The sequence below is a fragment of the Rhinopithecus roxellana genome, chromosome 22 (genome assembly GCF_007565055.1).
Source record: "Rhinopithecus roxellana isolate Shanxi Qingling chromosome 22, ASM756505v1, whole genome shotgun sequence".
Taxonomy (NCBI): Eukaryota; Metazoa; Chordata; class Mammalia; order Primates; family Cercopithecidae; genus Rhinopithecus; species Rhinopithecus roxellana.
The window spans coordinates 1,512,526-1,584,614 of NC_044570.1; the positions used below are offsets into that span (position 1 = coordinate 1,512,526).

General features: G+C 45.6%; 1 protein-coding gene and 1 non-coding gene across 2 annotated transcripts; both read right to left on the reverse strand.

Annotated features, from left to right (window-relative positions):
• Positions 1-20,703: 20,703 nt before the first annotated feature.
• LOC115895662 (myocardin-like) lies at positions 20,704-47,034 on the reverse strand. Its single transcript, XM_030926318.1, is given in 8 exon segments — positions 20,704-21,272; positions 23,665-23,722; positions 26,267-26,343; positions 26,346-26,394; positions 27,908-28,051; positions 29,378-30,307; positions 45,985-46,240; positions 46,919-47,034. Coding segments are annotated over 8 exon segments (2,199 nt in total).
• Positions 47,035-56,193: 9,159 nt separating this feature from the next.
• On the reverse strand, positions 56,194-56,357 carry LOC115895702. The gene has a single exon (XR_004055844.1). It is a non-coding gene; the product is annotated as a U1 spliceosomal RNA (small nuclear RNA).
• Positions 56,358-72,089: the final 15,732 nt, after the last annotated feature.

Here is a 72,089-nt window from a genome sequence, read left to right on the forward strand (position 1 = left end):
GCCAGGATGATCTCAATTTCTTGACCTCATGATCTGCCCACCTCAGCCTCTGAAAGTGCTGGGATTACAGGCATGAGCCACCGCACCTTGCCAGACCTTTTAGTAATAGCCGTTCTGACTGTCGTGAGATGGTATCTCAATGTGAACTCCTTCTCTTTGATGACCCAAACTTGATGTCTAGAAAACTTTCCCTACCCCACTTCCCCAACTATGTTATCGATCCAACTATATACTCTAATATCACCTAACATTTCTTCTACCGTAGCCCTTATCACGTGTCATTTCCAATACGTATGATAAGAGGTAACATTATCCAGGGTTTACTGTTTGCCAGGAACTGAGCAAAGTCCTTTGAAAATATTATCCATTTAATCTGCATCACACAGCCTTGAGAGACAGGTACTATGATTTACTCCATTTCTCCAGTGGGGAAATTGAGGTTCAGAATGATGTTTAAAATTTGTTTTAAATTGTACAAGTGGTAGTAATAGGATTCAAACCCAGGTCTTACTCATCCCCAAGCTCTTACTTGCTCTCTCGCTCATTCATGGACTGTTCACAGGACTAGAACTTCCTCAAACACACAGTAAATCCAGGCTGTGGTTAATTCCCTCTGAGAAGTCACCTCCTCTGTCAGCAATCTATCTGGGAGATAATAGAACACAGTAGCATTAGAAGGAATTAAAGACCCCCCTCATTCCTGAAGTTTTCTCCAGCCTTGCTGATAGGCATACCATCCTTTCTTGGTTTTCTACCCACTCCCTCTCATTCTCCTTTGCCAATACCTTAAATGTTGGCATTCCTCAAGATCCTCTTTTATTCTCACTCCACATATTGTGTAGGTCATAGTTATTCTCTTGATCTCAGTTAACATCCGAATGCTGATCCCTTCCATGTCTGTATCTCTGTTGAAGGCACCCTGAACTCCAGACCTCTCTATCTGAGAGATTGCTGAATGAATTCTTTCAGCAGGCCTGTGGCTAGGTAAACACACCATGGCTCCCATCTCTGATATTCTTCATCTCTGCCTATGATGTAAGCTCCAGCAGATCACACATGACCTCCTGTAACTTTTTTTTTTTTTTTTTTTTTTTTTTTTTTTTTTTGAGACAGAGTCTCACCCTATCACCCAGGCTGGAGCACAATGGCACCATCTCCACTCACTGCAACCTCCACCTCCCGGGTTCAAGTGATTCTCCTGCCTCAGCCTCCCAAGTAGCTGGGGTTACAGGCACACACCACCACACCCAGCTGATTTTTTGTGTCTTTAGTAGAGGTGGGTTTTCACCATGTTGGCCAGGCCTGTCTCGAACCCCTGACCTTGTGGTCCACCCACCTCAGCCTCCCAAAGTACTGAGATTACAGCCTAAGCCACCGAGCCTGGCCCTGTACTTTCATCTCCATACTGCCCTAGCCACTGGTCCACACTCAAACTGCTTCTTTTCCTCCAAACTTCCTCTCTGTTCTATGGTAAGTCAGTGTCCCCGCATCTACAACATCTGTGGCTGGATCTCATCACTTCTCAACACTCTGAGGTGGGGGCTTCTCTATCTCCCCATTCCCATATACCTTGGGATTTGGCAGCCCTGCTGATAGGACTAGAACCTGCTTCTAGACTCTTATTAATCCATCTTCATGCAAGACCTCCTGCTTATTAGAAGCATATGCTGTGGGGTTCTGGGGCTCTAGCACTCCCCCTCCTTCCTTCCTGTTGTCATCTTCATACTTCTCAGTTATTTCTCCTCACTCATTGACAATTTTCCTTTTTTAGGACAGAGTCGTGCTCTCTCACTCAGGCTGAAGTGCAGTCGTGCTATCTCAGCTCACTGAAACCTCCGCCTCCTGGGTTCAAGCGATTCTCCTGCCTCAGCCTCCCAAAAAGCTGAGATTACAGGTGTGTACCACCACACCTGGCTAATTTTATTTATTTATTTTATCTATTTATTTATTTATTTATTTATTTATTTATTTATTTATTTATTTATTTATTTTTGTATTTTTAGTAGACATGGAGTTTCACCATGTTGGTCAGGCTGGTCTCGAACTCCTGGCCTCAAGTGATCCGCCCACCTCAGCCTCCCAAAGTGCTGGAATTACAGGCTGTGAGCCACCACGCCCAGCCTCACTGACAACGTTTAAGCTTGGATTGACCTACTCCTGCACTCCATGTCCTGCTGTCATTTTGGATTATATTGATGTCTACATGGCTGCAGATTTCCAGCCCTTTTACCTTGTCCATCCCAATAATTTTCACATCTTCATTTCGTTTATATATCCCCAAGGCATCCTGTGGTCTTCATGGGGAGCTCCTCTTCTACAGAATCGTCAGTTCAGACATACTCCTCTGAGACAGGCTCCTGGTCTGAAAATATTCTTGCTCACCTCACATCACACCATGAGAACTTGGGGGAGACAATACAGCACCTGTGCCAGAATCAACCACACTGGGGTTCAAATCCTGACTCTACCATCTACTGTGTGCTCTTGGACAAATCATTTACTTTTCCCTTTCTTAAAAATGGAGATGACAGTAGAATCCAACTCTCAGAATTTAGAGAGTTAAATGAGAAAGTGTATGTAGAATTGACTTATTTCATACCAGGCAAGTGACACAGGACACATTAAATTAATATTAGCTCATGCAAGAGGGTGCCTCATGGCATGCCTTCTGGGCTGGAGTGTTCTGTTTTGGAGGAGATTGTTTTTATTATAGGGAGTTCTCAGTTTAGTGACCTCTCTTGTTTGTGTAGAGGTAAGGTAGGTAGGTCCTTATTGTTCTGGGGACAGACATCCCAACCCTTCAGATCAATATAGGCTGTTTCTCCAGATGCCTCTTGTCACAGGTAGTGCTGAAGAAGGTTGAATTGGTTTTTATGTCAATTCCAGAGGTTTTGAGGAGGGCAGAGACCAAGAGGTGAAGGTTTTAGCTTAAGATTTAAAGTTAGAGAGACCTTGTCGGGAGAAGTGGGTTGGAAACCCACTTCTAAAGAAAATCTGGGCTGGGTGCAGTAGCTCATGTCTGTAATCCCAGCACTTTGGGAGGCTGAGGGGAGTGGATCACCTGATGTCAGGAGTTTGAGACCGGCCTGGCCAACATGGTGAAACCCCATCTCTACTATAAAAATATTTAAAAATTACCTGGGTGTGGTGGTGGGTGCCTGTAATCCTAGCTACTTGGGTGGCTGAGGCAGCAGAATCACTAGAGCCCAGGAGGTGGAGGTTGCAGTGAGCTGAGATCACACCATTGCACTTCAGCCTGGGCGACAAGAACTCTCTCTCAAAAGAAGGAGAAGGAAAAGGAGAGAAAGAAAGAGAGAAAGAAAGGACGAAAGGACTGTAGGAAGAAAGGAAGGAAGGAAGGAAGGAAGGAAGGAAGGAAGGAAGGAAGGAAGGAAGGAAGGAAGGAAGGAAGGAAGGAAGGAAAGAAGGAAGGAAACCTGGTGTCAGGCAAGGGGCAAGGTTGTCAATCAAACTATCTTGAAGCTAGAAAGAGATAAGACCGGGTAGCCTGGCCCCTGCACCATGTCAACTGAGCAACTATGGTAAATGAAAGTGTATGAGGGTTCTAGTTCCTTCAAGTGGCTTATATTTAGGGTGATCATGGCCCTTATTTTCCCTGGGATAGTCTGGAATATGCCTATTGTTTTGGCCTCCTTTAGGATTTCACATTTGTCCTGAACAAAAGTGTTGTGCTCTAGATGATAAATTATTTGGTCACCCTCATGGGGTCTTGTCCTTGCCAGACCCTGGGAAAGTAACTTTGTGAAGCTTTACCAATCTGATACACAGCAGAGGCACACAGGGCTCAAATCTTGCCCTGGGAAATGCGTAACAAGAGCACAGGATGTAACACCCTTTTCTAGAGGGTCATACCACTCAGAGTTCTCTGCCAGCCCCTGGTGGAAGTCCAAGCTTACTTGGGCATGGGAATGTCTTGCATAAGCATGATACCAAGGGAGTAACACCACACCTTTCGAAGAGCCTCCTAGGCTGGTAGCAGGAGTAAGTGGAAAGTCCCTGGACTTCCCTCTTGGCAGCTGTGATACCAAATCCTTCACCTAGAGGCCAGGAGGCACCCAGGCCCGTCTCAAAACAACCCATCTTAGTTGATTATTGTCGGATCTCTAGTCTTGAAGAATATGTGTTTCTGTTCCAGTTCCATTACAAAAGATAAGAGCAGTGGATCCCTCTTCCCATTACTGGACACAAGGACGTGCCTTAACATTTGGGTGTGATATGGGCTTTGGTGTGATAACGTGGACTTCTTGTCAGTCTAGGCATGTGAGTATCAAGGCTTCCATTTTGAGCCATTCCCAAGCCTCCACCCACCTAGCCTCATGACTGTGCCCAAGTTGCTCTCACCTTGGTTACTTGCAATCTTCTTATTAAATCAAATGAACACTTTTCAGTACTTATCTTTCCTACTAAACGGTGAACATGAGTACCCATTTACATTATGATCACGATGATGGCAATATAATTACATGATTAGTAGTATTGCATCAATACTTAGTCCACTTCTAATTTTTTTTATCCTACCACTTTCTGACTCCTAGCTTCACTTTTAGCATAATACTTTGTGTATTTCATGGTTTGCTGTTTTACTTCCTCTATAGTCATATCCTGAGCACCCAGTTCTGTTTTCTTGCTTTCATACCCATTTCTAAAGCACCCTCAACCTGGCTCAACTTACCTCTCTGCCTTCTCTGCTTCCACTTTTGGGCTGTTGATGCTGTTGATCAAAAGTCCTACCATTGTGCAGAGGGCATGATCTACAGTCAAGTTTTCCAACTCTTCCCAGGCATCCTTCTATGTCTCCCAATCAGTTCTCTCTCCCATTTTCCATAGCTCTTAATTCAGACATTATCCACTGTTATTAAAACTCCAACTTCATTCATCTTCTGCCGCATAGGTGACTGTTATCTCTCCATCTTGTTTCAAGTATCAAATGGAAGCCACCCTGTGAAAATTTCCTCAGTGCCCTCCCACCACACCTGTATGACCTGCACACAGACCTGCATCTCTACCCACCCTCCTCTTTCTCTCCTGCCTCAACATCCCAAAGACAACCTAACCTGGATCTCATTCTCTGCCTACTTTTCTCTGTCTTACACTACCTAATTCTCATTAGCTTTGAAATCAGCTCATATCTCTCTCCTCTTGAAAATTAGTCCTTTAAATGTCTGACTGTCTGCTATGGTCTTGTGTGTCTTCCTCTTACATTGCCACACTTCTTGAGAGAAACACCTGGATTCACTGTCTCCACTTACTGACCTCCTTTTAATTCCTCAGTTTGTACCCACCTGGCCTCACCACTACATCCAAATTGCTCTCACCTTGATTATAAAACATCTTCTTATTATTAAATCAAATGAACATTTTTCTTTCCTTATCTTAGTGGAACACAGTAGCATTAGAAGGAATTAAAGACCACCCACATTCCTGAAATTTTCTCCACCCTTAGTGATAGGAATACCATCCCCTCCTGCTTTTCTTTTTTTTTTTTTTTTTTTTTTTTTTTTATTTTTACTATACTTTAAGTTCCAGGGTACATGTGCATAACGTGCAGGTTTGTTACATATGTATACTTACGCCATGTTGGTGTGCTGCACCCATCAACTCGTCAGCACCCATCAATTCATCATTTATATCATGTATAACTCCCCAATGCAATCCCTCCCTCCTCCACCCTCCCCCCTCCCCATGATAGACCCCAGTGTGTGATGTTCCCCTTCCCGAGTCCAAGTGATCTCATTGTTCAGTTCCCACCTATGAGTGAGAACATGCGGTGTTTGGTTTTCTCTTCTTGTGATAGTTTGCTAAGAATGATGGTTTCCAGCTGCGTCCATGTCCCTACAAAGGACGCAAACTCATCCTTTTTTATGGCTGCATAGTATTCCATGGTGTATATGTGCCACATTTTCTTAATCCAGTCTGTCACAGATGGACATTTGGGTTGATTCCAAGTCTTTGCTATTGTGAATAGTGCCGCAATAAACATACGTGTACATGTGTCTTTGTAGTAGACTAATTTATAATCCTTTGGGTATATACCCAGTAGTGGGATGGCTGGGTCATATGGTACATCTAGTTCTAGATCCTTGAGGAATTGCCATACTGTTTTCCATAATGGTTGAACTAGTTTACAATCCCACCAACAGTGTAAAAGTGTTCCTATTTCTCCACATCCTCTCCAACACCTGTTGTTTCCTGACTTCTTAATGATTGCCTTTCTAACTGGTGTGAGATGGTATCTCATTGTGGTTTTGATTTGCATTTCTCTGATGGCCAGTGATGATGAGCATTTTTTCATGTGTCTGTTGGCTGTATGAATATCTTCTTTTGAGAAATGTCTGTTCATATCCTTTCCCCACTTTTTGATGGGGTTGTTTGTTTTTTTCTCGTATATTTGTTTGAGTTCTTTGTAGATTCTGGATATCAGCCCTTTGTCAGATGAGTAGGTTGCAAAAATTTTCTCCCATTCTGTAGGTTGCCTGTTCACTCTAATGGTAGTTTCTTTTGCTGTGCAAAAGTTCTTTAGTTTAATTAGATCCCATTTGTCAATTTTGGCTTTTGCTGCCGTTGCTTTTGGTGTTTTAGACATGAAGTACTTGCCCATGCCTATGTCCTGAATGGTACTACCTAGATATTCTTCTAGGGTTTTTATGGTATTAGGTCTAACATTTAAGTCTCTAATCCATCTTGAATTAATCTTCATATAAGGGGAAAGGAAAGGATCCAGTTTCAGCTTTCTACTTATGGCTAGCCAATTTTCCCAGCACCATTTATTAAATAGGGAATCCTTTCCCCATTTCTTGTTTCTCTCAGGTTTGTCAAAGATCAGAAGGCTGTAGATGTGCGGTATTATTTCTGAGGACTCTGTTCTGTTCCATTGGTCTATATCTCTGTTTTGGTACCAGTACCATGCTGTTTTGGTTACTGTAGCCTTGTAGTATAGTTTGAAGTCAGGTAGCGTGACACCTCCAGCTTTGTCCTTTTGACTTAGGATTGTCTTGGCAATGCGGGCTCTTTTTTGGTTCCATATGAACTTTAAGGCAGTTTTTTCCAATTCTGTGAAGAAAGTCATTGGTAGCTTGATGGGGATGGCATTGAATCTATAAATAACCTTGGGGAGTATGGCCATTTTCACGATATTGATTCTTCCTATCCATGAGCATGGTATGTTCTTCCATTTGTTTGTGTCCTCTTTGATTTCACTGAGCAGTGGTTTGTAGTTCTCCTTGAAGAGGTCCTTGACATCCCTTGTAAGCTGGATTCCTAGGTATTTTATTCTCTTTGAAGCAATTGTGAATGGAAGTTCATTCCTGATTTGGCTCTCTGCTTGTCTGTTGCTGGTGTATAAGAATGCTTGTGATTTTTGCACATTAATTTTGTATCCTGAGACTTTGCTGAAGTTGCTTATCAGCTTAAGGAGATTTTGGGCTGAGACGATGGGGTTTTCTAAATATACAATCATGTCATCTGCAAACAGGGACAATTTGACTTCTTCTTTTCCTAACTGGATACCCTTGATTTCTTTCTCTTGCCTGATTGCCCTAGCCAGAACTTCCAACACTATGTTGAATAGGAGTGGTGAGAGAGGGCATCCCTGTCTTGTGCCAGTTTTCAAAGGGAATTTTTCCAGTTTTTGCCCATTCAGTATGATATTAGCTGTGGGTTTGTCATAAATAGCTCTTATTATTTTGAGGTACGTTCCATCAATACCGAATTTATTGAGCGTTTTTAGCATGAAGGGCTGTTGAATTTTGTCAAAAGCCTTTTCTGCATCTATTGAGACAATCATGTGGTTCTTGTCTTTGGTTCTGTTTATATGCTGGATTACGTTTATTGATTTGCGAATGTTGAACCAGCCTTGCATCCCAGGGATGAAGCCCACTTGATCATGGTGGATAAGCTTTTTGATGTGCTGCTGAATCCGGTTTGCCAGTATTTTATTGAGGATTTTTGCATCAATGTTCATCAGGGATATTGGTCTAAAATTCTCTTTTTTTGTTGTGTCTCTGCCAGGCTTTGGTATCAGGATGATGTTGGCCTCATCAAATGAGTTAGGGAGGATTCCCTCTTTTTCTATTGATTGGAATAGTTTCAGAAGGAATGGTACCAGCTCCTCCTTGTACCTCTGGTAGAATTCAGCTGTGAATCCATCTGGTCCTGGACTTTTTTTGGTGGGTAGGCTATTAATTGTTGCCTCAATTTCAGAGCCTGCTATTGGTCTATTCAGGGATTCAACTTCTTCCTGGTTTAGCCTTGGGAGAGTGTAAGTGTCCAGGAAATTATCCATTTCTTCTAGATTTTCTAGTTGATTTGCGTAGAGGCGTTTATAGTATTCTCTGATGGTAGTTTGTATTTCTGTGGGGTCAGTGGTGATATCCCCTTTATCATTTTTTATTGCATCTATTTGATTCCTGTCTCTTTTTTTCTTTATTAGCCTTGCTAGCGGTCTGTCAATTTTGTTGATCTTTTCAAAAACCAACTCCTGGATTCATTGATTTTTTGGAGGGTTTTTTGTGTCTCTATCTCCTTCAGTTCTGCTCTGATCTTAGTTATTTCTTGCCTTCTGCTAGCTTTTGAATGTGATTGCTCTTGCCTCTCTAGTTCTTTTAATTGTGATGTTAGAGTGTCAATTTTAGAACTTTCCTGCTTTCTCTTGTGGGCATTTAGTGCTATAAATTTCCCTCTACACACTGCTTTAAATGTGTCCCAGAGATTCTGGTATGTTGTATCTTTGTTCTCATTGGTTTCAAAGAACATCTTTATTTCCGCTTTCATTTCGTTATGTACCCAGTAGTCATTCAGGAGCAGGTTGTTCAGTTTCCATGTAGTTGAGCGGTTTTGATTGAGTTTCTTAGTCCTGAGTTCTAGTTTGATTGCACTGTGGTCTGAGAGACAGTTTGTTATAATTTCTGTTCTTTTACATTTGCTGAGGAGTACTTTACTTCCAATTATGTGGTCAATTTTGGAATAAGTGCGATGTGGTGCTGAGAAGAATGTATATTCTGTTGATTTGGGGTGGAGAGTTCTATAGATGTCTATTAGGTCCGCTTGGTGCAGAGATGAGTTCAATTCCTGGATATCCTTGTTAACTTTCTGTCTCGTTGATCTGTCTAATGTTGACAGCGGAGTGTTGAAGTCCCCCATTATTATTGTATGGGAGTCTAAGTCTCTTTGTAAGTCTCTAAGGACTTGCTTTATGAATCTGGGTGCTCCTGTATTGGGTGCATATATATTTAGGAGAGTTAGCTCTTCCTGTTGAATTGATCCCTTTACCATTATGTAATGGCCTTCTTTGTCTCTTTTGATCTTTGATGGTTTAAAGTGTGTTTTATCAGAGACTAGGATTGCAACCCCTGCTTTTTTTTGTTCTCCATTTGCTTGGTAGATCTTCCTCCATCCCTTTATTTTGAGCCTATGTATGTCTCTGCATGTGAGATGGGTCTCCTGAATACAGCAGACTGATGGGTCTTGACCCTTTATCCAGTTTGCCAGTCTGTGTCTTTTAATTGGAGCATTTAGTCCATTAACATTTAAGGTTAATATTGTTATGTGTGAACTTGATCCTGCCATTATGATATTAACTGGTTATTTTGCTCGTTAGTTGATGCAGTTTCTTCCTAGCCTCGATGGTCTTTACATTTTGCCAAGTTTTTGCGATGGCTGGTACCGGTTGTTCCTTTCCAAGTTTAGGGCTTCCTTCAGGGTGTCTTGTAAGGCAGGCCTGGTGGTGACAAAATCTCTAAGCATTTGCTTATCTGTAAAGGATTTTATTTCTCCTTCACTTATGAAACTTAGTTTGGCTGGATATGAAATTCTGGGTTTAAAATTCTTTTCTTTAAGAACGTTGAATATTGGCCCCCACTCTCTTCTGGCTTGTAGAGTTTCTGCCGAGAGATCTGCTGTTAGTCTGATGGGCTTCCCTTTGTGGGTAACCCGACCTTTCTCTCTGGCTGCCCTTAAGATTTTTTCCTTCATTTCAACTTTGGTGAATCTGGCAATTATGTGTCTTGGAGTTGCTCTTCTGGAGGAGTATCTTTGTGGCGTTCTCTGTATTTCCTGAATTTGAATGTTGGCCTGCCCTACTAGGTTGGTGAAGTTCTCCTGGATGATATCCTGAAGAGTGTTTTCCAACTTGGTTCCATTTTCCCCCTCACTTTCAGGCACCCCAATCAGACGTAGATTTGGTCTTTTTACGTAATCCCATACTTCTTGCAGGCTTTGCTCATTTCTTTTTCTTCTTTTTTCTTTTGGTTTCTCTTCTCGCTTCATTTCATTCATTTGATCTTCAATCGCTGATACTCTTTCTTCCAGTTGATCGAGTCGGTTACTGAAGCTTGTGCATTTGTCACGTATTTCTCGTGTCATGGTTTTCATCTCTGTCATTTCGTTTATGATCTTCTCTGCATTAATGAGTCTAGCTGTCAATTCTTCCACTCTTTTTTCAAGATTTTTAGTTTCTTTGCGCTGGGTACGTAATTCCTCCTTTAGCTCTGATAAGTTTGATGGACTGAAGCCTTCTTCTCTCCTCTCGTCCAAGTCATTCTCTGACCAGCTTTGATCCGTTGCTGGTGATGGGCTGCGCTCCTTTGCAGGGGGAGATGCGCTCTTATTTTTTGAATTTCCAGCTTTTCTGCCCTGCTTCTTCCCCATCTTTGTGGTTTTATCTGTCTCTGGTCTTTGATGGTGGTGACGAACTGATGGGGTTTTAGTATAGGTGTCCTTCCTGTTTGATAGTTTTCCTTCTGACAGTCAGAAGGACTCTCTGTTGGTCTGTTGGAGATTGCTTGAGGTCCACTCCAGACCCTGTTTGCCTGGGTATCAGCAGCAGAGGTTGCTGAAGATAGAATATTGCTGAACAGCGAGTGTACCTGTCTGATTCTTCCTTTGGAAGTGTCCTCTCAGGGGTGTACTCCACCCTGTGAGGTGTGGGGTGTCAGACTGCCCCTAGTGGGGGATTTCTCCCAGCTAGGCTACTCAGGGGTCAGGGACACACCTGAGCAGGCAGTCTGTCCGTTCTCAGATCTCAACCTCCGCGTTGGGAGATCCGCGGCTCTCCCCAAAGCTGTCAGACAGAGTCGTTCGTGTCTGCACCGGCTCCCGCTACTTCCCCTGTTGGTCTTCAGCTGTGCGCTGTCCCCAGAGGTGGAGACTAGAGAGACAGGCAGGCTTCCTTGAGCTGCTGTGAGCTCCACCCAGTTCGAGCTTCCCAGCGGCTTTGTTTACCTACTTAAGCCTCAGCAATGGCGGGCGCCCCTGCCCCAGCCTCGCTGCTGCCTTGCGGATAGATCGCGGCAGACTGCTGTGTTAGCAGTGAGGGAGGCTTCGTGGGCGTGGGACCCTCCCGGCCAGGTGTGGGATATATTCTCCTGGAATGCCTGTATGCTTACAGCGCAGTATTGGGGTGGGAGTTACCCGATTTTCCAGGTGTTGTGTGTCTCAGTTCCCCTGGCTAGGAAAACGGATCCCCTTCCCCCTTGCGCTTCCAGGTGAGGCGATGCCTCGCCCTGCTTCAGCTCTCGCTGGTCAGGCTGCAGCAGCTGACCAGCACCGATTGTCCGGCACTCCCTAGTGAGATGACCCCAGTACCTCAGTTGAAAATGCTGAAATCACCGTCTTCTGTGTCGCTCGCGCTGGGAGTTGGAGACTGGAGTTGTTCCTATTCGGCCATCTTGCTCCGCCCCCCCCCCTCCTGCTTTTCTAGCCACTCACTCTCATTCTCCTTTGCCAATACCTTAAATGTTGGCATATCTCAGGATCCTCTTTTATTCTCACTCCACATACTGTATAGGTCATAGCTATTCTCATGATCTCAGTTAACATCTGAATGCTGGCCCCTTTCATATCTCTATCTCCATTGAAGGCACTCTGAGCTCCATATCTCTCTAGTGAAGACCTTTGACTTGAGTGTTCCTCAGATACCAGATGATCAAAAATCAAATTCATTATTTTTCCTATCAAGTAACTCTTCCTCATCCTGGTCTTTACTTCTGTGAATGGCACTAACATACGCTCCAAATTGAGCTCTTCCTCCTCCAAATCGAGAACCTCTCTCTCCTTGCCCATCCATACCCAATAATCAAGTTCCGTACTTTGCAATCTATTAACATGTTTCAAACCTACCTTCATCTCTCCATTTCCACCACCATCTGCCTTTTGGCTGGGTTATTGCCATGAACTAACTTGTTACCTTTTCTCTTGCCTGCATCCCAAACCCCATCATTCTTTTTCTGAGACAGAGTCTTACTCTGTCACCCAGGCTGGAGTGCAGTGGCATAATCTCGGCTCACTATAACCTCCGATACCCGGGTTCAAGAGATTCTCCTGCCTCAGCCTCCCAGGTATCTGGGACTACAGGCGCGTGCCACCACGCCTGGCTAATTTTTGTATTTTTTGTAGAGATGGGAGTTCGCCATGTTAGCCAGGCTGGTCTTGAACTCCTGACCTAGGTGATCCACCCACCTCGACCTCCCAAAGTGCTGGGATTACAGGCATGAGCCACCGCACTTGGCCATCCCATCAATCTTTATGTCCTAAATTCGATATGTTGGGTTACTCATCATTTCTCATATCTGTAGAATAAGGAGGGAACAGCGATTTATCAGACTAACTCACACAAATGTACTGTGCTCCCCCTCCCATGTCCTTAACACTCCAATCCACCTTGTAGCTGGACTCATCTTTCTAAGGTGAAAGGGTTATAGCAGCACTGTCTTGCTTAAAACTCTTCAGTGATGTCCCGCTGTTTTCAAAACAAGTCTAGACTCCTCAATATGTCTTATGAGTCCCTTCATGGTCTGGCCCCCATCTTGTCCCCTATTATGGATTGAATTGTGTTCCCTTAAAATTCCTACGTTGAAGTCCTAACCCTCAGCACCTCAGAATGTGAGCTTACTTGGAGCTAGGGCGTTTACAGAGGTAATCAAGTTAAAGTGAGGTCATTAGGCAGGGCACTCACGCCTGTAATCCCAACACTTTGGGAGGCCGAGGTGGGTGGATCACCTGCGGTCGGGAGTTCAAGACCAGCCTGACCAATATGGAGAAACCCCATCTCTACTAAAAATACAAAATTAGCTGGAAATATGGTGGCAGGCGTCTGTCATCCCAGCTACTTCAGAAGCTGAGGCAGGGGAATTGCTTGAACCTGGGAGGCAGAGGTTGGAGTGAGCTGAGAGTACACCATTGCACTCCAGCCTGGGCAACGAGAGCGAAACTATGTCTTAAATAAATAAATAAATAAATAAATAAATAAATAAATAAATAAATAAATAAAATGAAGTCATTAGGATGGGCTCTAATCCTAGACATCTGGAGTCCTTATAAAAATGAGAAATTTGAACACAGAGACAGACACATACAGAAGGAAAATGATGTGGAGATAGAGGGAGAATGCCATGTGGACCTGAACATGGCCATCTGTAAGCCAAGGAGAGGGGACAGGAGCACTCCTTTCCTCACAGCCTCAGAGGGAACCAACCCCGCTAACACCTTGATTCCAAACATCTGGTCTCCAGATTTGTGAGGCAACACATTTCTGTTGCTTAAGCTACCCTGTTTGTTGTTCTTTTTGTTTTTCTTTGAAATGGAGTTTCGCTGGAGTGCAGTGGCGCGATCTTGGTTCACTGCAACCTCTGCCTCCCAGTTTCAAGTGACTCTCCAGTTTCAAGTGACTCTCCTGCCTCAGCCTTCCGAGCCCACCATCACGCCAGGCTAAATTTTGTATTTTTAGTACAGACCATGTTGGTCAGGCTGGTCTCAAACTCCTGATCTCACGATCCACCTACCTCAGCTTCCCAAAGTACTGGGATTACAGGTGGGAGCCACCGTGCCCGGCCACTGTGCTACTTTCTTCTGACAGCCCTGGCCCTCGTTTCTTACCTACGCTTCTACCAGCAGTACCCCTGCCCCCTTGTTCTACTCTCTACATCCCCTGAAGACGGTCAATTCTCTTAAATCTTCAGGCCTTTGCACAGGCTATTTCCTCAGCCTGAATGCTCCTTTCCTTAGTAGTTTGGCTGCCTAACTCCTGTGTCATTTAATGTCTTGGCTTAGTGACTTCCTCCTCTGGAGAGTTCTTCCTGGCCATCCATCCTTCCTCCACCTCCACCCACAAGACTTTATTAAATGCCCTTCTGGGTAGCACATAGCATGCAATTAATCAGACTATGCATTATTCCCTATTTTCTTGTCTCCTCGCTAGATGGCAAACTTCCTGAAAGTAGGAATTATGTTGTAGAAATCTACTATTTCTGCCTTTTCAGCACCCTTTGGTACTAGCTCCCCAATTTTCTCTTAGAAAAACTCACCTTCCCTACTGCCAGTCCATAAGATTGATATGATCCCACTCCATAGCTCAGGGCTGAGCAGGGAATCCAGTCCCTGTGCATGTATTTATATCCGCTTCTCATGGCCATAGAGATAGATTCAGGGGTGACCATTACCTGCTGGGACCAATGAGAGCAAGCTCTGAGATTTCTGCCAGGACTCTCAGGACTGAGAAACTCTCCTGTTGCTAGAATTACTACATGAGGGGCTGCTGGTAACCCATGACCTTGTTGATTCTACATGGGAGAGCCCACCAGAAAGTAAGGCTGACGCAGGGTCAGAGAGAGCTGTGGTAGGGAGAAAGATCAGTTCTTAACTAAACCAGGGTTTGGGATGTTTGTCCACTCCAGGGCTCTTTTCACAGTCTGACATTTCCCCTATGTGGTTCATATGTTCAGCAATGACAAAATAATAGGCAGGAATAAACTTAAGAAGAAAAGGTAGCTTATAAACTAGGTCCTATTCAGGGTGTCCATATATATAGGCCTCTTGATACCCAATTTATCCTGCGTTATTATTCAACTTGCTCAGTTACTAAACTGATGAAAACATTGAATTGGCTAAGTTGTATATGTATGTGTGTATCTTAATGGGCATATGCATAGCTTGAGAATCTGTTTTGTAAGGGTTCTGATTGTATTAGTATGATCCATAGTAAGCATCAGTTCAGGTAGTGTGTGCAGTGCTTAAGATCCAGGCTTTGGAGGTGGGCAAATCGCAGTCTGATTCTTGGCTCTGCCATTTCTCAGTCGTGTAACTTTAGGCAATTTATGTATCCTCTGAGCCTGGTTTCTTTATTTGCAAAAATGAGGATAATAATGATACTACTTCATGGGGCCATTGTGGGAATAAAAGGAAATAACACATATAAATAGCACATAGCACAAGGCCTGGGTACATCACACAGCCACGAGAGAAAAAAAGCTTTACATTTCTTTTTAAAATAAACATTTTATTAAAAAATATATGCATTTTCTTTTAAAAAAAGAACACATGCCAACTTTGGTATTTTAGCCACTGCTTTTTGTCTCTTCCCAGTAACCCACATTTTTTTCTGATTATGTATAATTGAGCCAAAGAGACCAATGTGAAAACACCACTCCACAAGGTCCCGCAGAGAACCTATGCTTGCTCTTTTTTTACTTTACAAAGTGTCTCTTTGTGCTTCGCTGAGGGAGGATTTTAAGCACCCAGCAATACATTGTCCTCCGTTCCCGACTGCAGGGTCATTGGAAAGGAACTCTGGGGAGCAGTGTGGGTTCCTTTCCTTTGGAAAACATTAAAATAACTTCCAGGATCCCCATCGTTATACTCCCCTTTTCCATTAACACACAGGAGCTATGAAACCACTTCTAGGAAATGCATGCTCCAGAGTTCATGACGGGAGCAGATGGTTAAAATAAGCACAGGAGACCTCAGGCATTGGTTTGTCTTAATCCACAGGGAAAATTGCTGAGTCCCAGAATCAAAAGGAAACTTACTCACGTTATTGCATTCAATGAGTCCTGTGACAATTTCCCTGGCAGATGACAACAAAATTCTTCCCAGATCTCATCCTGTCTTGCAATCATCTCCCCATGGGTAATCTCAATCTAACCATGGTTTCTCTATTAACCTGGACTCTAGAATCAAACTCAGCTCCTTAACACAACTGACCAGATCTTGGCACTATAGGATTGTCTTGATCCAGGACCTGGGCTTTGTGTGTCTGTCAGTATCATCTGTCTAATAAACCATTGGCAATTTCGACCCTGAACCAATCTACCAGTTTATATTGGATTTATGAGAAAACCAAGAACCCAGATTCTTTTCACTACAAGTTTTCTCATATCTGATATTTGATAGCAAACTGTGTACCAGCAATTAGGAACTTCCTTCTGTGAGGAAGGCAGCTGAGGGCTGTAGGGGGAAATCAAATTGCCTTCGTATTCTTAGATGATTTTCTTTTAAGGGCAAGAGGCTCACCAGTAAGTGTCCCTTTTGTCTATAAAGCTGCTATGATAAATAGGGATAGGACACAAAAAAGCTTTTTCCACCCTTTCCTTACTTTCAAGGGACTTCTGTATCTGGCAATCAAAACAAATCTTCAAACTCTCGTGGATGTTTTAAATGATGGGAAATATTAAAAGATCTCCAAGTGATAGACTACTGGTGTTTGTCCACCAAGAAAAAGGCAAGAATTTTGGAGTGAGAGATAGCTTTTAGCTAAAAAGTGATCCCCACCTCTACCCTCCCTTTTGGAAAAATGAAGACCCCCCCCTTTTTTTTTTATCATAGCTAAAAGGTTTCTAGTTTGAGAACTGGGAGATTCTCAGTGTTCCTACATGTAGCAAATACAACTCCCTGGTCATTCAAATCTGAACAACCTGTGCTGAATCAATTCAGTATTGTTTATCTAAAGATTTGTGTGCTTTGCCCATGGTTGGGTATCAAATATTAGCCACTGGATGACTAAATCTGATGTGGGAGTTTTCAGCCAGACCAGAATCTGTTTCTAGAAGAGCTGATTGACTTTAAAATAAATAATACTTGGAAAGGACTATTTTGAATGCTTCGGATAGGTTTTACTGATCCTTTTTTTTTTTTTTTTTTTCAGGTTGGATGTAAATGTTTTTGACTGGCAAAAGGCTGACAGTTCTCAGCTCCTTGATTGTTCAGGTGAATGTTGTCTTGGTTTCCTCAATTACTGGTACAATTGTTGCAGTGCTAAGAATGACTTCTCCTTAAAAAAAATTCTGATTTACTTCTCATAGTGTTACATCTTAGCTGAACTGAGAAGTTCATAGATCAGAAAGTTTGGCCCTTTTTTTCTTCCCTTCCTTCTTTCCTCTCTTCTTTCCTTCCTTCCCTTCTCCTTCCTTCTCTCTTTGCCCCCTTCCCATCTCCTGTCTTCCCTTCCTTTCTCCCTCCCTCTCCTTCCTCCCTCCCCATCCCTCTCTTCCTCCCTCTTTCTCCCTTACAATAGAATATGCGTTGTCTCATTAACGTTGTTAGAAGCAGGGTCATGACTAATAAGCACTGGCTTGCTGCAAGCACTTGCACGAATAAGTTTTTTTGACTTCTTTAGGTAAGTATGAATCTACTAGACTGCAGCAGATAGCTGCAAATGTCTTCAAGTCTTCATCACCACGGGGGTTCAGAGGTCTTAAGAAAACTGCACATGGTCATCTTCAGGTTGTAAGAGCATTAGGGAACTTGAATGTGACCATCTTCGTAAGTCTCTGTACATCTTTTAGTCGTGCCTGATTTGTCATCACAAAAGACACAACTAAGAGTTTAAAAGAATTTAAAATAAAATTCTCAATGGGAGACAAATTCATGGATTATCTGATGTACTGGAAGCAGCCAACTTCATCAATTTTCTCCCAATTATCTCCAGTTTTCTCCCTCAAATTTCACATCTGAGCTATGAAGAGAGAGGGTGAATGTGGTTTGTGGAGACTGTGGAAGGTGGTTGAGAGCAGTTATCCAGAGATCTGCTCTTTTAACTGTGTTGGTTTGCATTGGGATATAGGAACCATTTTATCTTTTGTCTACCATCAGGCGTATCTATCAGTCCTGGGTCATAGCCTAAAAGATCCCCATACAAAAGCACAATCTGGAGAAGTACATAGGCCTCCTAACTAGGTCTAGTCTCTCAGATAGAAATACCCAAAGGAAAAATATAATTAATGCTCAGTCCCAGGTCTCAGAGTAGGGGCACTGTGTGAATTTGTTTTCCAAAGGAAGTAAGGGGAAGAAAAAGAACATGCAAACAGCAAAACATGACACCTGAAAAGTGCACTGGCCAGCAAGCTTTGTCAAGACCCCAAGAAAACATCAACAGCTGAGGAATGAACAAATGTGTGGAGTATATTAATAAGGTTTTCTTCCCCAGTAGCTTCATCTTTGAAGGAAACACTGGTGATTTTTTCTTCTGGATTTTGTTTGTTCTGATGACTGACATAAAAGCAAAATAAAAAAATTTATCATGTGGATCTTTTAAAACACAATGCAGATAAAGGAATATAAAATGATTTTCATGTTCCTTTCATATTCTTCTACAAGAGACTGTGATACCATTTCCAGCTACTAATGGTGAAGCTGTTCTGTCTTTTCACATCCATATTCACTGCCAAGATGAGCTTGTTCACGATAAGCAAGTAGCTGTGAGTCATCGGGTTGGAGCCATTAGTCATACACAGAGAGGCAACGTGTAGTCTGGTTGATTAATCAGAAATTCATAGTGAGAAAGGCCAGGTATCATTCACATCAGATTAAGGGTTAAAGGCTTTTGGTGTAGAAGTCAGTAATGCTGCTTTTGAAGATACACGGGCACACAAGATATAATATACACATATGTATATATCTATCATACATACATGTGTATTTATGTGTGTGTGTGTATTCGCCCACTCACATCCCACCCACAGAATAAGATCTGGCAGCTTTCAGAGTAGCAATCACCAAAACCTCTCTGTGTTCACACATTTTTTACAAGTTAACAATGGAATGACTTCTAAATCTTTGGTTTATCAAAAAGAGAGCTTCTAAAATCACAACATTTTTGATTATTTTTTCTATAAGTGCACAGTGAACACTTTTTTTTTTTTTTTTTTACAAAAGATAAAAACAGTGCCTTAGTGATTTAAAAAACAAACAAACAAAGAAACAAAAAAAACAGCAATAGCTCCTTTCTACAGCATGCAACAATATAAAATAGTGAACTGGAGCTACAGTGAGCCTTACAGAGACTGTCCTGAAATTTTAGTTTTTTCCAACTCCCAGCCAAAGCCACGAGAGGTAATGAGGAATGCACATTAGACCATTGTCTTTTTACTTCCATTGTTTCAATGTGCAATTCTGTTTTCTTTCATAAACCCAGATCTGAAATTCTCTCCTGTAAATATCATCCGTATTTGTCTTTAGAAAAATGTAATGATTTCCAATTTCCCCACAGCAACACAAATCAATAATTTCTTGAAAACTGAATGAGAATAGAAGGAACATTGTGACTGATGAACCAAGTCACCAGTTTCTTCCTCAAGAAATTCTTGCGACTTCCTTTTGCAGCAAATTGTGCGTGTGGAGAATGAGTTCTCCAGAAGAACCTGGATTGTTACATTTTTCAAAAATGGCTTTCTTAGGAGTATGGCAGCTTGTTAGAGCTGAGAAGTCCTCCCCTCCCAATGTTGGGGCAGAAAAAGAAAGATGGCCAAATGAGGAACAGGAAAGGATTGGTACCTTGAGGGAAAAGTGGAGTGAGAGAAAGATAAAGTGATAATAGCAAAACAAAAGGAGAAGTTGGACTCCCAGAAGTAATAGTCCTGTTATAGGAACCCAGGGTGTTTATTCCCGGGTATGTGAAATGATGTTATTCTCTAGTCCTGTCTGAATTATCCCTGGTACGGCTTCCTTCCTGTGCCTCGAGATATGTTTCTACCAATGTGGTCATCTCTAGTCTTTGAAACTAAAGGGGGCTGGCTGTGTTGGGGAGTTTGTGGCATCTCCTTCGGGGGAAGAAGGTCTGCATCCTTCAGGGTTCTCATCTAGGACACGTACTTATCAGCAGAGATATGGTGGGAATGACTGGGCCACTGGTTAAAAAAGAAGAAAGTTCTGGGTGGAGTTCTGTGGACTCAGTTCAGGTTAACTGTTATTAGTGACCACACTGAGTCCTGGGTACAGGTTCAGAACCACTCCAATGGGGCAGTTTTGTGGTAGAGGGACATTGAGTTGATTTAGCTTTCCTCAAAAAAGATTGGTTTTGTCCCTCTGTCTCAAGAACTTTTGATTTGACGCTGGGTCTGGCTTCTCTTTTGAAAGAGAGTAATGGAGACATTGGGCAACAGCTTCCATCGCAGGTATGTCTTCCATAACCTTGGAGGGCTGGCTTCCCTGTGCTCCCAAAAGACTGTGTTTCCTTTCCACGTTATCTCTAGTGAATTAATGAGAAAAGCTTGCAGTGTGAGCTTATGCCCCAACAATGCCTGAGAAAAATAATGGACTAGAAAATATACTGGCCTTTGAAAAGGCAGTGAAATATCTTTTTTGGCATCCTTAATCTGAGAAGCACATTTTTGAATGCATTGTTGAAATCATTAACAGGTACTGAATGTTGGTAAATATTACAGTATATGTATTTCTAAAAATGTCTTCAATTTGTTCTTGTTGATTGGCACAGAAGTCTCCATTGCTTCTCTTTAATTCTCCTCCTCTTCTTCTTCTTCTTCTTCTTCTTCTTCTTCTTCTTCTTCTTCTTCTTCTTCTTCTTCTTCTTCTTCTTCTTCTTCTCTTCTTATTTTTGGACAGTAAAGTGCGTATGGCTGTGTGCTTTCCCCTATGGAACTCCTATTGGTCTTCCGTAGCGCTGGTGCATCGGGCATTCTACCACTGCTATAAGTGAAGGTCCATGGAAGAACTCAAATTGAGATCAGTGACATCCAGGAAATCGATGTTGAAGATGCTGGGACTGCTGGTGCTGAGGGCGCTAAAGCCTGGTGTGGAACTTGGCGGAGTGAGGTCCAGCCGCTCTATGGTTTCCCAAGGAGATTCAGTGAAGCTTAACTGCAGCCCACTGCTGTCCACAGAAGAGGGCGAAAACTGTGTCTGCATCGGAGAGAGGGGGCCTGGCAAGATCTCATATGCATTGAAGAGGTCTTCTGCAGCCTTCCCAGAGAATCCATCCATTATCCCATCAAAATGAGGTTCTTCGCTCCCAATTTTTAGAAGGGTGACATCACTCACCTTTCCTAGGGGGCTCTGGGAATTTACTAAGACTTCAAGATGCTCATCACTGTCGGTGGCATAGGGATCAAAGGGGATCTGGCTGCCTGAAGAGGCTTGTTCAAAGGAAGCCGAGGGCTTGGGGAGGACAGCAGTTGGATTTTGGGAAGATCTGGGTATCTTTGGGACTTTTTGAAGACATGAGTGATCCTCTCTAGCGTCTGGCATTTCTGTGGGCAATACACGATGTGACTTGTTAAATCACTTCAAATTGAGCATGCCACGCAATATGAGTGAGTTACACTTAGATACGGAAGATGGCCATGCTTCCCTGGTCACGGCTCACCACCCAATCTCATCTCTAAGCTGCTCTGTCAATCTCCAATTCATCGTCCCTCTGGTTTTTCCCAAACCCTTTCCTGTTGGGAATTCCACTCTGTGATTCTTAAACTCTCTTCCCTGAAGGTTCCTGTGCCTACTCCTCTGACCCCTGGTGGTCCCTTGAGGACACTGAGTCCATCCCGACACCCTCAGTGAGGGCCTGAAGATGAGGGACCAGGTGCCACACCTGATTGCCACTTTCTGATTGCTACTCCCCCTCTTTCTGATGACCACTCAGCAGTTTTGGGTTTTGAGGGTGACACCAATGCCTCACCCCTAGCCTTCTGGTCACTCCTCCTCATTCACTGAAAACTCTACTTCCTACTCCATTGCCTTTCCCCCACTTCAGCCCTTCTCATTCTGTAACCTGAGCATCCTTGGAAATCACAGCATTCATGGTGGCCTCTCAGCTCCCGACTTGCTCTCAACTCCAGTGATTCCCTCTTTCCCACCCTGTCAGACACAACTTGGATTGTGTCATCTCCAAATACTGCATCCCTCTGAAAGCTCACTTTCAAGCTATGTTTTCTACTCGCTGTCCATCCTCTCCAAACCCTCCAAGCCACTTATTAAGTACCTGGTAACAATAATTTCACAACCATTTACAGTCACGCCAATCCGTAGACTCTACTGCGTTATCACTGTCCACCAGTCCCTCTGGTCTTCACTTCTTTCCTTGTCCAGCCTGTAGTTTTGGCAGAACCCTACCTCTGGATGAACCTGATCGTCTGCCTTCACTGAGCATGCTCTGGATCAGCAGAACACTGCAACAGAAAAATTAAACAACTAAGCTGACTTGGTTTCACTTTAGATTTCTGATGTCAGACCTACCGCTGGCATTTAAGACTGCAAAACAACCCTGCTGTGTTTCTCCAGAAAACTCAATTCATTCATAATTAAGTCATAACTGCTCTTCTTCACCTGGATCTTCCACACTCCCCTTCTACATCCTCATGCGTTTCTGGTCTTGCCACATATTTCATTAAAGATATACAAGAGCAAGACAGGTGCGATGGCTCACGCTTGTAGTCCCAGCACTTTGGGAGGCCAAGGTGGGCGGATCATGAAGTCAGGAGATCGAGACCATCCTGGCCAACATGGTGAAACCCCATCTCTAATAAATATATGAAAAATTAGCTGGGCATGGTGGCGCACGCCTGTAGTTCCAGGTACTCGGGAGGCTGAGGCAGGAGAATTGCTTGATCCTGGGAGGGGGAGGTTGCAGTGAGCCGAGATTGCACCACTGCACTTCAGCCTGGTGACAGAGTGAGATTCCATCTCAAAAATATATATGTGTGTGTGTGTGTGTGTGTGTGTGTGTATGCATATGTATATGTGTGTGTGGGTCTGTATAAAAATACAGGCATCTGATATGAACTCTTCTCATTTTTCCATCACAGAACTCATATACACACATATGTTTGTACCCATCTCTTTCTTCTTCCCTCTTGTTACAGTGGAGGAAAGGTGTGTTCACTTGCTTGTTGTCTGTTTCCCTTACCAGACTGTAAACTCTATAGACATCAGGACTTCGTCTGATGCAGCACTGAGACTAGCACAATGCCTGGCTACCCCTTCTCTGAGTCCTTTGCTACCTCCGTCTCTGAAATTTTAAATGTTTTTGGCCCAAAGATTCTTCCCTGAGTTCTTTTCTTTTTTTCTACACATACTCCTCAGGTCATCTTATTCATTTGTGTGGTTTGAAATTCTAGGTACACACTCTGTAATTTTTTAAGTAAATAAATGAACAAATTAAAAGATGACAAAAAGCACATGTTGATTATGTTTTATTGCTAGCATGAATAACATTTAAGCCTGAATGAACCATCCAGTGGAAGGTTACTAATTGAATTTCACTTTGAGTTGGTGGCACAAAACGTTCATTATCTGCTTTTTTCTTTTCTCATAATTGAGAAGGCAGGCACATTGAGATTAGAACATAGAAAGAAGTAGTGCAGCAAGAGAAAACACTTAAGGAAACAAGGATTAGGCTGAGACAGGAAAACTATTAAAATGATTCTGAAAAATGCTCCTAGGACAAAGGCAGTGAGGAATCATCCACTATGCTTTCTTTTATCAGCTGTAAAAATGTGCGAGAAGCTCAAAGGAAATGACTCTCCCTGAGGACTGCCTGGTACATCCGACTCACAGTGTGCATCTGATCTTGCTACCGAGAGTTCATTCCTTAAGAGTTCACGCAGGCTCAGAATGCCCTAATGGACAGGACACAGGTAGTCTTACCTCCACTTTCAATAAGCACGTCCGGGAGTTCATCCATCTGCTGACTCTGGGTCATTTGCTAATACATTTTTTTTTTTTTTTTTTTTTAGTAGAGACAGGGTTTCACCGTGTTAGCCAGGATGGTCTCGATCTGACCTCGTGATCCGCCCGTCTCGGCCTCCCAAAGTGTTAGGATTACAGGCTTGAGCCACCGCGCCCGGCGGTGACATGTGTCAGAATTTCTTTTTTTTTTTTTTTTTGAGACGGAGTCTGGTGCTCTGTCGCCCAGGCTGGAGTGCAGTGGCCAGATCTCAGCTCACTGCAAGCTCCGCCTCCCACGTTTACGCCATTCTCCTGCCTCAGCCTCCCCAGTAGCTGGGACTACAGGCGCCCGCCACCTCGCCTGGCTAGTTTTTTTTGTATTTTTTTAGTAGAGACGGGTTTCACCATGTTAGCCAGGATGGTCTCGATCTCCTGACCTCGTGATCCGCCCGTCTGGGGTTTCACCATGTTAGCCAGGATGGTCTCGATCTCCTGACCTCGTGATCCACCCGTCTCGGCCTCCCAAAGTGCTGGGACTATAGGCTTGAGACACCTCGCCCAGCCAGAATTTCTTTTTTTTAAAGACTGAATAAAATTCCATTGTCTAGGGAGGGGGGAGGAGGGAGGGAAATTCCATTGTATAGATATAACACATGTTGTTTATCCATTCATTTGTCAATGGACATTTGGGTTGTGTCTACCTTTGGGCTACGGTGAATCATGCTGCTATGACCATGGGTCTATTGCCTAATGGCTTTTTAACCATATTTGATTCAGCTTCAGTATTAATTTTAGGCAGATAAACTGCTGAATGAAACAGTCTACTACAACAGGAGAAAGGAAAAAGAAGGCAGAATGCTTCCTAGCACAGAGTATTTTAGAGTCAGTTCTATTATTTGAGAGGTTTTCATCCCAGGAGCAGGACATCTTAGTATATAGAAAATGTCTTTTTAGGCTCTTACTTTGAAGTGACCTGAATCTACCTCTTGCTTGGTTTCTGCAATGTGGTCCAAGAACTTGGCTCGTATTTTGTTGGTTCTTCATTGCAGTAGCTTGAGGAAGCTGTAGACACTTGTAGGGTATGTCCCCTCCTCTCTGGCTCATCTCAGTAGAGTCTTATTTCTGGACGTCCACTTTGCCTGGCCCTCTTCTTTTGAAACTGAAGAATCAGCTGATGTTTACAGAAACCAGGGGAGAGGAATGGGGAGAACAAAGGCATATATCCATCTCACTGCTCTGAGAGCCCAGACTCAATAAACACAGGCATCACTAATCAATATGGATGGGAGCACTGTCCAAAAAATGAGTCATTTATCAGTTCAGAAGGTACCAGAAGCCTAAGTGTCTGGCAGGTAATTGAAATGAACTGAATATAGAATAAGAGAAAGAGGCAGAGAGCAGAGCATAGTTGTGGCTCAAAGTAGCAGAAGAGCCTTGCTTTAGGCAATTGTCTTGCAGCAATGTGGCTCCTGGGTTGCCAGATCCTCTAGCTTTTTAGAAATGAGAAAGCCCACTTTGCATACCATCTCCTGTTATTTTACATATTCTTTAAGCCAAACAAAACTTAACTGCAGGCTGACTTTGATCTGTGGGATATCCATACACAGCAACCGATGTAAATGTTCTTCTCTGGGTTAAACACATATGAAGGGTTATCAAATACCTTATCCAAGCTCAAACTATTTGAAATAGGGGATCATTAATTGTTTTCTGTTTTTCTTTTGTTTTCTTTTCTTTTTTGAGACAGGGTTTTCCTCTTGTCACCTGGGATGGAGTACAGTGTTGCGAACTCAGCTCACTGCAACTTCTGCCTCCCAGGTTCAAGCAATTCTCCTGCCTCAGCCTCCCGAGTAGCTGGGATTACAGGCACGCACCACCACACCCAGCTAATTTTTGTATTTTTAGTAGAGACGGGGTCTCACCATGTTGGTCAGGCTGGTTTCAAACTCCTGACCTCGTGTGATCCACCCGCCTTGGCCTCCCAAAGTGCTGGGATTACAGGTGTGAGCCACCAGACCCAGCCTTGTTTTTTCTTTTTCCGACTTTTTAATTTTGAGACTTTCCAAATACAAACGAAAGCAGAGGATACAGTGAACCTCCTTGCGTTTATTATCCAGCTTCAACACCCATCAATGTTTTGGCAGGGTCATTGAATTTTAAAGCCAGGGAGCACCTTAGGAAGTATTACCCTGACAATCACTGTCATCTATTTGAGAAGCTATTATGTACCTGAACAAAGTGGTAAGTGCTAGGTTATCTAGAATCCTTACCAAGTAAATATCCCTGTTTTGCATAAGAGAGGTGAAGTGTTCACCTGCACAACAGTGGCAGCTGGCAGATGGCAGAGCTGGTACCAAAGCCAGACAGGTGACCCTCTCTCTTCTCTCCCCGCCTCACACAGCTACACACGCAACACTGTTTTCCAATTATTGTCTACATAATTTGCTTATTTTGGTGGCGTGGCACATGACACACTCAGCATCAGAATTTACAAACTATGTGAAGTTTAATCATATAAAACAATGTCTGTTCATTGAGTCAGTCTATTTATTCTTCCATAAAGAACAAATCACATGGTTACCTGCTTTACGGCATCTTCATAGGATGGAGGCTGTGTTACCTCTGAAATTGCTGAACTTGCCTTAGAAAAAGTTGGGATGGAATTGAAAACTTTGGCCCCACCTTATCAGAAGAGTGTAAACCAGCCATCTGCATGGGTAAGATATGGAGAAAGGTATTGAATTCATGGGTCTGACATGATACTGTTTCTGTTCTAGAAACAACAGGCTAAATTTTGGAAAAATTGATCTAAGAGGAAAAGAAAAGGTCCAGGGCTTAGAAAATAACTCCCATATATAAACAATAGTGAATGCTACTGTGGGTTTATTGGTGGTGGCATCTTAGAATGGGAACCTTGCAGATCAATTTTCTCCCTTAAGGCACACCCTCTTCTTTTAGGGGAAAATAAGTAAGAGTCCAGTTCAATACGAAAAAGATCAGGCCGGGTGCAGTGGCTCATGGCTGTAATCCTAGCACTTTGGGAGACAGAGGTGGGCAGATCACCTGAGGTCAGGAGTTCGAGACCAGCCTGGCCAACATGGTGAAACCCCGTCTCACTAAAAATAAAAAAAAAAATCAGCCAGGCGTGGTGGCGGCCTGTAATCCCAGCTACTCGGGATGCTGAGGTGGGAGAATCATTTGAACCTGGGAGGTGGATGCTGCAGTGAGCCAAGATTGCACCACTGCACTCCAGTCTGGGTGACAGAGTGAGACCGTGTCTCAAAAAAAAAAAAAAAAAAAAAAAATCAACCCAGGAATTTCCAGAGTAATCTATCCCACAGGTCATTTATTCCAAATGGTTATTTTGCAGAGAGCTGGAGGCATTGCTGAGGTCTCTTTATGAACCAGCTTTGTTTATTGTGAGTGTGTTCTCCTGTGGAGTGCCTGGCCCACGTCAGGGTCTCTGCCCCTTCCCTGACTTGTGGTATGTGGCACTTTTATGTCATGCTTATGTTGTTTGTCTCCTTTCTGCCACCTCTTCTTTGCCCCTTGAGACTCTCCATACCCTGAATCCTTCATACCCCTGACTTCTTCCACCAGCTGAAGGGTGACATCTCTTCCTTTTCCATAAAGATACTGCACTGTGTCCCCTGCTTTGCACATCTCTCCAATCCTGTCCAGGGATCTGTGTCCCTCTCTCTTCCTCCAACATTGTTTCCCACACACCCTGATCCCAATCTTTAACTTCACAGAAATTAGTTAATTGTTCAAGTTGTTTTGCAGATTATGGCCATTTTAGTCATCATGATTTCTGGGATGACCCCAGGAAATGACTCCCTGGGAAAACTTCTAACTCATATTTGTACATCCTTTTACATGCACTTGGAGTGGATTTGTTTCTCTCTAAAATGAAATTTACTCTGCCTTTAAAGGGAACTTCATTATTGCTCACTTTGGAGGACCTTTCCAGCCGTTTATAATCAATCTGTCCCTCTCTCCCACCAGCATTTAATGTTGTAAGCATAGATCAGTCATTATTAAGCTATATTGTTCTTTATTTATTTATTTTATTTATTTATTTTTTGAGACAGAGTCTCGCTCTCTCGTCCGGGCTGGAGTGCAGTGGTGCGATCTCGGCTTACTGCAACCTCTGCCTCCCGGGTTACAGAAGAGAGAAGAGGCAAAGCGAATCCCATGTTGAAGCCTTTTTTCAGGTGCCTACCTTTTGCCGTACACATGGGCTTTTGGGACAAGGGTTGCCCCCAGCACCGTGACTGCTGTCTGCTTGGGCTCCTGAGAAGGGCGGGTGGAGGCTGGAAGAATGGGGAGAGAAGCTTGGAGGATGGCCATCGTGAGCTCCTGAGTTCTGTAAAGGAAGAAGTGACAAATTACATGGCCAGCAGCAGCATACTTGAATTAGTGAGTCTCCTAAGCCATCTCCTATGACCACTCCCATTCTAGTCCAGCCACTGGCCCTCTTTCTGATCCTTGAACAGTCCCTACAAGCTCTAACCTCAGGGCCTCTGTATGTGCTATTTCTCCTTTGCCTTCAATGCCTTCACCCCAAATATGCACAACTTTTTTTTTTTTTTTTTTACTGCTTTCAAGGTTTTGCTAAATGTCCCTGACCCTTCTAATTAAAGTTGCAAATTTCCAGCTGGGCGTGGTGGCCCACGCCTGTAATCCCAGCACTTTGGGAGGCCAAGGCGGGCAGATCACAAGGTCAAGAGTTTGAGACCAGCCTGGCCAATATGGTGAAACTCTGTCTCTACTAAAAATACAAAAATTAGCCAGGCGTGGTGGCATGCGCCTGTAGTCCCAGCTACTTGGGAGGCTGAGGCATAAGAATTGCTTGAACCCGGGAGGCAGAGGTTGCAGTGAGCCAAGATCATGCCACTGCACTCCAGCCTGGGTGATAGAGCGAGACTCCATCCCGAGAAAAAAGTAGCAAACTTCCAAATTACACACACACACACACCCTTTTGCTTTTTCTCCATAAGATGTATCTTCTTCTAATATAGTACATAATTTACTTTGAAATTGTTTCATTTGCTTTTAAACTGTCTCTGTTCCCATGAGAATAGAAATTTTTGTTTGACTAGCTCAGCACTAATTCCCAGAGATGAGAACAGGGCCTGGCACATAGTAGGTGCTCAGTAAATGTTTGCACTATGCAGACCATTACATGAAGAGTAAGATCTGATGATTTCCCCTTTAAACCTTTGAGGCATTGGTTTGGCCTATGATAAGGTTGGATACCAAGGAATCCTGGGAATCCTGAGAGCAGTGGTCAGCAAACTGAAGCCCACAAGCCAAGTCTTGCTCACTGACTTTTTTTTTAAATAAAGTTTTATTGGGACATAGCCATGTGCATTTGCTTACATGATGTCTGTGGCTGCTTTTGTGATACAAAGGCAAAATTAGGTTGGGATGACACAGACAGTGTGACCTGCAAAGCAAAAAATATTTACCATCTGGCCCTTTACAGAGCAAGTTTGCCAACCCCTGCCTTAGAGGATGAGTGACTTTGGTCTACCATGGAGATTCAAGGATTGTAGTGTCTGGGAGATGCTGCTATGCTTTTGGTAAACCCTTCACATTGAAAGTTCTGACATTAGCTCTTTAGCAGTTGAAAATTTGTAACCCACTTCCAGAAAGAGGTGTGCACCAGGCATGGTCAAGGTGCTCTTACCTGTGCAGTGCACACCTGGCTGCTGATGGGCGAGGAGACCCTGTGCCCTTCTCCCTGGGCCCCGGAGGATGAGGGCAGAAAGTGAGGGTTGTTGGGTGATGGGGGCAAACTGGTGTGCTGTGGGCTTTTCACAACCCCAAGTGGTGAATGCTGAGGAGAACACTGGGGGCTGAGAAATGTGGAAGAAAGTACATTGGTTTGATCTGAGGACTCCACACAATAAGCATTTCCAAGAGGCTGGAGTTGAGCCGCTTCACAAGCCAGCGGTTGACACTCTGAGCTGCTGCTTTGTCTTTTTACAGGTACTTGGGATGCAAAAGGGCAGCTGGAGACAGCCTCTTCCTGCTTGATGGAGGCAGCCAGGAAAGGCAGCGGCTTCCTCTCTGAACAGTTATTCCTTTTCTGCTTCTGAAGCTGCATCCTCAGCTCCTCCACCTTCCTCTGCTCTTGCTGGAGTTTCCAGGTGAGTTCATTGATCACCTTCTGCTTCTCCACCAGCATCTTGTCCTTCTCGGAGTCCAGCCCATCCAGCTCAGAAGGAACAGAGCCCCCATTCAGGCTGCTCATGAGACTTTCCTCCGTGCACACGTGGACTGGGGATGGGTGCAAGCCAAAGGAGGGGGAGGCATCATTGAAGGTGTCTGGCAGGGACCTGGTGACCGACAGGTCAGAGGAGGCTGGGGAGATCGGGGGGCTGGAGCTGGTGCTGCCAAAGTGGTAGAAACCATTGGAGAGGGCACTGGTGGAAGAAGTCTGGTAATTGGGCAGAGTGTTGGGTGTGACAGGAAAAGTGACAGTCGTTATATCCCCAAAGTTCGGCCCTGGGTTGCCAGAGCAGTCCTGGAAGGGTCGAAGCCGGTCCATGAGGGCCGTTTTGGTGCCTGACACAGGCAGGCCCCGAATTCGAAGCTGTTGTCTTAATTCAGAGACCTAAAGAAATCAGAATGTGGTTAGTGTGCTGTTTAACGACAATAATTTTAAAAGTGTATTCTTTATAAAATTAGCTTCAAAACATCACAAATGGAATTCTACAATACCCACTCTTTTTTATACTTCTTTCCAATTTCCTCTCCTACCCCTGATATAAACCAGTTTTGCACAATTTTAACAATTACTTTTAACTTTATCATATATGATGTTTTCATGGCCTTAGAATCATAGAAATGTAGAGCTTGAATGAATGGTAGAAGTCGTCTAATCTGCCGCCTGTCATCCCTCATGGCGATCCGTGTCCCTGTTTTCTAGATGAGAAAACATATCTGCCTGGGTTTAGACACAAACCCTCCAACAACAGTCTTGAAGTACAGCAAAGTCAGCAGCTTTTCTGGCTTCCTTGGTGAGGGCTCTTCCTACCACGTTCTCTTCCTCAAACCTGAGCATGCACCAGAACCACTGGAGAGTGTGTTACAAAGCAGACTGCAGGGCCCCACTGTGGGGTTTCTGGCTCAGTTGATATGTATTTCTAACAAGTCCCCAGGTGGTGCCCAGACCTGACTTTGAGAACCACGGCTCCTTATGAACATTTACATCCTAATTTTAAAGACCAGCTGGATAATAGTCATCTACTGAGAGAGTAGGCGGTGATAAGGCCATCGGTTCAAATCCTGGCCCTGCCTGTTACTAACTCAGTGATCAATCACTCCGTGCCTCAGTTTCCCTTCTGGGAAATGGAGGGAATAACACTTTATGCATTTTTGTGAGGGTTAAAATGGCTTAAAATGCATAAAGCACTTGGAATAGTGCCTGGCAAATGGTTGTGCAATATAAAATTTTACTAATATTATTATGTTAATTCACATGTAATTATCTTATCCCTGTATTTTTTATAATGTTCTTAAACTGGAAAGTCTTAATATCTACAAATATGAGAACTGGTTAGGTAAATGATGGTGTATGCAAATGATGGGACACTACAGATCCAGTAAAGCTGATGCTATCAATATTTGCTGACATTGGATGATTAATTGCTTGTGGTATAGTAATAAGTGAACAAAGTTTGAATTGATTGTATTTTTCTAAAAATTATATAAACAATGTATGGATATATACACACACATATATATTTAAAGCTATGTTTGCATATGAAATTATCCAGATAAAAATATGCTAAAATGTTAACAATGGTTCTCCTTATCTGTATGTTCCAAATATTTCACGTAAATTATTACTTTTGTAATTAAAACAGGAAATATATTAAATACCTAAATTTCAATAGTTTCATAAAACAGAAGACTACAAGCAAATATTCTGATATTGTAGGAAATTCTGATATCTGTAGGAAAAGATTGCTTGAGAAAAATATTGAAAACAAAATTTAAAACTTCTGTAAGTCAAGAAACTACAAAGCTCAAATACAAATAGCTACCTTGGGAAAAACTAATCGCAACACAAATAATAAAGTGTTAAAAAGCTCAATGTATCAAGTGTGCTAATTGATTAAAAAGAAGATTGATACCCAGTATAAAAATGGGCAAGGAATATACGATCCAGCTTTTCAGAAACAAAAATAAAATTTAAAATATGGACAATAATGTATGTATATCATCATTAGTAATCCAAGAAATGCAAATCAAAAGAATATATATATAATTTGTATTTATTAAATTGGCAAAGGAATAAGAAGACTTTGTGTTAGTTAAGTAGGAGCAAAAATTCAACAAAACTAATTTTTCTTTGAGGCAGAGTCTTGCTCTGTTGGTCAGGCTGGAGCGCAGTGGCACAATCTCAGCTCACTCCAACCTCCACCTCCCAGGTTCAAGCAATTCTCCCGCGTCAGCCTCCCAAGTAGCTGGGATTACAGGCGTGTGCACCACCACACCGGGCTAATTTTTGTATTTTAAGTAGAGACGGGGTTTCACCATGTTGGCCAGGCTGATCTGGAACTCCTGACCTTAGATGATCCACTCACCTCAGCCTCCCAAAGTGCTGGGATTACAGGCGTGAGCCACAGCGCCCCACCCCAAATTACAACATTTTTGAAAAGCTCTTTACTACATTGCTATTCAAAGTATGGCCCTTAGACAAACAGCATCAGCATCGCCTGCGAGCTAGTTGGAAATGCAGAATCTTGGGCCCCTCCGCAAACCTGAATCAGAATCTGCATGCTACCAAGAGCCCGGGTGATTCAGTTCACACATGAATGCTTGAGAAGGGCTGCTTCTGGAAAGAGACTGACACAAACGTTCAGGGCAGAAATTTTACAATATATATCAAAAACTTTAGACAATATTAATATATTTAATACAGGAATTTTATTCTAGCCTGAGGAAATAATCAGAGGAACTAATAAATGAAGCCACAAAGGTCACTGAAATCATATATATATATATATATATATATATATGTATGTATATAGCACTTGGAATAGTGCCTGGCAAATGTTTGTGCAATATAAAGTTTTGCTAATATTATTATGTTAATTCACGTGTGTATATATATATAGGTTTTTTTTTTTTTTTTTTTTGAGACGGAGTCTCACTCTGTCGCCCAGGCTGGAGTGCAGTGGCCAGATCTCAGCTCACTGCAAGCTCCACTTCCCGGGTTCAAGCAATTCCCCTGCCTCAGCCTCCTGAGTAGCTGGGATTACAGGTGTGCACTACCACACCCGGCTAATTGTTTGTATTTTTAGTAGAGATGGGGTTTCACCATGTTGGCCAAGCTGGTTTTGAACACCTGACCTCAAGTGATCTGCCACCTTGGCCTGCCAAACTGCTAGGATTACAGGCATGAGCCACTGTGCCCAGACTGAAATCACAGTTTGAATAGCCAAAATCTGGTAGCTAGTTAAGTGTCCAGCAGTGGAATGTTAACTAGGTGGTGAAGTGATATGCTGCTGTTAAAAATTTATTGAATATTAACAGTTATGAAAAATATTCGTGATGTGTTAAGAAAAGAAGTATGCCAGTAATTTATGTACACGTAATTTTTTCAAGACAATTATTTTAAAACAAAATGTTTATATGCATTTTTTTTTTTTTTTTTTTTGAGACGGAGTCCCGCTCTGTCGCCCAGGCTGGAGTGCAGTGGCCAGGATCTCAGCTCACTGCAAGCTCCGCCTCCCGGGTTCACGCCATTCTCCTGCCTCAGCCTCCGGAGTAGCTGGGACTACAGGCGCCCGCCACCTCGCCCGGCTAGTTTTTTGTACTTTTTAGTAGAGACGGGGTTTCACCGTGTTAGCCATATATGCATTTTAAACCTAGAAGGAAATATAATCTACTTTCTGTGAGTCTTAATTATTTTTTAAAATACTGTTGACTTTTCTACATACTATCATATTTCGACAATCAATTTATGTTACTTTATAATCAGCTAAAAGTTATCAGAAAGGATTGAATTAACTTACATTAGCAATTATTTAGTTATTCACCCTACAGTCTTGCTGGAATTGTTTTATCATTATCTTTTAGATTTGCCGGTTTGGAAAAGTACAAAATGGCATCTCATTATTGTTTTAATTTTGAATTACTTAAAATTGATGAGTTCTACATTTATTTTTAGAATCTGTCTTGGCACTGAATAATTTAACTACATTATTAAATAATGTGGCTCATATTCTAAAATAAAATGAATACGGTTGAGTTTAATTTACCTTAATACTTCAGAATATTACACTGTATGGGCTTGTTCAGGACAAAGGTTTGTATATACCTTTTTCCTACATTCACTGGTGTTTTAATCATTAATAACTTTTAAAACTATTATGGAAATATTGAAATATACACAAAAGTAGATAGAAAAGTCTAATGAACCCTATCTACTCATCAACAAACTTCAACAATTATCACTCATGTCCAATCTTGTTTATTTTATACTCCAACCCACTTCTCCTACCTTTCCTGAATTATTTTGAAGCAAATCATATAATTTCATCCAAATAATTTGGTCTCTAGCTCTAAAAGATAAGTACTCTTAAAAAATCAAAGATACAATAACATTATCACATCTTAGAATATGAATCACTATTTCTTAATATCAATAAGATATTCTCCCAGTTTTTTAAACTTTCAGTCTCTCTCTCTCTCTGTCTCTCTCTGTCTCTCTGGTATGCTCTCTCTCTCTCTCTCCAGTTTTTTCTTTTTTTTTTTGAGACAGAGTCTCTCTCTGTCACCAGGCTGGAGTGCAGTGGTGCAATCTTGGCTCACTGCAACCTCCGCCTCCCGGGTTCATGCCATTCTCCTGTCTCAGCCTCCCAAGTAGCTGGGACTACAGGTGCCCGCCACCACGCCGTGCTAATTTTTGTATTTTTAGTAGAGATGGGGATTCACCATGTTGGTCAGGCTGGTCTTGGTCTCTTGACTTCATGATCTGCCTACCTTGGCCTCCCAAAGTGCTGGGATTATAGGCATGAGTCACCGTGCCTGGCAAATTATTTTTTTTAATAGAATACAAAAAATTATCCACATACTGTCATATATAACCATGAACTTTTCAAAAAGAAATCAAAGACTTTTCTCTCAGTGTTCTTTTCCTTTTATGTAGCAAAACGTGAAAATTGCTTGCAAATGTCACCTCATTATGACCTTTCTGATTACTATTTGGAGGGGTCACCTTCATCCATTCCTCTTATTTCTTCCTTTCCCCAATTGTGGATGCATCATATGTCTCCTTCATTCCTCTTCTCCCCTTCCTTCTCACTCTTTCCATTTTGTTCTTTGTCAGTCACATTCACCCTTCTAGGTTCAATGCTCCACACAATACACATGATTCTGAAATTTCTTTTCCCACCCCTGACAACACAGCCTGGCTAACTCTTACTGATGGAAATGGATGCCTTTTCTCTCAGTTGTCCTGCTGGTACCTGAGACTTGACTTTCCCAAACTGAATGAACTTGCCACTGTCCCTTCATATCAACTCCTCATTCTACTCTCCCTCTTTCTGTCATTGATGTCACTCTCCCAGGACTCAGATGGCACCTCTCCCCATACACACAGTGAGTGGTCAAGTCCAGCCACGTTCTCTCCTGCCCATCCCTCTCTTTCCACTCCTCTCTCATACAATAGCAAAGCCCTTGAAATAAGTTGCTTAGCTTCAAGCCTCAGTTCTGTCATTCATAAGCTTGTTAAATTGCCTATCCTTTGACCTCTTTATGATTTATTTTTTTTTTTTTTTTTTTTGAGATGGAGTCTCGCTCTCACCCAGGCTGGAGTGCAGTGGCATGATCTCCGCTCACTGCAAGCTCCACCTCCCGGGTTCACGCCATTCTCCTGCCTCAGCCTCCCGAGTAGCTGGGACCACAGGCGCCCGCCACCATGCCCGGCTAATTTTTTTTTGTATTTTTAGTAGAGACGGGGTTTCACCGTGTTAGCCAGGATGGTCTCGATCTCCTCGCCTCGTGATCCGCCCGCCTCGGCCTCCCAAAGTGCTGGGATTACAGGCATGAGCCACTGCGCCCGGCTCTATGATTCTGGTTTTATTTTCACTTTTTAAATTGGGGAGACAAAACTTACCTTGCGGGGTGAAAATTAAAGCAAATCTACACAGAATAAATGACGGATGGCTTATCTTAAAAAATACAAATTGGTAGGGGTTGGGAAGGGTGGCTCATGTCTGTAATCCCAGGACTTTGTGAGGCCAAGGCAGGTGGATCATCTGAGGTCAGGTGTTCGAGACCAGCCTGGCCAACTTGGTGAAACCCTGTCTATACTAAAAACACAAAAATTAGACAGGTGTGGTGGTAGGCGCCTGTAGTCCCAGCTACTAGGGAAGCCGAGGCAGAAGATTTGCTTGAACTCGAGAGGCAGAGCTTGCCGAGATTGAGCTTGCAGTTAGCCGAGATTGAGGCCCATGGGATCATTCTGGGCTGCAGCCAGGCCCTGCCTGGCTCAGTCGATGTGCTCAGCCCATCCATTCTCACTCGGAGGGGTCCGGAATCGGATCTGATGGGGGGTCGTGAGATGACCCCAGCAGGTGTCCTGAAGCTCCCCCTCCCCCGGTGGAAATCAGCTCAAGGAGGTCCTGAAGATAGGACTACTGGGGGTCTTGGGTTTCGTCCTGGGACGCCGCCCACGACCCCCTCTCCACGTGGCCCCGTACTGGACCTCGGATCCAGCCGCTGCCAAGGCTGTTGCGGGAGAGCCCCTGCTGCCAAGCCCAGCGGCCGCCATCGTTTAAAGGGCACGCAGCCTGACTGCCCGCAGTGGAGCGCGGGGCGGCCCAGCCAATGCGCATGCGCAAGGCGCGAGCGGGTGCTGGCGTCACAGTGGTTCCCACGGTTGTCACGGAAACCACGCCTGAGGCCTGGCAAACAGGAGCCCTCCGTGGCAGTGCTTGGGTGTCGGGGCTCCCAGGCTCCAGCTTGACCTCTCCACGGGGTCCGCAGGACTGTGTCCGGATGCCAGGAGTCCTGGCAAAGGGCTGACCAGGATGGTGAAAGCACAGGCGGAGTCCCGGGGAGGCAGTGCCGCATCCCAGCCTCAGGCCCGCCCGGACGCTGTTCGGGTGAGTCGCCCCAAAAGTCGTGCCCCCGTGATCTCGAGGACGGGTTGGACTGCAGGCCCGTGGGCTGCTCTCTCAGCCGAGGGTCCTTCCGATCGAATGCGGAACCCCGAACCCCGTAGCCTCAGCGGCTGCCAGGGGGTGTTTGTTTCTGCGCCACTGCCCTATGACTGTCTATGTGTGTATGTGTTTGTGTGTCTCCCATTCTCGCTTCTCTCTCTGTCTCTGATTCTCTGTGAGTTTCTTGCCCTCTCTCTGTTGGTTGGTGTTTCCGTGTTTGTGTATGTGTGTGTGTGTGTTTGGAGGAATGTGCCCTGTGCGCCAAAATGCCATTTCTTGCATGTCGGCTTGTCTTTGGAGAGCGTCCCTCCGCTGTCTGTCCAGGTCATGTGTCCGCTTGTCAACCGTTTTCACGGCTGTTCCATTTTGGGTTTGTAAAGGCCTCGACCACGTGAGGAGATGCGTGGCTCCCGGAGCATTTGAAATCTCATTCCCATCCCGGGCGACCACTTTTCACGGATCAAGACGAACACACTCCAGCTGCGGAAATAAGCCACAGGAGAGCTCATTGTCCTGCAGGAGAGGAGCAGGCCCACATCACAGAAGAGCCTTGTATCTTTTCAGGGCTCTTCTCTGAGAAAAGAAGCCACACCACGACATAGGCTGAAAGAGGAAGCCGGGTATGGGAGATGGCCACAATCCCAGTCACTGGAAAGCTGGCCTTACTGGACCAGCCACCCTCTTGGAACCCCTACCCTTAAGCCCATGGCGGTGGCACGGTGCTGTACCCCGCCTGGGCTCTGGCCTCTGCTCCGTCCTCCCTCTGGCTGTGTATCCCCTGTTTCTCCGGGGACGTAGATGCTTCTCAGTCTGGCTGGATGTCTTCCATAAGGATCACTTCCCAGTCCATCAGGGAGACATTTCCTGGAGATCCCTGTCATGATTGCTTCTCTCTGCAAACCTGCTTCGGTTTGAGCCGATTTCCAGCGGGGCAGGGGGAGCTACAGGGCGCCTGCTGGGGTCTCAGGACTCCACTTCAGATCCGACTCTGGACCCCTCCGGGTGAGAAAGCATGGGCTGAGCACATCTAGTGAGGCAGGCAGGCTCTCGCTGCAGCCCACAATCATCCCACGGGCCTCAAGGTGTGCTCTCCACTGAAAGTTCACTGACCCATCTCAGCCCTCTGCCTCCCTCCTCCTTTGAAAGACAAGTCCTTGTCTTCTGGGACAGGTGCTGTCGCATATCTTCTGCACATCCAGTCTCATTTCTGAGAATGAGACTCTCCCCTGCTCCTGTGGAGACTGACTCCCTGAAACTTTCGGCCCAGCTGCTAGATCCCAGGCGTTTTTGACTTTCCCTGGCATTCATGGAAAGGTCACCTGTGCCCTCCTTCCACCGGGCACATGCCTGGACACCATTGTTTCTTCCGCCATCGCCCCGTGTGCCCTCAGTGACACACGTTCACACCATCTGCTCTAGGGTACGCCACTGCCACGCATTGGCTCCACCTAGGGAATCGCTCCTGGACCTGTTGACAGGTGTCCTGGAAAGCGGGATCAGCTTGAAGGAGCCCCAGGCCCTTCAGAATCAGGGCAGGCCACTGCTCTTTCAAAGGAGGGAGGCAGAGGGCTACAGGGCTCAGTGAACTTTCAGCTGACACCACGCCTTGAGGCCCAGGGGATCGTTCTGGGCTGCGGCCAGGCCCTGCCTGCCTCAGTCGATGTGCTCAGCCCATCCATTCTCACCCGGAGGGGTCTGCAATCGGATCTGAGGGGGGTCGTGAGATGACCCCAGCAGGTGCCCTGAAACACCCCCTCCCCCGGTGGAAATCGGCTCAAGGAGGTCCTGAAGACAGGACTCCTGGGGGTCTTGGGTTCGGACCCGGGACGCCGCCCGCGGCCCCTCTCCCAAGCGGCCCCCTACCGGACCCCGGATCCAGCCGCTGCCAAGGCTGCAGCAGGAGAGCCGCTGGCGCCCAGCGGCCGCCATCGTTTAAAGGGGACGCAGCCTGACTGCCCGCAGCGGAGCGCGGGGCGGCACAGCCAATGCGCATGCGCGAGGCGCGAGCGGGTGCACGCGTCACAGTGGTTCCCACGGTTGTCACGGAAACCACGCCGTGAGGACCTGGCAAACAGGAGCCCTCCGTGGCAGTGCTTGGGTGTCGGGGCTCGCAGGCTCCAGCCTGACCTCTCCACGGGGTCCACAGGACTGTCTCCGGATGCCAGGAGTCGTGGCAAGGGCTGACCAGGATGATGAAAGCACAGGCGGAGTCCCGGGGAGGCAGCGCCACATCCCAGCCTCAGGCCCGCCCGGACGCTGTTCGGGTGAGTCTCCCCAGAAGTCGTGCCCCCCGTGATCTCGAGGACGGGTCGGCCTGCAGGCCTGTGGGCTGCTCTCTCAGCCGAGGGTCCTTCCGGTCGAGAGCCCGAACCCCGAACCCCGTAGCCTCAGCGGCTGCCTCGGGGTGTTTGTTTCTGCGCCACTGCCCTATGACTGTCTGTGTGTGTATGTGTTTGTGTGCCTCCCATTTTCGCTTCTCTCTCTGTCTCTGACTCTCTGTGAGTTTCTTGCCTCTCTCTGTCGATTGCTGTTTACGTGTGTGTGTTTGTGTGTGTGTGTGTGTGTGTGTGTGTGTGGCGGAAAGTGCCCTTTGCGCCTAAAAGCGATTTCCTGCATGTTGGCTTCTCTTTGGCGAGCCTCCCTCCGCGTCTGTGCCTGGGTCATGTGTCCGCTTGTCAACCGTTGTCGCGGCGGTTCCACTTTGGGTTTGTGAAGGTCTCGACCTCCTGAGGAGATGCCTGGCTCCCGGAGTAGTTGCAACCTCATCCCCAGCCCGTGCGGCCTCTTTTCAGTTGAGCAAGACGAACACACTGCAGCCACGGACAAAAGCCACAAGGGAGCTCTTTGTCCTGCAGGAGAGGAGCAGGCCCACATCACAGAAGAGGCTTGTATCTTTTCTGGGCTCTTCTCTGAGAAAAGAAGCCACACCAAGACACAGGCTGAAAGAAGAAGCCGAGGATGGGAGATGGCCACAATCCCAGTCACTGGAACGCTGGCCTCACTGCACAAGCCACCCTTTTGGCACCCTTCCCCTTAAGCCCGTGGCGGTGGCACGGTGCTGTACCCCACCTGGGCTCTGGCCTCTGCTCCGTCCTCCCTCTGGCTGTGTATCCCCTGTTTCTCCGGGGCCTGGATGCTTCTTGGTCTGGAGGATGTCTTCCAAAAGGATCACTTCCCCGTGCATCAGGTGGACACTTACTGGAGATCCCTGTCGTGATTGTTTTTCTCTCCAAACCTGCTTCGGTTTGAATCCATTTCGTCCGGGGGTGGGGGAGCTTCAGGGCGCCGGGTGGGGTCTCAGGACTCCGCTTCAGATCCGATTCAGGACCGCTACGGGGGAGAATGGATGGGCAGAGCACATCAACTGAGGCAGGCAGGATCTCGCTGCAGCCCACAATCATCTCACGGGCCTCAAGGCGTGCTTTCAACTGAAAGTTCATCGACGCTTCTGAGCCCTCTGCCTCCCTCCTACTTTGAAAGACAGGTCCTTGTCTTCTGGAAGAGGTGCTGTCGCATTTGCTCCCCACACCCAGTCTCGTTCCTGAGGATGAGACCCCCTCTGCTCCTGGGTGGAATGACCCCCTGAGACTTTTGGCCCTCTCTTAGATCCCAGACCTTCTTTGATTTTCCCTGGCATTCACTGAAAGGTCACCTGTGCCCCTTTTCCACAGGGCACATGCCAGCACACCGTGTTTCTTGACAATCGGCCCGTGTGCCCTCAGTGACACATGCTTACATCATCTCTTCCGGGGTGCGCCAGTGCCACGCATTGGCTCCACCTCGGATTCGCCCCTGGACCTGTTGACAGGTGTCCTGGAAAGCGGGATCAGCTTGAAGGAGCCCCAGGCCCTTGAGAAGCGCGGCAGGTCACCGCTCTTTGAAAGGAGGGAGGCAGAGGGCTCAGGCGCAGTGAACTTTCAGCGGACTCCACGCCTTGAGGCTCATGGGACCGTTCTGGGCTGCAGCCAGGCCCTGCCTGCGTCAGTCGATGTGATGTGCTCAGCCAATTCATTCTCCCCCGTAGAGGTCCAGAATCGGATCCGATGGGGGGTCATGACATGACCCCAGCAGGCGCCATGAAGCTCCCCCTCCCCTGATGGAAATCGGCTCAAGGATATTCTCAAGTCGGGACTCCTGGGGGTTGGCATCGTGGGACGCCACCCGAGGTCGCCTCTCCCACACGGCCGCTTTCAGTCCCCGGATGCAGCCGCTGCCAAGCTTGCAGCAGGAGAGCCCCTGGCGCGCAGCGGCCGCCATCCTTTAAAGGGGACGCAGCCTGACTGCTGGCAGCGGGGCGCGGGGCGGCCCGGCCAATGCGCATGCGCGAGTGGCGGGCGGGTGCTCGCGGCGAGCGGGTGCTCGCGTCACAGTGGTTCCCACGGTTGTCATAGGAACCAGGCCGAGGCCTGGCAAACAGGAGCCCTCCGTGGCAGTGCTTGGGTGGCGGGGCTCCGAGGCGCCAGCCCGACCTCTCCACGGCGGCGAAAGGACTGCTCCGGATGCCAGGAGTCCTGGCAAAGGGCTGACCAGGATGTGGAAAGCACAGGCGGGGACCCGAGGAAGCAGCGCGGCATCCCAGCCTCAGGCCCGTCCGGACGCCGTTCCGGTGACTCTCCCCAGAAGTCGTGCGCCCTCATGATCTCCAGGACGAGTCGGCCTGCAGATCCGTGGGCTGATCTCTCCACCGAGGGTCATTCTCGGTCGAGAGTCGAAGCAGTAGCCACAGCGGCTGCCTGCGGATGTTGGTTTCTGTGCCACGGCTGTATGACTCTCTCTGTGTGTATGTGTTTGTGGGTGACCCATTTTCGATTCTCTCTCTGTCTCTCAATCTCTGAGAGTTCCTTGTCCTCACTCTTTCGATTGGTGTGTGTGTGTGTGTGTGTGTGTGTGTGTGCGTGTGTGTGTGTGGAGGAAAGTGCCCTTTGTGCCTTAAAGCGATTTCCTACATGTAGGCCTGTCTTTGTCATGCCTCCCTCCGCGTCTCTGCCTGGGTCATGTGTCTGCTTGTCAACAGTTTTCGCGGCGGTTCCACTTTGGGATTGTGAAGGCTTCAACCTCCTGAGGAGATGCCTGGCTCCCGGAGTAGTTGCAACCTCATCCCCAGCCCGTGCGGCCTCTTTTCATTGAGCAAGACGAACACACTGCAGCCACGGTCAACAGCCGCACGGGAGCTCATTGTCCTGCAGGAGAGGAGCAGGCCCACATCACAGAAGAGGCTTGTATCTCTTCTGGGCTCTTCTCTGAGAAAAGAAGCCACACCCAGACACAGGCTGAAAGAAGAAGCCGGGAATGGGAGATGGCCACAATCCCAGTCACTGGAACGCTGGCCTCACTGCCCAAGACACCCTTTTGGCACCCTTCCCCTTAAGCCCGTGGCGGTGGCACGGTGCTGTACCCCACCTGGGCTCTGGCCTCTGCTCCGTCCTCCCTCTGGCTGTGTATCCCCTGTTTCTCCGGGGCCTGGATGCTTCTTGGTCTGGAGGACGTCTTCCAAAAGGATCACTTCCCAGTCCATCAGGTGGACACTTCCTGGAGATCCGTGTCGTGATTGTTTTTCTCTCCAAACCTGCTTCGGTTTGAACCCATTTCGTCCGGGGGTGGGGGAGCTTCAGGGCGCCTGGTGGGGTCTCAGGACTCCGCTTCCGATCCGATTCAGGACCGCTCCGGGGGAGAATGGATGGGCTGAGCACATCCACTGAGGCAGGCAGGATCTCGCTGCAGCCCACAATCATCCCACGGGCCTCAGGGCATGCTGTCAACTGGGAAGTTCACTGACGTTTCTGAGCCCTCTGCCTCCCTCCTCCTTTGAAAGACAGGTCCTTGTCTTCCGGAAGAGGTGCTGTGGCATTTCCTCCCCACAACCTGTCTCTTTCCTGAGGATGAGACCCCCTCTGCTCCTGGATGGACTGACCCCCTGAGACTTTGGCCCTCTCTTAGATCCCAGACCTTCTTTGATTTTCCCTGGCATTCACTGAAAGGTCACCTGTGCCCCTTTTCCACAGGGCACATGCCAGCACACCGTTGTTTCTTTGACAATCGGCCCGTGTGCCCTCAGTGACACATGCTTACATCATCTCTTCCGGGGTGCGCCAGTGCCACGCATTGGCTCCACCTCGGATTCGCCCCTGGACCTGTTGACAGGTGTCCTGGAAAGCGGGATCAGCTTGAAGGAGCCCCAGGCCCTTGAGAAGCGCGGCAGGTCACCGCTCTTTGAAAGGAGGGAGGCAGAGGGCTCAGGGCGCAGTGAACTTTCAGCGGACTCCACGCCTTGAGGCTCATGGGACCGTTCTGGGCTGCAGCCAGGCCCTGCCTGTGTCAGTCGATGTGATGTGCTCAGCCAATTCATTCTCCCCCGTAGAGGTCCAGAATCGGATCCGATGGGGGGTCATGACATGACCCCAGCAGGCGCCATGAAGCTCCCCCTCCCCTGATGGAAATCGGCTCAAGGATATTCTCAAGTCGGGACTCCTGGGGGTGGCATCGTGGGACGCCACCCGAGGTCGCCTCTCCCACACGGCCGCTTTCAGTCCCCGGATGCAGCCGCTGCCAAGCTTGCAGCAGGAGAGCCCCTGGCGGGCAGCGGCCGCCATCCTTTAAAGGGGACGCAGCCTGACTGCTGGCAGCGGAGGGCGGAGGGGTCCATCCACTGCGCATGCGCGAGTGGCGGGCGGGTGCTTGCCGCCAGCGGGTGTTGGCGTCACAGTGGTTCCCAAGGTTGTCATAGGAACCACGCCCCGAGGCCTGGCAAACAGGAGCCCTCCATGGCAATGCTTGGGTGGCGGGGATCCGAGGCTCCAGCCTGACCTATCCACGGGGTCGACAGGAGTGTCTCTGGATTCCAGGAGTCCTGGCAAAGGGCTGACCAGGATGTGGAAAGCACAGGCGGGGTCCGGGGAAAGCAGCGGGGCATCCCAGCGTCAGGCTCACCAGGACGCTCTTCGGGTGAGTCTACCCAGAAGTCGTGCCCCGCCATGATCTCAAGGACGGGACGGACTGCAGAATCGTGGGTTGATATCTCCACCGAGGGTCGTTCTCAGTCGAAAGCCTCAGCAGCTGCCTGCGGGTGTTTGTTTCTGCGCCACTGCTGTATGACTCTCTGTGTGTGTATGTGTTTGTGCGTGTCCCATTTTCGATTCTCTCTCTGTCTCTCAGTCTCTGTGAGTTTCTTGCCCTCTCTCTGTCGGTTGGTGTGTACGTGTGTGTGTGTGTGTGTGTGTGTGTGTGTGTGTGTGTGTGTGTGTGTGTGGAGGAAAGTGCCCTTGCGCCTGAAAGAGCCATTTCCTGCATGTCGGCCTGTCTTTGGCGAGCCTCCCTTCGCATCTGTGCCTGGGTCATGTGTCCGCTTGTCAACCGTTTCACTGGCGCGTTGCACTTGGGTTTGGTGAAGGCCTCGACCTCGTGAGGAGATGCTGGCTCCGGAGTCGTTGCAAGCTCATCCCCAGCCCGTGCGGCCTCTTTTCATTGAGCAAGACGAACACACTGCAGCCACGGACAACAGCCGCACGGGAGCTCATTGTCCTGCAGGAGAGGAGCAGGCCCACATCACAGAAGAGGCTTGTATCTCTTCTGGGCTCTTCTCTGAGAAAAGAAGCCACACCCAGACACAGGCTGAAAGAAGAAGCCGGGAATGGGAGATGGCCACAATCCCAGTCACTGGAACGCTGGCCTCACTGCACAAGCCACCTTTTGGCAACCCTCCCCTAAGCCCGTGGCAGTGGCACGGTGCTCTACCCCGCCTGGGCTCTGGCCTCTGCTCCGTCCTCACTTTGGCTGTGTATCCCCTGTTTCTCCAGGGCCGGGATGCTTCTTGGTCTGGCTGGATGTCTTTCACAAGGATCGCTTCCCAGTCCATCAGGGAGACACTTCCTGGAGATCCCTGTCTTGATTGCTTTTCTCTGCATAACCTGCTTCGGTTTGAGCCGATCTCCCCGGGGGAGGGGAGCTTCAGGGCGCCAGCTGGGGTCTCAGGACCCTGCTTCAGATCCGACTCTGGACCCTCCAGCCGGAGAAAGCATGGGCTGAGCACATCTAGTGAGGCAGGCAGTCTCTCGCTGCAGCCCACAATCATCCCACGGGCCTCAAGGCTTGCTGTCCACTGAAAGTCACTGACCATTCTGAACCCTCTGCCTCCCTCCTCCTTTGAAAGACAAGTCCTTGTCTTCTGGACAGGTGCTGTCGCATATCTCTGCACACCCAGTCTGGTTCCTGACAAAGACACCTCCTGCTCCTGCGTGGACGACCCCTTGAGATTTTATCCCGCTGCTGGATCCCCGATGTCTTTGAAGTTCCCTGTCATTCACGGAAAGGTCACTGAGCCCTCTTCCACCGGCACATGCCAGGACACCGTTGTTTCTTTCACATTCGGCCCGTGTGCCCCAGTGACACACGCTTACACCATTGTTCCAGGGCACGCCAGTGGCCACGCTTTGCTCCACCCGGATTCGCCCCTGGACCTGTGACAGGTGTTCTGGAAAGCGGGATCAGCTTGAAGGAGCCCCAGGCCCTTGAGAGCGCGGCAGGTCACCGCTCTTGGAAAGGAGGGAGGCAGGGCTCAGGGCTCAGTGAACTTTCAGTTGACACCACGCCTTGAGGCTCATGGGATCATTCTGTGCTGCAGTGAGGCCCTGTCTGCCTCAGTAGATGTGATGTGCTCAGCCAATCCATTCCTCCCCCGTAGGGGTCCGCAATCGGATCTGATGGGGGGTCGTGAGATGACCCCAGCAGGTGCCCTGAAACTCCCCCTTCCCCGGTGGAAATCGGCTCAAGGAGGTCCCGAAGACAGGACTCCTGGGGGTCTTGGGTTTGGACCTGGGACGCCGCCCGCGGCCCCTCTCCCACGCGGCCCCCTACCGGACCCCGGATCCAGCCGCTGCCAAGGCTGCAGCAGGAGAGCCGCTGGCGCCCAGCGGCCGCCATCGTTTAAAGGGGACGCAGCCTGACTGCCCGCAGCGGAGCGCGGGGCGGCACAGCCAATGCGCATGCGCGAGGCGCGAGCGGGTGCACGCGTCACAGTGGTTCCCACGGTTGTCACGGAAACCACGCCCCGAGGCCTGGCAAACAGGAGCCCTCCGTGGCAGTGCTTGGGTGTCGGGGCTCCCAGGTCCAGCCTGACCTCTCCACGGGGTCCACAGGACTGTCTCCGGATGCCAGGATTCGTGGCGAAGGGCTGACCAGGATGTTGAAAGCACAGGCGGAGTCCGGGGGAGGCAGCGCCGCATCCCAGCCTCAGGCCCGCCCGGACGCTGTTCCGCTGTTCGGGTGAGTCGCCCCAGAAGTCGTGCCCCCGTGATCTCGAGGACGGGTCGGACTGCAGGCCCGTGGGCTGCTCTCTCAGCCGAGGGTCCTTCTGGTCGGGGGCCGAACCCCGAACCCCGTAGCCTCAGCGGCTGCCTGGGGGTGTTTGTTTCTGCGCCACTGCCGTATGACTGTCTGTGTGTGTATGTGTTTGTGTGCCTCCCATTTTCGCTTCTCTCTCTGTCTCTCAGTGTGAGTTTCTTGCCCTCTCTCTCTCGTTTTCGGTGTGTGTGTGTGTGTGTGTGTGTGTGTGTGTGTGTGTGGAGAAAAATGCCCTTTGCGCCTCAAAGCGATTTCTTGCATGTCGGCCTGTCTTTGGCAAGCCTCCCTCCACATCTCTGCCTGGGTCATGTGTCCGCTTGTCAACAGTTTTCGCGGCGGTTCCACTTTGGGTTGGTGAAGGCCTCGACCTCGTGAGGAGATGCCCGGCTCCCGGAGTAGTTGCAACCTCATCCCCACCGTGTGGCCTCTTTTCTTGAGCAAGACGAAGACACCGCAACCACGGACAAAAGCTGCACGGGAGCTCATTGTCCTGCAGGAGAGGAGCAGGCCCACATCACAGAAGAGGCTTGAATCTTTTCTGGGCTCTTCTCTGAGAAAAGACAGCACTCCAAGACACAGGCTGAAAGAAGAAGCCGGGAATGGGAGATGGCCACAATCCCAGTCACTGGAACGCTGGCCTCACTGCACAAGCCACCCTTTTGGCACCCTTCCCCTTAAGCCCGTGGCGGTGGCACGGTGCTGTACCCCACCTGGGCTCTGGCCTCTGCTCCGTCCTCCCTCTGGCTGTGTATCCCCTGTTTCTCCGGGGCCTGGATGCTTCTCGGTCTGGCTGGATGTCTTCCATAAGGATCACTTCCCAGTCCATCAGGGGAGACACTTCCTGGAGATCCGTGTCGTGATTGTTTTCTCTCCAAACCTGCTTCGGTTTGAGCCCATTTCGTCCGGGGGGGGGGAGCTTCAGGGCGCCTGCTGGGGTCTCAGGACTCCGCTTCAGATCCGATTCAGGACCCCTCCGGGGAGAATGGATGGGCTGAGCACATCCACTGAGGCAGGCAGGGTCTCGCTGCAGCCCACAATCATCCCACGGGCCTCAAGGCGTGCTGTCAACTGAAGTTCACTGACTCTTCTGAGCCCTCTGCCACCCTCCTCCTTTGAAAGACAGGTCCTTGTCTTCTAAAAGAGGTGCTGTCGCATTTCCTCTGCACACCCATTCTGGTTCCTGTCAATGAGACCTCCTCTGCTCCTGCGTGGACTGAACCCCTGAGACTTTTGGCCCGCTGCTCGATCCCAGACGTTCTTTGAATGTTCCCTGTCATTCACGGAAAGGTCACCTGAGCCCTCTTCCACCGGGCACATGCCAGGACACCGTTGTTTCTTTCACAGTCGGCCCGTGTGCCCTCAGTGACACACGCTTACACCATCTGTTCCAGGGCACGCCAGTGCCACGCTTTGGCTCCACCTGGGATTCGCCCCTGGACCTGTTGACAGGTGTTCTGGAAAGCGGGATCAGCTTGAAGGAGCCCCAGGCCCTTGAGAAGCGCGGCAGGTCACCGCTCTTGGAAAGGAGGGAGGCAGAGGGTTCAGGGCTCAGTGAACTTTCAGCTGACTCCACGCCTTGAGGCTCATGGGATCCTTCTGGGCTGCAGCCAGCCCCTGCCTGCCTCAGTCGATGTGATGTGCTCAGCCAATCCATCCTCCCCCATAAGGGTCCAGAATCGGATCCGATGGGGTGGGTCATAAGATGACCCCAGCAGGCGCCATGAAGCTCCCCGTCCCCTGGTGGTAATCAGCTCAAGGATATTCTCAAGTCGGGAGTCCTGGGGATTGGATCGTGGGACGCCGCCCGCGGTGGCCTCTCCCACGCGGCCCCCTTCGGTACCCCAACGCAGCCGCTGCTGAGGCTGCAGCAGGAGAGCCCCTGGCGCCCAGCGGCCGTCTTCCTTTAGAGGGGACGCAGCCTGACTGCTGGCAGCGGAGGGCGGGGCGGCCCAGCCACTGCGCATGCGCGAGTGGGGGCGGGTGCTTGCCCCCAGCCGGTGTTTGCCTCACAGTGGTTCCCAGGGTTGTCATAAGAACCACGCCCCGAGGCCTGGCAAACAGGAGCCCTCCGTGGCAATGCTTGGGTGGCGGGGCTCCGAGGCTCCAGCCTGACCTATCCACGGGGTTGACAGGACTGTCTCTGGATGCCAGGAGTCCTGGCAAAAGGCTGACCAGGATGTGGAAAGCACAGGCGGCGTCTGGGGAAAGCAGCGCGGCATCCCAGCCTCAGGCTCGCCCGGATGCTCTTCGGGTGAGTCTCCCCAGAAGTCGTGCCCCCCCCCATGATCTCAAGGAGGGGGCGGCCTGCAGAACCTGGGCTGATCTCTCAACCGAGTGTCCTTCTCGGTCGAGAGATTCAGTGGCTGCCTGCGGGTGTTTGTTTCTGTGCCACTGTTGTACGACTCTGTGTGTGTGTATGTGTTTGTGCGTGTCCCATTTTCGATTCTCTCTCTGTCTCTCAGTCTCTGTGAGTTTCTTGCCCTCTCTCTCTCGTTTTCGGTGTGTGTGTGTGTGTGTGTGTGTGTGTGTGTGTGTGTGGAGAAAAGTGCCCTTTGTGCCTCAAAGCAATTTCTTGCATGTCGGCCTGTCTTTGGCGAGCCTCCCTTCGCGTCTGTGCCTGGGTCATGTGTCCGCTTGTCAACCGTTTTCCCGGCGCTTGCACTTTGGGTTTGTGAAGGCCTCGACCTCGTGAGGAGATGCCTGGCTCCCGGAGTCGTTGCAACCTCATCCCCAGCCCGTGCGGCCTCTTTTCGTTGAGCAAGACGAACACACTGCAGCCACGGACAACAGCCGCACGGGAGCTCATTGTCCTGCAGGAGAGGAGCAGGCCCACATCACAGAAGAGGCTTGTATCTTTTCTGGGCTCTTCTCTGAGAAAAGAAGCCACACCAAGACACAGGCTGAAAGAAGAAGCCGGGAATGGGAGATGGCCACAATCCCAGTCACTGGAACGCTGGCCTCACTGCACAAGCCACCCTTTTGGCACCCTTCCCCTTAAGCCCGTGGCGGTGGCACGGTGCTGTACCCCACCTGGGCTCTGGCCTCTGCTCCGTCCTCCCTCTGGCTGTGTATCCCCTGTTTCTCCGGGGCCTGGATGCTTCTTGGTCTGGAGGATGTCTTCCAAAAGGATCACTTCCCAGTCCATCAGGTGGACACTTCCTGGAGATCCGTGTCGTGATTGTTTTTCTCTCCAAACCTGCTTCGGTTTGAACCCATTTCGTCCGGGGGTGGGGGAGCTTCAGGGCGCCTGGTGGGGTCTCAGGACTCCGCTTCAGATCCGATTCAGGACCGCTCCGGGGGAGAATGGATGGGCTGAGCACATCCACTGAGGCAGGCAGGATCTCGCTGCAGCCCACAATCATCCCACGGGCCTCAGGGCGTGCTGTCAACTGAAGGTTCACTGACGTTTCTGAGCCCTCTGCCTCCCTCCTCCTTTGAAAGACAGGTCCTTGTCTTCTGGAAGAGGTGCTGTGGCATTTCCTCCCCACACCCAGTCTCGTTCCTGAGGATGAGACCCCCTCTGCTCCTGGGTGGACTGACCCCCTGAGACTTTTGGCCCGCTCTTAGATCCCAGACGTTCTTTGATTTTCCCTGGCATTCACTGAAAGGTCACCTGTGCCCCTTTTCCACAGGGCACATGCCAGCACACGGTTGTCTCTTTGACAATCGGCCCGTGTGCCCTCAGTGACACATGCTTACATCATCTCTTCCGGGGTGCGCCAGTGCCACGCATTGGCTCCACCTCGGATTCGCCCCTGGACCTGTTGACAGGTGTCCTGGAAAGCGGGATCAGCTTGAAGGAGCCCCAGGCCCTTGAGAAGCGCGGCAGGTCACCGCTCTTTGAAAGGAGGGAGGCAGAGGGCTCAGGGCGCAGTGAACTTTCAGCGGACTCCACGCCTTGAGGCTCATGGGACCTTTCTGGGCTGCAGCCAGGCCCTGCCTCTGTCAGTCGATGTGATGTGCTCAGCCAATTCATTCTCCCCCGTAGGGGTCCAGAATCGGATCCGATGGGGGGTCATGACATGACCCCAGCAGGCGCCATGAAGCTCCCCCTCCCCTGATGGAAATCGGCTCAAGGATATTCTCAAGTCGGGACTCCTGGGGGTTGGATCGTGGGACGCCACCCGAGGTCGCCTCTCCCACACGGCCGCTTTCAGTCCCCGGATGCAGCCGCTGCCAAGCTTGCAGCAGGAGAGCCCCTGGCGCGCAGCGGCCGCCATCCTTTAAAGGGGACGCAGCCTGACTGCTGGCAGCGGGGCGCGGGGCGGCCCGGCCAATGCGCATGCGCGAGTGGCGGGCGGGTGCTCGCGGCGAGCGGGTGCTCGCGTCACAGTGGTTCCCACGGTTGTCATAGGAACCAGGCCGAGGCCTGGCAAACAGGAGCCCTCCGTGGCAGTGCTTGGGTGGCGGGGCTCCGAGGCGCCAGCCCGACCTCTCCACGGCGGCGAAAGGACTGCTCCGGATGCCAGGAGTCCTGGCAAAGGGCTGACCAGGATGTGGAAAGCACAGGCGGGGACCCGAGGAAGCAGCGCGGCATCCCAGCCTCAGGCCCGCCCGGTCGCTGTGCGGGTGAGTCTCCCAAGAAGTCGTGCACCCCCGTGATCTCGAGGATGGGACGGCCTGCAGACCCGTGGGCTGATCTCTCCGCCGAGGGTCGGGTCGAGAGTCCATGGCAGTAGCCTCAGCCGCTGCCAGCGGGTGTTGGTTTCTGTGCCACTGCTGTATGAGTCTCTGTGTGTGTATGTGTTTGTGCGTGTCTCGTTTTCGATTCTCTCTCTGTCTCACAGTCTCTGTGAGTTTCTTGCCCTCTCTCTTTCGTTTGGGGTGTGTGTGTGTGTGTGTGTGTGTGTGTGTGTGTGTGTGTGTGTGTGTGTGTGTGTGGAGGAAAGTGCCCTTTGCGCCTGAAAGCGATTTCCTGCATGTCGGCCTGTCTTTGGCGAGCCTCCCTTCGCATCTGTGCCTGGGTCATGTTTCCGCTTGTCAACCGTTTTCACGGCGCTTGCACTTTGGGTTTGGGAAGGCCTCGACCTCGTGAGGAGATGCCTGGCTCCGAGTCGTTGCAAGCTCATCCCCAGCCCGTGCGGCCTCTTTTCGTTGAGCAAGACGAACACACTGCAGCCACGGACAACAGCCGCACGGGAGCTCATTGTCCTGCAGGAGAGGAGCAGGCCCACATCACAGAAGAGGCTTGTATCTCTTCTGGGCTCTTCTCTGAGAAAAGAAGCCACACCCAGACACAGGCTGAAAGAAGAAGCCGGGAATGGGAGATGGCCACAATCCCAGTCACTGGAACGCTGGCCTCACTGCCCAAGACACCCTTTTGGCACCCTTCCCCTTAAGCCCGTGGCGGTGGCACGGTGCTGTACCCCACCTGGGCTCTGGCCTCTGCTCCGTCCTCCCTCTGGCTGTGTATCCCCTGTTTCTCCGGGGCCTGGATGCTTCTTGGTCTGGAGGACGTCTTCCAAAAGGATCACTTCCCAGTCCATCAGGTGGACACTTCCTGGAGATCCGTGTCGTGATTGTTTTTCTCTCCAAACCTGCTTCGGTTTGAACCCATTTCGTCCGGGGGTGGGGGAGCTTCAGGGCGCCTGGTGGGGTCTCAGGACTCCGCTTCAGATCCGATTCAGGACCGCTCCGGGGGAGAATGGATGGGCTGAGCACATCCACTGAGGCAGGCAGGATCTCGCTGCAGCCCACAATCATCCCACGGGCCTCAGGGCGTGCTGTCAACTGAAGGTTCACTGACGTTTCTGAGCCCTCTGCCTCCCTCCTCCTTTGAAAGACAGGTCCTTGTCTTCTGGAAGAGGTGCTGTGGCATTTCCTCCCCACAACCTGTCTCTTTCCTGAGGATGAGACCCCCTCTGCTCCTGGATGGACTGACCCCCTGAGACTTTGGCCCTCTCTTAGATCCCAGACCTTCTTTGATTTTCCCTGGCATTCACTGAAAGGTCACCTGTGCCCCTTTTCCACAGGGCACATGCCAGCACACCGTTGTTTCTTTGACAATCGGCCCGTGTGCCCTCAGTGACACATGCTTACATCATCTCTTCCGGGGTGCGCCAGTGCCACGCATTGGCTCCACCTCGGATTCGCCCCTGGACCTGTTGACAGGTGTCCTGGAAAGCGGGATCAGCTTGAAGGAGCCCCAGGCCCTTGCTAACTTATTATGTGTTACTAGTAATAGGCTTTATTAAGTGCCTCAAGGGGGCCAAGTCAAGCAGAGCCTGAACCAAGTCTTTACAGACACAGGAAAAACGGTAAAGGCATTGCAATTTGTGATATCCTGGGTCCCAGAGCCACCAGTGGCCAAGCTGAAATAGGAACCCACATTCCTAAGCTTGGCTTCTGTTTCTTTCCAGGTCCTACTGCTCTGGTCTGAGAGAGTCTCTGCCCACCAAAATATGGTGTTCTGTGTGTCCCCCTGGTCACTGCAGCATAGTAAAATGTACCAGTAGGGGCCTGGCCATGATGTTTCCACCATTCTCCTCATCTTTTTTGGCTCTTTCCTCTGCCTTCTGGCTGCTTGAAGTAACACTCTGGACCCCTCTATTGCTGCACCTGAATTGTGGCTGATGCCCCTAGCACTGCCATTCTCCAAAGAAGTTTCTTTCCAGACTGGCCAGTTGGTGTACGTTTAGCGACTGGACTTCATGATGGACACTGCAGACACCACTGTGTCTCTGTCTACTGATACCCTTGGTGATGCCTACAGGTGGATCTGCTTTGGACAAATCGAGTTTCTGAGCTGGATGCGGTGATTACTACGTGTAGTTAGAAGGAGTGGAAGCGTGGGTAGAGCCAGGATTTTCTGCTGGAATCTGTGATGTTTACTTCGACTTAGAACCAGTACAACTGGAAGAGAGACTCTTCCTAGAGTCTCTGATACCAGAGATTATTTTGCATATATTTTATTTTCAAAATAAAATCAGTAAATAAAATATTTAGAAAATAAAACATATGCTCATGACTGAAGAATAGAGCAGTGCAGCAAGAGTGACATCGAAAGTGTTGCGAGCATGTACACCTCGCCCTAGTCATCTGAATTCCCTGTTAACACCAGGTGCAACAGAGGAAGTCTGACTTTCAATTCCCCATCTTTCCTCCACCATCTACCAATAGGACCATATCATGATGTTAGTTTATTTCTTAGTTATCAATGAAGCTGTAAGTACCTGTGGAGTGTATATATTTAAATATATGTTTTTTCGAACCAATACAGCAGAATATTGTGAGTTTCCTCTTGTAGGGAATATATTGGTACTGTGAATTCACCTGCATTTCTTCGTATTCTATGGGTGTATACATATTTTTTCTTTAGCTTTCTGTTTTCCTGGAGTTTCTAATTGCCTTTTCTTCATTCTTTCAATTTAAAAATAATTATCTCCTTTTATCACATTCTTAAAATCTTCCAGCATTTCTAACTTCCCATCTGAAAAGTCACTTCTGGATACCTTTCTTCTTCCTCTTCCCATCCAACTGACATCTCTCTAGTTCTGGAGTGGAACTGTCATTCCCATAGGTTTTATAATTTTCTGCCTGGGTTTTCACTTGTGAAATGCTATTTCACTACTGCGACTCCGGGACCAGTCTCTGAAAGCACTATCCGTTTTTCTTATGGTAAAATTTTTTAATTGTATGGGGTTTTGAAATATTTTTTAGATTCTGTCTTCCATTTTTTGAGAGTTAAACGTTAAAAGAAAATTTCAAGCTCTCTTTCCTAATCTCTGAATTTTCCTATCATCTTCCTAAATTTTGTTACTGTCTATCCATGTAGCATTTTATTTTTCTCTGGGATTGTAGTGAGCATGGGGTCTGAAATTTCCTTCACAGAGTTTATGGTGCCAGGAGTAGTAAAGAACTTAAAAACTCATTTCTCTGGTGACAAGTTGTCGGTTTTTTTCATAACTGTCTTTTATTGTTTGCTTTTTTTTCAAACTGTTGGACACTCATGTTTACCTGTGCAATTAGTAGTACGGCTGAAATGGGGTTAGTCACAGGATCATTGCACACAGCGACAAGAGGATCTGGCCTTTACGACAGGGGCCTACACATGGGAAAGGTGATCTCCTCTAGGAATCCCTAAGCTTCCTTGTTTCCTCTGCAGAAACCTTCACCTTTGGTTGCCCTGCTCCCACCTTAGCATAGAGATGCTCTTCCTCCACTTGCAACCTGACCACACAACTGTAGACTTTGTGCTCACGGACTTTTCCTTTCCCTTTGTCTTGAAGAGAGAAGATGGAACCCTTTTCTCTACTATGATGGAACCAGAATGTCCTCTTGAATATTACTGCCTCTCCATCATAGGGCAGGTAAGCTTCTGCTTGAAAGAGGAAATAGTAGAAAACAGACACGTGCACAGGAAGGTCACTTTGACCCCTAAATGTCCGGAGGGGCAGCTAGGTACTGTGTTAGCTGATCATTCTTTTGTGTGAGCCTTTCCCTCAGGCCTGTTTTGTGTCTGCGCTCAGGCCAATTTAACTAACATTATACAGCCTCATAAGTTAGGAAAAGAAAAGAACCTGCCTTCTCAGGCCACAGCTTTCCAAAATGAAAAGCCAGAGCTGAGCACAACAACAGTAGCTTGTCTTTGAAAGGGACAGGTCTCCTGAAATTGTCTCTGGAAAGTCAAACAGCATGGAAGGTAGTGGCAGCTTACACCACGGAGACATCTTGGTAAACCTTAATTAGAGGCAAAAGTGGTGATCATTAAGGGCGGGTTGCCAAGTTCTCCGTGAGCCAGACACAAATGAAGACTGAGGTCATGTGTTACACATCCCCCCACACACAGAGGCTGTGGAAGCCAGCTGCAGACTCTGCCTACAGTCTCTGGCACTGGAGGTCCAGAATGAAAGCACAATTTGAAGTCAGCAGGATTCAAATATCCTTTGGTCTCTGAAAGCCTGGGAAAACTGTTTATACTGATGCTTGTGATGGTTCTGTTCTCACAAAGGGAGACTGAGGTCTGTGAGCCTGGTTCACATGGCCTGGGATGTCTGGGCTAAATGCTGTGTTTACTTCTGTAATTTGCAGTCTTGGTTGTGCCACACATGGGTTCCATGCCTCTCTGAAGTCCTATCTCCATTAGAGGCACCCAAAATCAGGTAGCCAGGATATGGGGGTCTACCTTTTCTGACAGCTGAGACAAAGTTGCCTGAAGTCAGGTGCTCGGTGATACTATAATTATAGGGGACATATAAGAGGAGAGGGAGCAGTCCCAGAATTCACATGCTCTGCTTGCTGAAACACTTACATTGTGACATAACCCACACCATGCAGATGGGCTCACTTTTCCATTCACCACTGAAACTGTGACAAGACAGAGGCTGCCACAGACAACATGACCTCTGAGGCTTGCTTAGTCTCTCCACATGGTGGTCCTAATCCTTCCTCTCGCTCCTCTAACCTTTGTGCCTCCTGCCAATCCTTACTCTTATGTTAGGACCATTATTCCATATTTAAAAACAGCTTCATTGACATGTGATTGGCATATGGTAAAATGCAGGAAAGCTGACACCTTTAACATCTTCACATCTCGTGCAAATGATTTGTTATTCCGGGAAAAATCTGAGTTATTTTAGCTACATAGTTTCTAGTCCATTTCGCACAAATCATTTCCAAAAGGAAACTGACTTTTCAAGACCAAGAAAACCAACGCTAACCATTTAATAAAATAAATACTTTAAGGGCAATATTAATACATAAATGTGGGCCATACATTTAAAAATTACTTCTCTATCTCCCAGATTTATCGGCTGCCCTTTGGGGTTTTCCCGCAGCCCCTTAGCTAGATAAAGTTCTCAAGCATTTGTAACTGTCATCCTAGCACTGCTTGATCTTTCTAAGAAATAGCCATTTGATGTCTTATTGTTTTCTACTGGAGGAGACCAATTTTTGAAGGCACCCTGAATTGTTTCAGTATATGGTCTTCTTTCAAGTTTCTATATTCACTAAATGAGTAAAATTTCTTTCTTTTCTTTTATTTTTCCACAGGAAAATGCAAATACAGTCCTTCACTTCCACAAATTATGCAGCTGCGTTTCCCCCATTTGGGTAAACCGCAGGGGTCAGCACATCCAGAGTTCAATAGATCTGCCTTGTCCTGCGAAAGCCACCATCGTGATCATGACATCTCCTCTGGCAGGGAAGTATCCATTTTCTTTTTATGACTTCGATTTTCCTTAGAAAGAAGAGTATAATTCTAGTGGATAGTATATGTAGACAAAACATTTTAAATTTGTTACAATGTATAGTTTAATAAATTAAACTACAACCATAAATGTGATAGCATTTTTTTTAAAAATTCAGTATCAGCTTAAAATGTTAAATTCAGTCATCCATGATTACTCTTTTAAAACACATTTCTTAATTCTGAAACAGGCTCCTACAAAATTGTGAGAAAACACTATGGCAACCAACGAAACAACTACTAAATAAAGCTACCATACATTTTATGCACTGATATGCTCATTTTTGCTACTGACTCTTTGAGTGTTCTATGGTATTTAACAGCCATTCTAGGTCTTCTGGAATTTTATTATGTGCACTATGAGCTTTAAAAATAAGCAGATAAAAATAATTTCTAATATCTAGTAGCAGCTTATATTTTACTGCCTCATATGTGCCATTCAGAACAAGTTTTTGAGTTAATATAACTAATATTTGAGTTAGTTTCCTAAGCGGGTAACATTAGGAAATCCATTTCACAAATAAAAAATCAATTACAGTCAGGAGAAATACTTTGCAAAATATCACAGATTTAGCCAGTTGAGGAGGTAGCTAGCAACCTGACTCAAATATCTGACCTCTTGGCATATTACAAATTTAAAATGTTTTGTCTAAATATACAATCCACGCATTACTACAAGTGAATTAAATACAGTAATGCTCTATTAATTTTCATAGTTCTGTCTTTTATTCCATACCTAGGATTATGCTCTGTGGCCCAGGCTGGACTACAGTGGCCTGATGCGAGCTCATATCTCAATGAGGCCTCACACTCCGAGATTCAAGGAATACTTCTGCCTCCGCCTTCCAAATGCTTGGGAATGCAGAAGTGCATCACCATGTCCAACTCTCCTCATTATTTTTACTAAAGATGAGTATCCTTTGAAGACTACCTCTTTTAAGAAAAAAAAAAAAAAAAAAAACGTATTGTTCACTCATTTTTCCGAAACAACAGTTTAGAACGTAAGCAAGGATCCCATGATTATAAAACAACGGTATAAATTGGCAGTACAAAATTGATTTAAATTCTAATAGTACAGGAACACATATGACTGATAAAGTAATTTTCAATGACAACAATCAAATTTTCATGATTTGCTAATGACCAGTCATTTTGTTTCAGTTATGACTGCAGTGCAGCAAATCTAGACTGCCAACTGTTTACTCCTCTTAGGAGTCAATATTAAAAATTGCAAAAATGACTTCTGTCTTTTTTCATTACAACGACAGATAAATAAAATAGTTTTTCTCCCTTTACCATGTCTCATACTGAACATAATCATATTATACTCCAATTCAGAAGCCAGGATTTTTGTTTTTGCTATGGAAGCATTTATAATATGAATTTTGTTTGAAAAATAATTTTTATAATCTAATGATTTCAGGTAAAGAATAACATGGGTAGGCTTGTTGTAAGAATTATAGTACATAATTCATTATCATGATCATACTCTCTTAAAAATTGAAATAAAATGAATCTATAAATTACGTTGGGCAGTAAGGTCATTTCCACGACATTGATTCTCCCTATCCATGAGCAGGGAATGTTCTTCCACTTGTTTGTGTCCTCTTTTATTTCCTTGAGCTGTAGTTTGTAGTTCTCCTCGAAGGGGTCCTTCACATCCCTTGTAAGTTGGATTCCTAGGTATTTTATTCTCTTTGAAGCAATTGTGAATGGGAGTTCACTCATGATTTGCCTCTCTGTCTGTCTGTTACTGGTGTATAGGAAAGACTGTGATTTTTGCACATTGATTTTGTATCCTGGGACTTTGCTGAAGTTGCTTATCAGCTTAAGGAGATTCTGGGCTGAAACGATGGGGTTTTCTAAATACACAATCATATCATCTGCACACAGAGACAATGTGACTTGTTCTTTTCCTAATTAAAGACCCTTTTATTTCTTTCTCCTGCCTGATTGCCCTTGCCAGAACTTCCAAAGCAATGTTGAATAGGAGTGGTGAGAGAGGGCATCCCTGTCTTGTGCCAGTTTTCAAAGGCAATGCTCCCAGATTTTGCCCATTCAGTATGAAATTACCTGTGGGTTTGTCATAAAAAGCTCGATGCCATCCCATCAACCTACCAATGACTTTCTCCACAGAATTGGAAGAAACCACTTTAAAGTTCATATGGAACCCAAAAAAGTGCCCACATTGCCAAGATAATCCTAAGCCAAAAGAACAAAGATGGAGGCATGACGCTACCTCACTTCAAACTATACTGCAAGGGTACAGTAACCAAAATAGCATGATGCTAGTACCACTACAGAGATATAGACCAATGGAACAGAACAGAGCCCTCAGAAATAATACCACACATCTACAACAGTATGATCTTTACAAACCGGATAAAAACAAGAAATGGGGCAAGGATTTCCGATTTAATAAATGGTGTTGGGTAAAGGGGCTAGCCATATGCAGAAAGCTGAAACTAAATCCCTTCCTTACATTTTATACAAATATTAATTCAAGATTGATTAAAGACTTAAATGTTAGTCACAAATCCATAAAAACCCTAGAAGAAACCTAGGCAATACCATTCAGGACATAGGCATAGGCAAGGACTACATGTCAAAAACACCAAAAGTAATGTCAACAAAAGCCAAAACTGACAAATGAGATCTAATGAAACTAAAGAGCTTCTGTACAGCAAGAGAATCTACCATCCAAGTAAACAGGCAATCTACAGAATGAGGAGAAATTTTTGCAGTCTACTCATCTGACAAAGGGCTAATATCCAGAACCTACAAAGAATTCAAACAAATTTACAAGAAAAAATGCATTAAAAATTGGATGAACAGTATGAGCAGACATTCTCAAAAAAAGATATTTATGCAGCCCACAGACACATGAAAAAATATTCAGCACCACTGACCATCAAAAAAATGCAAACCAAAACAACAATGAAATACCATCTCACACCAGTTAGAATGGCGATCATTAAAAAGTCAGGAAACAACAGGTGCTGGAGAGGAGATGGAGAAATAGGAACACTTTTACACTGTTGGTGGGAGTGTAAATTAGTTCAACTATGGTGGAAGACAGTGTGGTGATTCCTCCAGGATCTAGAACTAGAGATACCATTTGACCTAGCCATCCCATTGCTGGGTATGTACCCAAAGGATTATAAATCATGTTGCTCTAAAGAGACATGAACACATATGTTTATTTTGGCACTATTCACAATAGCAAAGACTTGGAAACAACCCAAATGTCCACCAGTGAGAGAGTGGATTTTAAAAAATGGTGCACATATACACCATGGAATACTATGCAGCCATAAAAAAGGATGAGTTCATGTCATTTGTAGGGACATGTATGCAGCTGGAAACCATCATCCTCTGCAAACTGTCACAAGGACAAAAAACCAAACCCCAACTGTTCTCACTTATAGGTAGGGATTGAACAATGAGAACACTTGGACACAGGAAGGGGAACATCGCACACCGGGATTGGGGAGTGGAGAGGGATAGCATTAGGAGATACACCTAATGTAAATGATGAGTTGATGGGTGCAGCACAGCAACACGATGCACGTATATATATGTAAAAAACCTGTATGTTGTACATGTGTACCCTAGAACTTAAAGTATAATTTAAAGAAAACACACAGAAAAAAAAGAAAAATATATATAATAAAGTGAAAATCACGTCATTTGCCACATTATCAATAGTATCAAATGTTTTTATGTGCAATTTGGATTAGTATTATCTTTGCCTATATTGTTATCTGCTGTTTCGAACAGTGCTTGGTACAGAGCAGATGTTGATATATATCTGTTTAATGCTGCCTATTGAATAGACTAAATGTTAATTACAGAAAACATTTCATGCTTGTCTTAATAAGGAGAATAATAAATTCATACATGAAACCCACATTAATCCACAGCCACTATTTTTCACATTAACCCAACATGTATAACTTTAATCACTTTCTTGGATGAGATGAGGCTAAGATGTGATTTAGCCTTACTTTAGAGGAAATACATGCAGTTACATATTAAACAATGTATGACTGCAAACTGTTTTTATAATGGCATGAATTAAATTTCATTGATAAGAACTCTTAATGTCAATTGTACAACATTAATTGACCTGCTTGAAATTTATGATGGTGGACCAAAGAACAATTAGAAAATTTTAATTGTTAAAACCTAATATTTTCAGTTGTTTAAAATTTAAGTTTGTCACTTGCCTTTAATCATTTTGTTCTACAGATTTATAAAAACTTTCATTTATCATCAGGATTTCAGTAGTTTATTTTAATGTCTATTGAGTGAAAATTGTGTGTGAGAGAGAGAGAGAGAGAGCATGTGCGTATAGAGTTTCCAGATACATAATATGATTTGTTTCTAAAATCCTACAACAATAAAACTTTGTGTCTCCTGGCATCTTTGAGAAATTAATTGTGGTGCAATTGTTAGGCTTATTTTACTGCAGATGACACAAGTAAGAATTCTAGAAAAAGGCTAAAGATGTCTTTTTACCATAACCAGTTTTTTAAAAATTATCATTTTTCTCAAATCCAGTCTGGCCAGGCATGGGGATGGACCCTGGTAATCCCAGCTACTCAGGAGGCTGATGCACAGAATTGCTTGAACCCAGGAGGTGGAGATGTCAGTGAGCTGAGATTGCACTCCAGCCCTGCAGCCTGGTCGACAGAGCAAAACTCTCTCAAACAAAACAAAACAAAACAAAAAAACCACACACATACACACACAAAATTCTTCTTCTTACATACCAATTAAACTAGCTATTTAGAGGCTATGGATTGTTTTTGGGTAACTTAATATTATATGCCTTGTTAACATTAACACTTTAAAAAAATTTTACATTCTAGGACATTTTTTTCTATGACTTTTTTTCATTATTGCATCTATAGTAACACATGGATCCTTTTAGATGAGTCCAAATTTTGGACATTTGTATCCAACTCCCTATTACAATTTTCTATTTGGTGTCCCATATGCTTCTAAAATGCAATCCGCTCAAATAGGTTCTCTTTTTTCTATGAGTAAATTGCATTACTATTCCCTCAACTTATCAAATCACACCCGGGACACAGTGTTAACATCTCTTAACTGCCTCAAATATCCAAGTCCAATACCCACCTATTGTAACTTATAAAGAGCTTGTAATTCTCTCAACACATATGTTCCACATTGCCAGTTTCTCTAACATAGAGCACGCACATCTTTTTCTACAGGCAATTTTGAATACTTCCTTACTGTGGTCCATTGTGAAATTTTCCATGCTATAGCCAGTGAGATGTTACTAATTTGTGGTTCTCTAATGGTTTATCAAGTCACACGGAATATCTCACATAATTGCTAAAATGCCAAGTTATGCCAATAATAAATCTGTAACTACTGGCTGCTTTTTTTTTTTTTTTTTAAACTTAACAAAGCAACCGTTTTCTACTGCAAGATGCTATTTGCTCTCCAAATCTAAGTCACATAGTCCCTACAATTGACGGCAGAACTCTTTGTATTTTTACTGTCTATTATGATGCTTTGTATCTCACCTGGGCTGTTTATTCAGTGCTATGTTTTCAAAATCATAATTAAGACAGATTCAAAATAATTTATCTAAAATTCACAAAGCTCAATTAAGACTTTTTATTTATTTATTTATTTATTTATTTTTATTTTACTTTAAGTTCTAAGGTACATGTGCATAACGTGCAGGTTTGTTACATATGTATATTTGCGCCATGTTGGTGTGCTGAACCCATCAACTCGTCAGCAACCATCAATTCATCATTTATATCATGTATAACTCCCCAATGCAATCCCTCCCCCCTTCCCCCTCCCCATGATAGGCCCCAGTGCGTGATGTTCACCTTCCCGAGTCCAAGTGATCTCATTGTTCAGTTCCCACCTATGAGTGAGAACATGCGGGGTTTGATTTTCTGTTCTTGTGATAGTTTGCCAAGAATGATGGTTTCCAGCTGCATCCATGTCCCTACAAAGGACACAAACTCATCCTTTTTTATGACTGCATAGTATTCAATAGTGTATATGTGCCACATTTTCTTAATCCAGTCTGTCACAGATGGACATTTGGGTTGATTCCAAGTCTTTGCTATTGTGAATAGTGCCGCAATAAACATACGTGTGCATGTGTCTTTGTAGTAGAATAATTTATAATCCTTTGGGTATATACCCAGTGGTGGGATGGCTGGGTCATATGGTACATCTAATTCAAGATGGATTAGAGACTCAAATGTTAGACCTAATACCATAAAAACCCTAGAAGAAAATCTAGGTAGTACCATTCAGGACATAGGCATGGGCAAGGACTTTATGTCTAAAACACCAAAAGCAACGGCAGCAAAAGCTAAAATTGACAAATGGGATCTCATTAAACTAAAGAGCTTCTGCACAGCAAAAGAAACTACCATCAGAGTGAACAGGCAACCTACAGAATGGGAGAAAATTTTTGCAATCTACTCATCTGACAAAGGGCTAATATCCAGAACCTACAAAGAACTCAAACAAATCTACAAGAAAAAAACAAACAACCCCTTCAAAAAGTAGGCAAAGGATATGAACAGACATTTCTCAAAAGAAGACATTCATACAGCCAACAGACACATGAAAAAATGCTCATCATCACTCGCCAGCAGAGAAATGCAAATAAAAACCACAATGAGATACCATCTCACACCAGTTAGAATGGCAATCATTCAGAAGTCAGGAAACAACAGGTGTTGGAGAGGATGTGGAGAAATAGGAACCCTTTTACACTGTTGGTGGGATTGTAAACTAGTTCAACCATTATGGAAAACAGGATGGCAATTCCTCAAGGATCTAGAACTAGATGTACCATATGACCCAGCCATCCCACTACTGGGTATATACCCAAAGGATTATAAATTATTCTACTACAAAGACACGTGCACACGTATGTTTATTGCGACACTATTCACAATAGCAAAGACTTGGAATCAACCCAAATGTCCATCTGTGACAGACTGGATTACAAAAATGTGGCACATATACACCATGGAATACTATGCAGCCATAAAAAAGGATGAGTTTGCGTCCTTTGTAGGGACATGGATGCAGCTGGAAACCATCATTCTTAGCAAACTATCACAAGAAGAGAAAACCAAACACCGCATGTTCTCACTCATAGGTGGGAACTGAACAATGAGATCACCTGGACTCGGGAAGGGGATCATCACACACTGGGGCCTATCTTGGGGAGGGGGGAGGAGGGAGGGATTGCATTGGGGAGTTATACATGATATAAATGATGAATCGATGGGTGCTGACGAGTTGGTGGGTGCAGCACACCAACATGGCATAAGTATACATATGTAACAAACCTGCACGTCATCCACATGTACCCTAGAACTTAAAGTATAATTTAAAAAAAAAAAAAAAAAAGAGAGAGACAGAGAGAGATAGAGGGAGAAAGATAACATCAATCAGACACAGTATCTAAAGGATTACCAGAAATATGAAACAAGTGCATAAAAAACCTGAGAATACATGAAATACATTAAAGTTGCACACATTTGCAATGCACTTTACTATGTGTATATGTATATGTATATGGAATATTGATTGTACTTTAAGACACTTTTCTTTTTATAACTTGATAAAGATGTGCTCCTCATTTAGTTTTTAAAAATAAAAACATCATTGATATAAAATTATGAAAATATCTTACCTGAACTGGCATACATTACAAACAACAAACTATATTTCTGTAAATCAAATCCCTATGCCCTGAATTTTTTCTTCTCTGGAGATTCAATACTCCTATTAGTAACTGATCACTCTTGTTCAAGTTGTTATATTTTTGTGAAAAATAAGCATTCACTGGTGTAATAGAATCAAGATTATGAAACAGCTTCTATTTGTATAAAAAAATTCTGTTCTCATAAAGAGCAAACATATCACAAAGAAAAACATTAAATACAATTCCTTTTTGAGAGAGAAAATAAAGAGCTGTGTTAGATGTTACTGTAGATTTTATACGCTGCTATAATTAAAACAACAACAACAACAACACTTCCACAACTTCAGGAGAAAATTTAAGCCATTTAGTTATTTATAATATCTGTAATTTTAATTCTATTTTACAGTTTTATTTTTAATAAAATGCCATTCATTTTAACATTAGAAAAGTAAATTTTAAAAATATGAAGCTTAGAGAATTCCTTTAAAAATGTGAATATTCAATACACAAAATAATTTAACCTTGTTTTTGAGAATGCCAAGTATTCATTATTAAATACCATAAAATAATTTTTAAAAATCACAGGGATTATCATGCATTTGTGTATGGCAAATACATCAGATAGAGTCACACAGGTTCTCTGATTTGCATTTGCAGACAACAGAATTTACTTTTAGGTATATAACTGCTCCAAAAACCAAAACAAAATTAATAGCTGTGCACCTAACTGACTAGAAAGTGATAGAGCATGCGCACCTTCATCCTGAACAAACAGTGCCACTTTAACTTCCAGCTCTCTTTTCAGCCTCACGAATTTCAAGGGAATTGCTTCTCTTCTGACTACCAATAAGAAGTACATTCCTTTGCCTTCAGGAGCACTAAGATAGGGAATCTAGAAGCAGACATGGAGGATATGCCTGCAACTCCAGAAACAGAAACACAACCCTCTTTGTCAGATAACCACAACAAAAGAGAAAAAGAGGCAGTCCAAACCTCTGATAAACTCTTTGAGACTGAATTGGGAAAAACTCTTAGTCCGCTAATAGAGTGTGGCTCTGACTACACCTGGTCAGACACCCCTCTCAGTTTGATTCAAAGTAAATCTCTCTGTTGACTGTCAAGCCATCCTTCAGGTTTCTCTCCTCTTTTTGTAATGCTTACATTTGATGCTGAAAACTGGAACCGGTGTTGGGAGCACAAGCTCCCTTGCTTCCCAGGAAGCTGTGGGTAATGGCAGTTTATCCTAAGGTAACTCCTGGATCCTGAGATTCTCTGGCCACCTGCCTCATCATTTTTTCTCTCATTTAACCCATCAAGAGAATGTTGTGAGAAGGACAACAGACCTGAAGGGAACTGGAAGGCTCAGGTCAGGGCTCTAAAACCCTCAAGTCTCAGGAATCCACCTCTGACAACCAGTATTAGGTATTTCACTTCCTAACATTGGCTGCCTCCTCTCTCTCTCTCTCTCTCTCTCTCTCTCTCTCTCTCTCTCTCTCTCTCTCTCTCTCTCTCTCTCTCTCTCTCTCTCTCTCTCTCTGTGTCAATCTCTATCTCTCTCATTCTGTTGCTCTGTCTTCGTCATGTAGCTCCATTCTGGCAGTCCCTCTGCCAATTCCAACTGGAATATCCAACATACAACCTTTATTCAGCCATCTGGTAAGATCTAACTTTTCCTGGATATTTCCTGGAACTGGAGAAATTCCGGCCTGCTGTCCACTTCCTCTAAGGACCAATGGGACTAAGCTAGAGGAAACACTGGGGATGAACAGGACTTTCTCAACACAACAGTCTTCTTCCATAAAGAGGATTCCAAATTTCTATCTATCATCTGGGGACATCTAGAACAAAACAGACATTTTTCAATATATCTTTATAGCAAATCCAGCTTCCTGGAAGTGCTAATTGTTAAGTACATGAATTTGTAAATATATCATTCACTTGTACCGATGGGAAAGGTTTAGTGTTACTGCCATTTACAGAAAAAGCAAACAAAGAAACAAACAAAAACTTAACACGTTTTGCGTTGAAGTTAAAATGGCTAAAAGTTACATTATAACATGTAATTGAAAGTGCTAAATGTAAATTTTCATGCAAGGCATATAAAAAGAGTAGAAAGTTAAAAATTGTAGTGGACATAAAAATGTACATTTTAATAAAAACTAAAAATTCTTTTGGGCAGATAGTGACCTAGCTTGAAGAGTGTTTCATTTGTTTGTTTGTTTCTGTGTCTGTTTGTTTGTTTCCATGCCCCAGTGGCACCTGAAATGCCAGAAATCAGCACAGTTCACTCCCTTAAATGAGGGTGAAGCCAGGGAGCCAAGCAGTCTAGTTCAGTGAACGTCACGCCCAAGGAGCCCAGCAAGCTAAAATCCACTGCCTTGAAATTATCACTGCCAGCCAGTAGTCTGAAGTTAACCTGGGATGCTTGAGATTGGTGGGGACAGGGGTGTCCACCAATGCTGAGGCTTGAGTAGGTGGCTTTCCCTTCACAGTGTAAATGAAGTCAGTAGGAAGTCACCACAGCTCATCAAAGCTGCTGTAGCCAGACTGCCTCCCTAGATTCCTCCTGCCTGGTCAGGGCATCTCTGAAAAATGGCAGCAGCCCCAGTTAGGGGCTTATGCATAGAACTCCCATCTCCCTGAATCAGAGCACCTTTGGTAAAGGGCAGCTAGAGGCACAGATTCAGCAGACGTAACCCTTCCTGCCTGCGGTTCTGAAGACAGCTGAAGATCTCCAACAGACTGCCTCATCAAGTGTGTCTATGAATCCCATGCTTCTTGACTGGGAGACTCCTCCCCCCAGGGATCGACAGACACTTCATACAGGAGTACCCTGGCTGGCACCTGGCAGGTGCTTCTGTGGGATGAAGCTTTCAGAGGAAAGAACAGGCAGCACTCTTTGCTTTTCTGTTCCTCTGATAGTGGTACTCAGGCAAAAACTGTCAGAAGTGGACCCCCAACAGTGTCCAGCACACCTGCAACTGAGGGACCTGATTGATAGAAAGAAAACTAACAAGAGAAAGGCATAGTATCAACATCCACTAAAAGGATTTCCAGAAAACAAAACAAAAACCAAATTAAAAGTCACCAACATCAAAGATCAAAGGTATAATAAATGCACAAAGGACAAAAATAGTTGAAAATTCCAAAAACAAGAATACCTCTTTTCCTCCAAAAGACCACAAGTCCTCACCAGCAAGAAAACAAAATTGACTAGAGAATGAGTTTGAGGAATTGGCAGAAGTAGGCTTCAAAAGTTGGGTAATAACAAACTCTTCTGAGCTAAAAAAGAATGTTGTAACCCAATGCCAGGAACCTAAGAACTTCAAAAAAAGGTTAGGGAAATTGCCAACTGGAATAACGAGTTAAGAGAAAAACTTAAATATCATAACGTAGCTGAAAAACACACACTACAAAGACTGCATGAAGCACACACAATTATCAATAGCCAAATCGATTAAGTGGAAGAAAGGATATCAGTCACTGACGGTCAACTTAATGAGATAAAGCATGAAGAAACTGTTAGAGGAAAAGGAGTTAATAGGAACAAAGAAAGTCTCCAAGGACTATGGGACGATGTGAAAAGATTAAACCTGCTTTGTTTGTTTGCTTGTTTGTTGGTTTGAGATGGAGTCTCACTGTGTAGCCCAAGCTGGAGTACAGAGGTGTGATCTTGGCTCACTGCAACCTCCTCTTCCCTGGGCCAAGGGATTCTCTCACCTCAGCTTGCTTACTAATAAAGCTGGGTTTACAATCACACACCATCACATCTTACTATTTTCTGTGTTTTTAGTAGAAACAGGGTTTCAGAATGTTTTTCATGTTTGTCTAGAACTCCTGATTTCTTGATCCAACCATCTTGGCCTCCCAAAGTGCCGGGATTACAGGCGTGAACCATCATGCACGGCAAAAACCTGGCTCTTCTTTTTGGCCCAAATACAACTATAAAGTTTCCTGCTCTCTCGACACTAACTTCCATTACATTTGTCATCAACATTCTCCCTAAAGTATAAATCTTGCTGTATCAGAAACACGCAGTCTTTTGTCTCTTATCCATCTCTAATCAATTGTAGTTGATTTACTACAAGCAGAGAGGGGCTTATCATACATTCACTGTTCACAACAAGAGCTTTGATGTCACATTTAGGCTACAGTGCCAACTTCACAGACAGCTGTGATGTGAGAAAGGAGAAGAGTGAGCTCCTTTTAGTTGTCTTAGGGAATAATGGTAGTATAGTAGCCCACACATAGCTATGTGTTCAGTAAACATCCAGTCTTATTACTTTTTCCCTAGGACTGCGTTTTATTTCAACTAAATGTGGATATTCATAGTCTCATACAGAAGAATAAGTAGGTAAAAAGGAATGTGATGTTACCTTTTTATTTTTCAGGGTTCTTGAAGTTCTTGAGATGAACAGTGGCAGGAAATTCATCATTTTTAAAAGTAATTCTCTTTGGAGATGGTGAGGTTGGGAGGAGTTTGTTTATGAACAGACATGCAACTCATACGTTTGATACTCAGCTGTTCCACGAAATAGTTGTGGAATTTTTAACAAGATTTGGAAGGGACGGACATTTTGCTACCATGAAGGTTTGTGACACGGCAGGTCAGGAGAGATTCCAAAGTCTGAGGATGTCATTTCACAGAGGTTCTGACAGTTGTCTATTTACTTGTAGTATCAACGATTCACAAAGCTTCCAGAACGTAAGTAACTGGAAGAAAGAGTTCATCTATTACGCAGATGTGGAAGAACCCGAGAGCTTTCCTTTTGTGATTCTGGATTCTAAGACGGGCATTAGCGAATTGCAGATGTTTATAGAAGAAATGAAGCGTATGCAGGGAGAACAGCGACTATCCTTACATTGTAACAAGTGCAAAAGATGCCACAAATGCGGCCATAGCCTTTGAGGAAGGGGTTCAAAAATTCTTGCATCTGAGGATATGTCAGATCACTTGATGCACAAAGGCATGGTCAACCTTCAGCGAAAGCCCAAGCCTAGCTCATCTTGCTCTTGAGTGTTAGAGATAAGGCAGATGCATTCTAACCAAGTCACACATGTACACATAATCACGGACACAGAGAAGAGAATTATTGTTTGTAGCAGTGTGTTACTTACTAATAAAATTCAATGAGTGTGTATTGCTGTGTCATTAGTTGGTGGGAGAAGGGACACATCCACATATAGAGGAATATATTTTCTCAGTAAAGGCACCTTACATTTATAAATTGTAATGGTTGTCTAAAAATGTTCCTTTTATCTCATATAGGAAGCAGAGTTTTAAAAAATTACATCAAAACATTTCTCTTCCTGGTTACACCCACTATTTCATCTGGAAGCGTTTTATAAAATATACGATAGGAAATGGTAGCAGAACAAAGCAGGTGGCGAGTATGGCAGTGGGAACAGTGAGAAGCAGCTGCAGAGCCAAGCTGGACAGGAGAACCATAGATCATGCTCCATCGTTTGAAGGAAGGGTGATTCCCAGTGGTACAGAAGTTTGCTTCATACAGTCTGTCATATATCCAGCTAGAGTCAAGCTATGAATACAAAGCTTTTCCATAGAGAGAGCTCAGTTTACAGAAAAAGGCTAACTACAGAACTTGATGAATAGATAAATGTGCATTTAATAACTTACATATCAACTAATATGTGCTGAGTAGAGGATAAAAAATTACAGTCCCATTCCATTCAAATAAATAGTTTTGTTAATTTTCATCCTTGGGGAAAGTTTCCTAGTTGAAGATAAAACATTCCTACTCTTTCTTGTCTCAAAAAAAATCTATGTTTCTTGACAAACCTAAGCTTTCACTTTTATATTATGATACCAGCATGTAAGTTTTCTCACAATAAACATGTCATGTGGAGGAGTAAAAAGATAAGTAGAGAAAAGCATCTGTGTGGTATCCAGTGATAGGTGCTCTCTGGAGAGTCAGTGCTTTCTGGAACTCTGAACTGATAATTGGGAAGTTGTGAAGTGACTGAATTGTTAAAGATCACAAGTACAGCATGGACACAACAGAGACTGAGAGTATGTATGTCCATGCTAAAGGAAGTATCTTAGGAAGTTTGCAGCTATAACTGGAGGACAAAACTCCGTATGCATATGTCTTCCGGATCACTTTTGGAGCACTAAAGCAGATAACCAACTTCCTCCAACATACATGTGCTAAGGGGAACCTGATCTTAAGACTAATTTCATTTCCTTGCTCTTATGTTAGAGAGCCTGCAAGGGACATCACCTACCAGATCCAAGCTTTGCCAGCTTATCTTTCCTCATGATCATCTTGTATCTATCAGCTGACAGCTCTACACCTGTCCCCCAGTGCTCTCATTCACACCTTCACACCTGCAGTAGTTTTCTCTGCAGCCCACATTAGAGGTCTGGCTTAATGCTCCACTTTCCTTGCAGCTCCTTCAAAGAATTAGTCACATGTGCAGTTTGGCACTTAACTTTACTAATATACACCCAGTATGCTCTCTCACCTTCACTAGCATGGAGAAAAGGCTATTTTCAGTGTGCCACTGTAAACAGCTGAGCCATGTCTTCCTGCTGTCACTCACCCTGATGCTCTTGGCAGGATTTCATCAGAAACCTCTGTATTAGACACTCATTGAGGGCAGGAACAACTGTATTAAAACATACATGTTTGCTGAAATTACTCTCAGATTTCTAGAAGAGTCTTCTCTTTCTCTGCACCCTTAGCTCTGACATTTATTTTGTTTCAACATGAGTGCTGTATAATAAGTTAAGACATCATCTTAGTTTGGATATGACCAATAGGGGAAAAGAATAAAAACAGCTGTGATGGATAGCACTTTTTTTTTTTTTTTGACAGAATTTCACTCTGTTGCCCAAGCTGGAGTGCAGTGGTACAATCTTGGATCACTGCAAGCTCCACATCCCGGGTTCAGGCCATTCTCCTGCCTCAACCTCCCAAGTAACTGGGACTACAGATGCCTGCACCGCGCCTGCCTAATTTTCATTTTTTTTTTTTTTTTTTTTTCTGTAGAGACAGGGTTTCACCATGATTTCGATCTCCAGACCTCGTGATCCACCTACCTCGGCCTCCCAAAGTGTTGGGATTATAGGTGTGAGCCACCACACCAGTCTGCACTTTAAAAATGAATATGAAACTACCGCAATCTGGAGCAAACATCTTTATGTTAAAAATCAAATAAGTGGGGTAAAAAAGATGAGAGTTATTTCACACAAGGACACAAGACAAAACTTAGGAGGACTTGCTTAAAGTTAATTCAGAATGGAAAAATATTGTTCAAGTGCTCACCATTAGCAGAGGTTGTAGAACCTGATTTTCAATGAACGTTACCTATTTTACAGTAAGATCTTGTTGTAGAAACAAAGAGAGCATTGCCAACCTCCTTGGTGTATCATCTCAGCCTCCAAAAATGCTAAGATCGCAGGCATGAGCCACCATGCCCAGGCCAATTCCAAAAGTTTTATAAAATTCCTGACACTTCCTCCACCTTCTCTTCACCCGCAAAACAATCATTACTGAGAATTCCAGTATATAATACAAGTAAAGCAACTGCTGTGACCAAAGTACCTACATTGATATGAGTGTATATTCATGATCTGCTCGATCTTTTTTCTTTGTCTCAAATAGACACCTTTGACGTTTCAAAAAGGCTGACTCCAAATGTTATTGTAATCCTGGCTTTTCTTTGACAACACTCCTAAAAACTGCCTTACACCTTTTTTCATCTATGAATATCAATGGTTTAGTCTCTGATGGAAAGGAAATAATCAGCAGGACCACTATTCCTAGCCAACGGCAGAGGCATAAATGCGACTTTTAGTACTGCACATGTGTTTCCTTAGGTTCTTGAGTACTGCTGTGTAGACTGTCTATACATTTTTATGGTATATCTACATTTATAAATGAATTAATGTGAATGTATATGCTATCACATTTCATTCCCAACTGTAGAATATCTTAGTTTTAAA